At 43.5% G+C, this 72089-nt stretch overlaps 1 protein-coding gene across 1 annotated transcript; it reads left to right on the top strand.

Moving 5' to 3' along the window:
• Positions 1-26663: 26663 nt before the first annotated feature.
• SLCO4A1 (solute carrier organic anion transporter family member 4A1) lies at positions 26664-57793 on the top strand. The gene is made up of 12 exons (XM_075845224.1): positions 26664-26979; positions 36529-37439; positions 39775-39865; positions 41514-41635; positions 44632-44737; positions 46907-47061; positions 49542-49737; positions 50505-50670; positions 50831-51003; positions 52592-52656; positions 53701-53849; positions 55190-57793. The coding sequence occupies exons 2-12, from the start codon at positions 36620-36622 to the stop codon at positions 55340-55342; spliced, it is 2196 nt and encodes a 731-aa protein (XP_075701339.1). The 5' UTR covers positions 26664-26979; positions 36529-36619; the 3' UTR covers positions 55343-57793.
• Positions 57794-72089: the final 14296 nt, after the last annotated feature.

The following is a 72089-nucleotide window of genomic DNA, read 5'->3' as shown; positions in this document are numbered from 1 at the left end:
GTTTTTTGTGAATTCTGACTTAAAAAAAGTTGTGATAAAAAGTGATCAAAAAGTCGCATCTACGCCAAAATGATACCAATAAAAACTACAAGATGTCCCGCAAAAAAAAAGTCCTCATACAACTGCATCGGCGGAACAATAAAAAAGTTACGGCTCTTCAAATATGGAGACACAAAAACAAATAATTTTGAAAAAAAAGTGCTTTTACTGTGTAAAAGTAAAACATACAAAACGGATACAAATTTGGTATCGTTGCAATCGTAACAACCCGCTGAATAAAGTTATTGTGTTATTTATATCACACGGTAAATGGCGTAGATTTAGGATGCGAAAAAGTGTGGCGAAATTTCTGTTTTTTTTCTATTCTCCCCAAAAAAAGTTAATAAAAGTTAATCAATAAATTATATGTACCTCAAAATGGTGCTATTTAAAAATTACAACTTGACCCGCAAAAAACAAGACCTTATACAGCTATGTCGACGCAAAAATAAAAAAGTTATAGCTCTTGGAATGTGACGATGGAAAAACGCAAAAAATAGCTTGGTCATTAAGGTCTAAAATAAGCTGGTCATTAAGGGGTTAAACCGCAGTCTCAAGAGTCTCCAACCACCTCGACCAAATTTTCCCGAATTTATCTGGGCATTTCCTACTAAGGTAGAGCTTCTTATACATAGGTACATACTTATTTACTACTTGCAGCCAGTGTATCAAACTCGGGCATTCTTTGCTCTTCCAAGCCATAATTACAATATTCCGGGCACAAAACATGACAAAGTGAAAGAATATCTTATCATAGTGGTTGTGCATGACATCATCCATAATGCCCAAGAGGCACATCTGAGGGGTAAGAAGCCGCGGCAGCTCATAATGGGTATGAAGAAATTCCACCACCTCTGACCAAAAGGGGGTAACTCTAGGCCACATCCACACACAATGTAAGAAGGTGCCAGCATCTGACTGGCAGCGAAAACACCTATACGAAGCTAATGCTCCCATCAGCTGAAGCCTAACTGGTGTGTAATAGATCCTATGCAAAAACCTAGACTGTATTAGAAAATCCCTTGCACTCACCACTGAAAAAAAAAAAGGAAGATTCCACCTCCCGCCAGTCCTACTCTGTCAAGGTAGGGACATCATCCCTCCATCGCAGAAACGCCTTATCAAATGGTCTAGTTCCCATGGATGTAACGAGGGCGTACAATTTAGTGAGGACCCCTGAGAGATCTGGAGCCCCGATCAGGTCCCCTAATCCAGAGAAACCCATCTGAGGCCGACGAAGAGCCAAATTGGGCATGTCGTAGCTGGAGATAATAAAAAAAACATGTCCCTGAAATGTTAGATCTCTCCTGAAGTTCAGAAAATGTTACCAAGTCAGAATCTGCATTACATATCTGCCCCAGAAATTTGACCCCTGCCCCTACCCACATCACCGCTCCCGGCAATGATTCCAGATGAGGCAACCAAGGATTACTCCATAGTGGAGTACTAGGGGAGTATGAGGGGACCGTAGTAACCTTTAGCAGATCATGCGCTGTCCTCCAGGCTACAGCCACCGTCCAAAGTGGGAGAGGTACACAGCTCGGGGATTTAAATCTGTAGAGCAAATTTGTTAGACTTTCATAAGTTGTCATAAGCGCACCTGCCAGTGCACTGGCTGCATTACTCAGATCTATATCTATCCACCAGCGGGCAATCACCAGTTGAGAAGCAAAATAATAGGAATGAAGATTTGGCGCCGCCATACCCCCACCCCCCCCCCCCCCCCCGACGTTTGGGGGCCTGCAACAGACTCCGACTAATCCGAGGAACTCTACCCTGCCAATAAAATGATCTCAGTATGCTATCAGGCTGTTTTTTAAAAAAAAAATTTGTAACACAACAGGACAGGCTCGAAATAGATAAAAAAAATTAGGTAAGTATATCATCTTAAATAAATGAATCCGTCCATACAGTGACAGAGGAAGGGTCCTCCAGGTACGCAACTGTCTCTCAGTGGTCGCCACCAAAGGGTCAAGATTCAGTTCCCTATATCTTGTTAAATTAAGGGAGATCTCAATCCCCAAATATGTAAATTGGGAGACTATCTGCAATGGGACAGGGAGGCCCTGGCGGGAGCAATAACTAGGAGAAAGTGGAAACATAACGGATTTAGCCCAATTTACCGATAGACCAGAAAAACTACCAAATGTATCAATCAACTCAATGAGAGAAGCCAAGGAAGGACCATCATCCGCCAAATACACCAAAGTATCATCCGCATATAAAGAAATGTTTCCGTTATGCGACTTCTCGTTATACCATGTATCTCAGAGGAATGACGGATAGCCACTGCCAAGGGTTCGATGGCCAGGGCAAATAGCATCGGGGAAATTGGGCAGCCATGAAGGGTACCACGTCCCAGTAAAAAGGAGTCCGATATATCTTGATTCGTTCTCACCCTAGCACACTGCCCTTCATAGAGGAGACGAACAAGTGCCAGATATCTAGGACCAAAATTTAACCTGGAAAGAAGCATCCAGAGATATCGTCACTCAACCGAGTCAAATGCCTTATATGTATCCAGAGAGAGAACGAACCCAAGAGACTCACCCCCCCGGCCGCATCAATATTCAGAAATAATCTATGTATGTTAATGTCCGTGCACTTCCCTGGCATAAAGCCCGTTTGATCAGAGTGGATTAAAGACAATATAATCTTCTTTAATCTATTAGCAAGGATTTTGGCTAGTATTTTAGCATCAGAATTAATAAGCGAAATAGGACGGTAGGAATCCGGTAGAGTAGGGTCCTTCCCTGGCTTCAACACCACCACAATAAGTGCCTCCCGCATGGATGCCGGCAACCCGCCAAAACGCAAGTGCACTAGAATAAACGTCACAAAGCCTCGGCACCAACACCTCACTATTGGCCCTATACCATTCACCTCCCAAACCATCAAGTCCCAGTGTTTTACCTGAAGGCAAGGATTGAATAGCAGCCTCTATTTCTATGTGGCACTATCTACAATGGGGGGCTACAAGAGCTATGTGGCACTATCTACACTGGGGGGTAGCTAAGTAGCACTATCTACAATGGGGGGTGGCAATGTGGCTCTATGTACAATGGGGGCTATGTGTGTGGCACTATCTACAAGGTGGGCTATGTGTGTGGCACTATCTACAAGAATGCTATTTGTGTGGCACTATCTACAAGGGGGGCTATGTGTGTGGCACTATCTACAAGGGGGGCTATGTGTGTGGCACTATCTACAAGGGGGCTGTTTGTAGCACTATCTGCAAGGGGGCTGTGTGTAGCACTATCTACAAGGGGGGCTGTGTGTGGCACTATATACAAGGGGGGTTGTGTGTGGCACTATCTACAAAGGGGGCTATGTGTGTGGCACTATCTACAAGGGGGCCATGTGTGTGGCACTATCTACAAGGGGGCTATGTGTGTGTGGCATTATCTACAAGGGGGGCTGTGTGTGTGGCACTATCTACAGGGGGGCTGTGTGTAGCACTATCTACAAGGGGGGCTATGTGTGGCACTATCTACAAGGGGGGCTATGTGTGTGGCACTATCTACAGGGGGCTATGTGTGTGGCACTATCTACAAGGGGGGCTATGTGTGTGACACTATCTACAAGGGGGAGCTGTGTGTGTGGCACTATCTACAAGGGGGTTATGTGTGTGTGGCACTATCTACAAGGGGGGCTATGTGTGTGGCACTATCTACAAAGGGGCAGTGTGTTACACTATCTTACAAGGGGGCTGTGTGTAGCACTATCTACAAGTGGGGCTGTGTGGCACTATCTACAAGGGGGCTGTGTGTGTGTGTGTGTGTGTGTGTGTGGCACTATCTACAAAGGGGGCTATGTGTGTGGCACTATCTACAAGGGGGCTATGTGTGTGTGGCATTATCTACAAGGGGGGCTGTGTGTGTGGCACTATCTACAGGGGGGCTGTGTGTAGCACTATCTACAAGGGGGGCTATGTGTGGCACTATCTACAAGGGGGGCTATGTGTGTGGCACTATCTACAAAGGGGCAGTGTGTTACACTATCTTACAAGGGGGCTGTGTGTAGCACTATCTACAAGTGGGGCTGTGTGGCACTATCTACAAGTGGGGCTGTGTGGCACTATCTACAAGGGGGCTGTGTGTGTGTGTGTGTGTGTGTGTGTGTGTGTGTGTGGCACTATCTACAAGGGGGCTATGTGTGTGGCACTATCTACAAGGGGGCTATGTGTGTGTGGCATTATCTACAAGGGGGGCTGTGTGTGTGGCACTATCTACAGGGGGGCTGTGTGTAGCACTATCTACAAGGGGGGCTATGTGTGGCACTATCTACAAGGGGGGCTATGTGTGTGGCACTATCTACAGGGGGCTATGTGTGTGGCACTATCTACAAGGGGGGCTATGTGTGTGACACTATCTACAAGGGGGTTATGTGTGTGTGGCACTATCTACAAGGGGGTTATGTGTGTGTGGCACTATCTACAAGGGGGGCTATGTGTGTGGCACTATCTACAAAGGGGCAGTGTGTTACACTATCTTACAAGGGGGCTGTGTGTAGCACTATCTACAAGTGGGGCTGTGTGGCACTATCTACAAGGGGGCTGTGTGTGTGTGTGTGTGTGTGTGTGTGTGTGTGTGTGTGTGTGTGTGTGTGTGTGTGTGTGTGTGGCACTATCTACAAAGGGGGATGTGTGGCACTATCTGCAAGAGGGGGTATGTGGCACTATCTACAAGGGTGTGTCTCAGTGCTTTAATTTTTGGGTCCATTTTTTTAGTAACTATTAGAACTATGAAATAACATAATTAAGTGATAACAAATGTTAAAATATCAACGCTTAACTGTTGGTTACAATTTTCGTAGCCCTGTAACCAAAGGTTAATAAGAGTACACTGGCAGCCTAGCTATATTTTTACATTGAACACAGAACTGATAAATGTTCATTGTCGGGAGGGTGGTGGATGTGGGGTGTTGGTTGTGGGGGCCCAGTCAAAAGTTTGTTATGGGGCCCAGTCTTTCCTAGTTACGCCCCATTACGCCCCTGTATAGAGCTCCTCTAACCTCAACAGGAGACTACCCAGGCTAGCAGATATCGTAACTTGGCACCTTGCTGCAACGCGCTGATCTTGAACGCTTTTTCCGTAGCCACATATTATTTAATGGGTGGAATTGCTTAAAAGTGAAATATATTGTGCAATACTTACTGCTCCAATTACTGAAAGTGTATTACATAATATTCTTATTTTAGGTGATGAAAATACTACTGCAAGTTTACTGGCAATGAATTTTCAGGGCTCTATTCTGAACAAAACCTCAGACGGAACATCAGAAATAGAGCACTAACGGATATGTGAACGAAGCCTAACCGTAGTCGTTTTAGGACTTCCCTAGATACCCTGGCACATCCTGTTATCTTGTTTATAGGGTGAACGTTGTGTCTGGGTAAAGCAAAACAATACAATATAACGAACTACAGCAGATTACCTCTTATGTCCCTTATGCGTCAAAGGTTTATAAAGGGCTCATGCACATGGTCCTTTTATGGAAGCATGTTGTGCAGGTAATATGGCAGCCATAGAAATCTATGAGCCCATACTGTGCCTCTGTGTGAATCTGACCACATCTAAAATGCACACTCCCATCAGTGGCCCAGCCACAAAAATAATTAAAAAGGGGCCCATTTGGCACCGCTGTCCACCACCCATATAAAATTATTTTAACCCCTTCCCGCACCTTGGCGTACATGAACGCCCAGGTGAGCAGTAACTTTGCGCACCTGGGCGTGCAGTTACGTCCGCGCTTTAACAGTTAACCGCCGCGCGTCGCTACACCGCAGCGGCGCTTAACTGTGCAGGGTGTCTGCCCTGCTCTCCCCGTTGCCGATCAGCGGCATGTCGCCGCTGAAATCGGCAATTAACCCCTTCGATGCGGTGGTCGATTGCGATCACCACATTGAAGAGGTTTAAAGCAGATCGGCAGCCCCCCACATACATCACGGCAACCATAAGCCAGACAATGGCATCCGGGCTGCCATGTACCGAAGCCTCGCAGGATCAGCCGGAGGGTGGTCGTCGTAGGCTTCCTGTCAGTGTGACTGTCACGTCACAATGACAGTTAGAACACATTACACTACGTGTGTAGTGTAATATGTTCTAGCAGCAATCAGAGCTGCAAGTCTAAGTGTCCCCTAGTGGGACATGTAAAAAAAAAGTAAAAAAAAAGATAAGAAAAGTGTTTTTAAAAAGTGTAAAAATAAAAGTTATAAGTGACATAAACAAAGAATGCTTTTTTTCCTATAATAAGTCTTTTATTGTAGGAAAAAATTAACACGTTAAAAAAAGTACACCTATTTGGTATCACCGCGTTCGTAACGACCCCAACTATAAAACTGTAATATTATTTTTCCCGCACGATGAACACCACAAAAAAATAAACGAAAAACAATGCCAGAACCACAATTTTTTGGTCACCACCCCTCCCAAAATATACAATAAAAAGTGATCAAAAAGTCGCATGTACGCCAAAATGGTACCAATACAAACTACAAACACAAGCCCTTACACAGCTTTTTTGACTGAAAAATAAAAAAGATATCGCTCTCAGAATATGGCGACACAAAAAATTATTTATTTTATAAAAAAGTGATTTTATTGCACAAACGCTGCAAAACATAAAAAAATTATATACATATGGTATCGCGGTAATCGTATCGACCCGCAGAATAAAGTAAAATTTTCATTTATTGCCCAGGGTAAACGCCATAGAAAAAAAGAATAAAAAACATTGTCAGAATTGATGGTTTTTGGTCACCTGGCTTGCTAAAAAATAGAATAAAAAGTGATCAAAAAATGTTCTGGTACCCCAAAATGGTACCAATGAAAACTACAGATTGTCCTGCAAAGAATAAACCCTCACACAGCTCCGGTGGAGAAAAAATAAAACCGTTCTGGCTCTCAGAATATGGCGATGCAAAATGTGCAGAGTGTTCCAAAAGCAGATAAGATCGGGCGCCATTTATCAGTGCGACACCGGGCACACATCTATGAATTATTATTTATTTACCCCATTATTATACCCTCTTATTATGCCCTGATGTTCTCCGCGCAGATTACATGTACCCCCACATTATAAACTGAAATATCAGTAAAACTAACAAGCTAAATCTGCGCGCCATATGCCGCTCCCTCCCTTCTGAGCCCTACAGCGTGCCCAAACAGCAGTCTACGTCCACTGATATGGCATCGCCATACCCGGTAGAACCCGGTTAATATTTTATGAGGTATTTGTCTTCAGTGGCATAAACTGGGCATAACATGTAGTGCACTAAAATGGCATATCAGTGGAAAATTTTAATTTTCACTCTGCACCATCCGCTGCACATTAACCCGTTCGCGCACCACGACATAGCATGTCGTAGTGTGGGGGGTGATGTATGGAGCGTCTCACGTGAAAAATAAAGAATTTAAAATGGCAAAATCGCTGTTTTTTGGTCACCTTGGCTCTACCAAAAAATTTTATAAAAAGTGCTCAAAAAGTTGTATGTACCAAAAAATGCTACCAATAAAAACGACCGCTCGTCCCTCAATAAATAATCCCTCACACCGCTCTGTTGACGGAAAAATAAAAAAGTTATGGCTCTTGGAAAGCGGGGAGGGAAAAACTAAAAAGGAAAAGAAAAAATGGTTCAGTCCGGAATGGGTTAATTACATTCTAATGAAAAAAACAGTTATTACCACATGTGGGGTATTGCCGTACTCGGGAGAAATTGATTTACAAATATTGGGCGGCTTTTTTCTCCTTTATCCTTTGTGAAATTTAAAAAATTCAACATTTTAGTGGAAGAAATGTCGATATTCATTTTCACTGCCTAACTCCAATAAATCCTGCAAAAGACGTTTGGGGTCTAAATGCTCACTATACCCCTAGATAAATTCTTTAAGTGGTGTAATTTCCAAAATAGGGGTCAATATTTGGGGGCTTCCACTGTTTTGGCCTCTCAGGGGCTTTGCAAATGCGACATGGCACCCAAAAACCATTACAGCTAAATTTGAGCTCCAAAAGCCAAATAGCGCTCCTTCCCTTCTAAGCTCTGCTGTGGGTCCAAACAGCAGTTTATTACCATATATGGCATATTTCCGTAATCGGGAGAAATTGTTTTACAATGTTGGGGTGCTTTTTCTCCTTTATTCCTTGTAAAAAATAAAAATGGCTACCTTTTTTTCAGAAAAAAAGTAGATTTTTACCTTTACAGAATAATTCCAATGAATTCAGCAAAACAACTGTGGGGTCAAAATGCTAACTTTACCCCCTAGAAAAATTCCTTGATGAGTGTAGTTTCCAAAATGGGGTCACTTTTCGGGGGTTTCCACTATTTTGTTCCCTCCAGTGCATTGCAAACGCGACATGGCACTGAAAACTGTTCCAGAAAAATCAGAATTTCAAAATCCAAATGGTTCTCCTTCCCTTCTGAGTCCTGCTGTGGGTCCAAACAGCAGTTTATTACCACATATGGGGTTTTGCTATAACAAAAAAACTGTGGGTTCAAAATGCTAACCATACCTAGATAATTTCCCACAAGGCCTCTTCAAACCTGACATGGTACCTAAAATATATTCAAAAAAAAAGGAGGCCCCAAAATCCACTAGGTTCTCCTTTGCTTCTGAGGCCGGTGTTTCAGTCCATTATCACACTAGAGCCACATGTGGGATATTTCTAAAAACTGCAGAATCTGAGCAATATATAATGAGTTACATTTCTCGGGTAAAACTTTCTGTGGTATAGAAAAAAATGTATTACAAATGAATTTTGGCAAAAAAAAAATGAAATTTGTAAATTTCACCTCTACTTTGCTTTAATTCCTGTGAAACGCCTAAAGGGTTAAAACACTTTCTGAATGCTGTTTTGAATACTTTGAGGGGTGAAGTTTTCAAAATGGGGTGATTTATGGGGACTTTCTAATATATAAGGCCCTCAAAGCCACTTCAGAACTGAACTGGTCCTTGTAAAAATCGCCTTTTGAAATTTTCTTAAAAATATGAGAAATCACTGCTAAAGTTCTAAGCCTTGTGACGTCCTAGCAAAAGAAAAGAATGTTCAAAAAACGATGCAAACATAAAGTAGACATATGGGAAATGTAAAGTAGTAACTATTTTGTGTGGTATTACTATCTGTTATACAAGTAGATACATTTAAATTTAGCAAAATGCTAATTTTGCTAATTTTCTCCAAATCTTGGTGTTTTTTACAAATAAATATTGAAATTATCGACCAAATTTTTTCACTAGCGTAAAGTACAATATGTCACGAGAAAACAATCTCAGAATCACTTGGATAGATAAAAGCATTCCCAAGTTATTACTACATAAAGTGACACATGTCAGAGTTGAAAAATCGTCTTCGTCCTGAAGGCCAAAACAGGCTCGGTCCTGAAGGGGTTAAACCTTAGGCTGGGTTCACACTAGCATGTTACGTCCGTAATGGACAGAACGTATTTCGGCCGCAAGTCCCGTACCGAACACACTGCAGGGAGCCGGGCTCCTAGTATCATAGTTATTTACGATGCTAGGAGTCCCTGCATCGCTGCAGGACAACTGTCCCGTACTGTAATCATGTTTTCAGTATGGGACAGTAGTTCCACGGAGAGGCAGGGACTCCTAGCATCGTACATAACTATGATGCTAGGAGCCCGGCTCCCTGCAGTGTGTTCGGTACGGGACTTGCGGCCGAAATACGTTCTGTCCATTACGGACGCAACATGCTCGTGTGAACCCAGCCTTATAAGCAGGGCGCAAGCGGTAGTTAGTCTGGTGAAAGGAACAGGTTGCATTATATTGCAAGGCTGTTTTCTTCTCCAAAGAAACTACCACTAAAGCTCTGCTAACCAGGACCTTGTGAGCAGGGCCCCAGTGCCAGGAGAATTGAAAAGGCGCCCAGAAGTAAAGAGGCAAGAGGACCCGACCCAGGAGTGATAAGAACATAAGGCATCTGGTTTGGAGTCCGAATTATTTTTTTTGGTCTAAGGTCTAATCTAATTCAGGGGTCTGGTCTGGGGTCTAAATTAATTTGGAGGTCTGGTGTCTGATTGGGAGTCTGAATTAATGTAGAGGTCTGGTGTATGAAAAATTTAGATGTTTGGTCAGGGTCTGAATTAATTTAAGGGTCTTTTTGGCATCTGGTCTGGTGTCTCGGATGTGAGTGCCACGAGTGAGGGGGCGGAAACTTCATCCAGTTGTGCCGTGGCGGTGGAGGATCTTAGACCTTGCAGGAGCCAGAAGCAGCACTGCAGCTAATGAATGAACGTGTTGTGTAAAAGCAGCGGCTTCAGTGCAATAATTTTTTTTTAAATGTTGCCCCCCAGCACACCTACGGTCTTCCCCTTGACCCCCACAGAGCTCCTGCCCACTTGTGCCCCGCAACAGAGCCCGCTCCCTGGCCCCACTCCCGCCCGTGCCACTTTCCGTTCTCTTCACCTACTCCCTTCTCACCAAAGAGCCCTACCACCTACTCTCTCCTCCTTGTCCCCTGACAGAGCCGCTGCCAACCTACTGCCTCTCCAGAGAGCCATTGCCAGTTATCGTCTCATCCCTATTCACCACCCGTCACTCTTCGTTGCCACCCCATCTCTGTAATGAGGGGTTGCCCGGACTTCTTGACATTATGGGGCCCAGAAATTCCTGATGGCGGTCCTGGATACCATACTATAGTGGTATTCTCCCCTAGAAGTATTGTTGCTGGGGTAGAATACGGTGCTGTACTGAGGCACCATACCTGGTACGCAGAGTGCCTACAACTCCGTAATATTGAAGTGTCGGGGATTGCTATTGTAAAGACTCCATGGGAGTGAATACCAGACACATCCACAACCCTCACGGCCCCTTCATGCTTGGCAGGGGTCCTGGAGGTCGGACTACCACCAATCTGATGTCCTAAGGATGGGACATCAATACTACAGTCCCGGGAAACCCCATCGATATAATTTTAAGGTCTATTCATTTTCAGGGCGCTTGCCATATTCGTATAATTTAAAATGCACTACATAATATGTAACATTAAAAGCCCTGATGACAAGGATTTGGAGTTTTTCTTTCTATTTTCCAAACTGTAATGCATGGTACATACTGCTAGTTCAACAAATTTGGATACTTCCCCTGTCTGGCATCAGTAAAAATATGTTTCCCCTGCCATCATCTGGCAACCAGAGATTGAGGAAGAAAGCATTTAATGAAAGAAATAACATTTTGAAATGGGATTTCTGACTGGATTTTCTTGCTAAAATTTGTTGTTCAAATTAGGTGTTATAAATATTGATGCATCTACAGGCTAGCACCGGGCCGCGGCGGATCTTTGGCCCGATGCCCCAAGGACTCCCACATTCCGGTCCCAATTGCAACCGGCCTGCGGCCGCCCACACTGCATCTATAATAGTTACTATAGTAACTGGGGCCTATGTAATAAAATACACGGGCCCCTGTTACTATAGTAACGACACACACTTACCCCTGTTCCTTCCCGGGCGCAGCGGAAGTCCTGAAAACTTCTCTCGCCATGACGCTGGTGTCGGGACATCCGCTACACAAGGAGGCGAAGAGGAGGGTAAGTGGAACGTTACGGTCTGCTGGGGTCCTGTATCTAAGCCTGTCTTGTGGTAGGCTTAGATACAGGGCTAACAAACAATATCACACATAGACCCTCTATCTAAGCCTTCCACGTTAGGCTTAGATACAGGGCCCCAGCAGACAGTAATCTTATGCAGTATAAGATTACGGTCTGCTGGGGCCATGTATCTAAGCCTACCTTGTGGTAGGCTTAGATACATGGTCTAACAGACAGTATCACACATGGGCTCTGTATCTAAGCCTACCACATGTGTTACTAATGTGTTTTTTTGTGTTTGTGTTTTTTTTACAGGTTCGATCATTGGACTACATCGGATTCAAGGACGACTTCATGACGGCTTTTTTTTATTTTCAATAAAAAAAGTTAATGATAGCTGTGTGGGGGGGGGTTTATTTAAATAAAATATTTTTTCTATGTCTGTATTTTCTTTTAAACTTTATTACTATCCCTTTAGTAATGGCTGCTGGCTGATTGACAGCGTCTATTACTAAGGCGGGGCTTAGTGTTAGCCGGTGGAGAGGCTAACGCTAACCCCCATTATTACCCTGGTACCCACCGTCACGAGAGGTACTGGGAAGAGCCAGGTATGAACCTAGATGCTGCTGCTGCTATGTTGTATCTGGCTGGTTATAAAAATTGGGGGGGACCCCACATCATTTTTTTTTCTATTTATTTATTCTTTAAATAATTGGAAAAAAATGAAATCCCCCCCCCCCCCCATTTTTCAGAACACAGCAGCAGCAGGCTAGCATTACCAGAGTGGGAAGGGCCACTGTTTTTGGCCTTTCCCAGCCTAATAATACCAGCCTGCGGCCACCCCATTGCTCAAACATCACTACAGATGATCGGGTACTGGATCGTACCTAGCGCTTCCTGGCACCGCTGGTGGCGGTGGGATCCGTGGTAATAATGGGGGTTAGTGTTGGCCTCTGCACCTGCTAACATTAAGCCCCGCCTTAGTAATGGACGCTGTCAATCAGCCAGCAGCTATTAATAAGGCGTTAGTAATAAAGTTTAAAAAATATTATATTGAAATAAAGAAAAAACCCACATAACCCTCATTAACCATTTTATTGGGAATGAAAAAAGCCGTCATCTAAGTAGTCCTCGAATCTGTGGTCCAACGACCGAACCTGTAAAAAAAACACAAACACACAAAAAAAATTAGAAAACGCATAAAAACAGCAAAACAATTATTATCTTAACTTTCCTGGGTCCAGCGCTGGAGCCGCAATGTCAGCGAGCTGGGCCTTATATCGAAGCCTTTCATGTGTGACACGGTCTGCTGAGCCAATGTATCTAATCCTATCCATAGCAATAGGGTCAGAGTGCTACAGATATGCTGTCTCATATATACATATATATATATATATATATATACACACACACACACACACACACACACACAAACACACAAATGTATACACATATACATACACACATTTTTCTGGGGGGTAGACATATGTTAGCACAAGCATACTTACTGCTGGGGCCCTGTATCTAAGTCTATCATGTGTGATACTGTCAGCTGGGCCATGTATCTAAGCCTATCATGTATGATACTATCTGCTGAGACAAGGTGGGTATGTGGGAGTACCTACAGGGCACTGCATGGCACTGTCTACAAGGGGGATGTATGGCAGGGGGAATGGATGTGGAACCATACAGGGGGGTTGTGACACTATATACAGGGGGCATTGTGTGGGGAACTCTCTACAGGTGTCTTTGATTAGAGCCCCGAGACATAACTTTGCTTGGGGCCCCAGATAATGCCAAATTTGCCCCTGAGGGTTAGTACAAGGATACCTGTATCGAAGGCTACATTCACACGAGCGTGACGAGCATTTGTACGAACGCTCGTTCCCGATCAATGCCCTGTGTGAACGGCGCCGCTATCAGCCGATGAACGAGCAAATGTTTGTTCGTCGGCTGATGCCATTTTTATGCGGCCAGAAAAATAGTCGCTAGTCGGCAGCACGTGTTTCTGCGTAAAACAGGTGCTGCGGACATGATGCAAAATGTAAAAGGACCAACGATCGTACTAATGATCGTTCATCCCCATGTTTGCAATCGTTGTTCCGTTTGAAAGAGGAAACGAACGGCAAATGTCATGCTGTATTGTTGATCGGCGCTCGTTTAACGGGCAGAATATCTGTCCATGTAAAAGGACCTTAGTGATCAGACAGCGCGTCAGCTACGCCTGATCAGTCCTCTCTATTCCCTCCCAGCTCTGATCCCTACGATCAGTGCAGGGGAGGAAGAGGAAGGTGCACACGAATATTCCGTTTCCTGTCAAGGAACAACACTGGAGTCTATAGTAAGGAAGCTATTGGAGTATACAACATTAACCTCTTCTCTGCCCCAGACCACCAGGAATCCTGATATTTACCTATTCAATGCCCTAGATCACCAGTGATGTTGCCATTAACTCCTTCATTATCCTAGACGCCAATAATGCTGATACTAAATGACTTTATTACACCAACACCACCAGAGATGTTGGCATTAACAAAAAAAAAAACTGGAAGAGACTATGATCCAGCACTAATAGTTTTAAAAGGAAGCAATGTTCCAATTTTATTCCCCAAAAAGTTAAAATTCCTCCCATTTTTTTTCAGGTTGGCATTAAACCTTTCAATACCCTAAGACCATCAGAAATGTTAGTATTAACCCTTTCACTACCCAAGACCCCCAAGCAATTTGGCATTCAATTCTTCGCTGCCCTAGGAATCTGCACTGACAATCTGCAACAAATACGCTTCATGTGAACATGGCCTTTAATGCTGATGCTGTTTAATACCACAGTAGCCGGAAAGTTTATAACCACTTAGAGTAAGTTCACATTGGGCGGATACACTGGGTAAAAGTTACACAGCGTACCCGCCCCGGCCGAAAACAACCAAATTGTGGTGCAATTTTTCGGTACAAATGTCCACTGTGGAAAACAGAGGGGGGGGGGGGGGGGGAAACTGCACATACCCTCGTACATCCTGCAGACCGGACTCTTGGGAAAACTTTTCACCCCATGTGACCGCTGCAGCCTGAGGGTACAACACCCGGGATCCTGAGCATCCTTCCCAATAATTCTAGCGAGTTGGGTGAGAGAAACATTAATTATCATGGACATTTTCCCATTGTCGGTGTTTACATAATTAAGATAATTTACTTAATGAGGAAATACTCTTTGTACTGCTGCTTGTTAAGAAAAAATGAACTTCTGATATTTATTTTCTGTATAATATTCCGGTCACATGCAGAAAAGGCTTCACAGTCGACTGATTGCCTGGCTCGTAACATGAAAACGAGAAAATCACAATCTGAAGCAGCTACCGCAATGCAACTGTAGTGTTATTGCGCTAGGTAAATTTATCTTCCCTATTATAGTATATGGATGTCACAGAGGGGGGTCCTCCGGGAGAGACGACTACATACAGATCCTGCATCTATTAGTCAGGGGAATACTACAATATACCGTCCACAATTTCCCCAACTATATCACCTGACCACTTGGGTGGCTACATTGAGACAGAGGTTTGCCAATTTGCAATATCCTCTTAAAGGATATTTCCACCCCACTGGACACTTTAGTTTGGGTAGAATGTACGTCTCCCCATGCCACAAAAGACAGTAACCCATAGTAGTAAAAGTTATAGCAGCGACGCACCTAGTTATTCCTTCGAGTCCCATGTTCTCCAAATAGGATTGTTAGGGTCAGTTCACACAGAGTTTTTTGGCGCTGATTTTGACACGCAAACCGCGTCGGAATCAGCGTCAAAAAAACCCAGCTGAAATTATTGATTTCAATGGCTGGCAGAGGCGTTTTATTCCCTAGTGGCATTTGGTCGCTTCCGGGGAAAAAAAGCAGCATGTAATTTCTTGCCACGGTTTCCACCTCCGACCTCCCATTGAAATCAATGTGAGGCAGAAAAAACCTGCGGCGCTCGTTTCTGAGCTTTATTGCCCGCAGTCCTTGCATTAGCTTCAATGGCCGCGGGCAAAAAACACAGAAAGAAAAGCAGTCAGTTCAAAATCTGCCTCCAAATTCCTGTAGGAATTTTGAGGCCGATTTTTTTCTGCCTGCAAAAAAACAAAGTGTGAACAGGGCCTTAGGGCAGGGATTCCTCAGAAGACAACAGAACAATGTTATACATGTTATGAGAAGAGTTTATATTTTTCATGTTCCTGTACGTTAAAAATCTTGGCAATCCCCTTAGACTCTAAACTCCTTCAGACGGCTCATCCAGCTTGACTGGCAATTCTACCTAATTATGACACATTCATGACCCATGAGATGGGTAGAGGGGTCTATGGAGCTGAAACAGCTTATTAAAGGGGTTGTTTTGTCAAGATAACCTCTTCTCAGATTAAAACTAGCCCTGCGATTAGCTGTTTTGGCCAAGGGAAGCTGCGACTCACCATACATTTCTGCTGTGCCCATGAGACTAGGGGTTGACACATCCTTCTCTGCCTCTTCTGTGCTGTTGAGGGGAGAGGGAGAAGAGAGGACAGGGTTTAACCCCTTAGTGACCAGCCCATTTTAGGCCCTAATGACCAAGCTATTTTATTCGTTTTTCTATAGTCGCATTCAAAGAGATATAACTTTTTTATTTTTTTCGTCTACATAGCTGTATGAGGACTTGTTTTTTGCGGGATTAGTTGTACTTTTTAATAGCACCATTTTTGGGTACATATAACTTTTTTATTAACTTTTTTGGGGGGGGGGGGGGGATTATAAAAAAAAACTGAAATTCCGGCATTGTTCTATGTGTTTTTAAATTGACGCCTTTCACTGTGCGACATAAATAACATGTTACCTTTATTCTATGGGTCGGTACGATTACGGCGATACCACATATGTAGAGGTTTTTCATGTTTTACGACTTTTGCACAATAAAAACACTTTTGAACTAAAATTATTTGTTTTTGCGTCGTCGCTTTCCAAGAGCCGTAATTTTTTTATTTTTCCATCAATGTAGTGATTTTTTGGGCTTGTTTTCTGCGGGACGAGACGTAGTTTTGATTGGTAATGTTTTGGGGTGCATGGGACTTATTGATTCATTTTTATTATGACTTTTTTGGGGGGCAATGGAAAAAAATTGCAATTTCGCCATTGTTTTTTGCGTTTTTTTTTACGGTGTTCACCTTGCGGTTTAAATTACATATTAACTTTATTAATGGAGTCATTACGGTCGCGGCGATACCATATATGTGTACTTTTGTTATTTTTTTTACACTTTTACTAAATAAAACCACTTTTTATGGAAAAAAATGGATTTATTTTTTTACTGTAATTTTTATTATTAATCTTTATTTCACATTTATTATTTATTTCACTAGTCCCACTAGGGGACTTCACCGTGCGATCTTCAGATCGCTGCTATAATGCTTTGGTATACTTCGTATACCAGAGCATTATTGCCCGTCAGTGTAAATCTGACAGGCAATCTGTTAGGCCGTGCCTCCGGCGCGTCCTAACAGGCATATGTCCAGGGCAGACCTGGGGGCTTTTATCAAGCCCCCGGCTGCCATGTCACCACATCGGAGACCCGCGATTGCATTTGCGGGCCGCCGATGGGTGACAGAGGGAGCTCACTCCCTCTGTAAACAAAGTTAAATGCCGCGGTCGCTATTGACGGCGGCATTTAACGGGTTAAACGGCCGCGATCGAAGTAAACTTCGATCGCGGGCGTTGGAGCAGGAGCTCAGCTGTCAGACAGCTGAGCCCCGGCTCCAGCCTGCACGGGAGACCCGTGCAGGACTTAGACTAGGCTCACGTGAAAAGGCGTCAGCCTAGCCTAGCCTGAGGCCTTAGTGACCAACGTAAAAAGGCGTATTGGTGGTCACTAAGGGGTTAAGAATTAGCTGATTGGTCTCTGAAATGTCGCTAAGTCAGAGCAATACTTAAGACACCCGGAGGACCCTTAGGCCGGATTCACACGAGCGTGTTCAGTCCGTGATATACGGTCCGCAGGTCGGCCGCATTTCCAGGACTGCGCACACTGCAGGGAGCCGGGCTCCTAGCATCATCATTATCTATGACGCTAGGAGTCCCTGCCTCTCTGCGGAACTACTGTCCCGTACGGAAAACATGTTTTCCAAAATTCCCTTTAGTTTTCCCTGAAATATTCCAAGAATCGGCCCAATGAAGCGCTGAGAATCACGGAGGGGGATTACACAAGTGAACCCACCAGGTGATTGGCTGTCGGACGGCCGAGCCTCCGGAAGGGGAGGATACAAAAAGACGTGAAAATTAAGCGTTCGCTGCCACTGCCAAACACCAATAAGTCAGACTACATAAACTCCTGACGAACCCAAAATAGGGTGAAACGCGTATGAGGTGGAGTTGCTCACTGCACTCAGAATAATATTTAGGCATATAAGGTCTTTGAGTTAGTTTATCTGGTCTGAATGCAGACCTGATAATAGACTGGACATGGCATGGACGGTAGTGAACAGAGCATGTTAGGACCTAACACTAGCGACAAAGCACAGGAATCTATACCGTTGCCTCTGACATCTATATGTTATGTATGTCAGTATATGTCTCGTAATGAACGCGTGATGTTCCATGTTTTAATCAAGCTAAGTGTTATAAATAAATCCTTCTTCTATATTATACTATAAGTGAAATTGGAAGGAACCAACGGGAACCAGACCGGTATTGAATATCTGGGAATGTTATAAATAGAACGAGTGTTGCAACTTTTACATTCTTTGCAAGTTTATGTTTTCGGTTTTAGGCAGAATTATATGTTCGCTAAAGTTTGATGAATAAAAAAAAATCTTTAAAAGAATTTTAGAATTTCGGCATAGTTACCTACAAAACGAGCACGTTTTTTTTTTCCCCATTACAGATATGTGATGCATTGCAACCACTGGAAAAGCAAAATCCATTCCCCCAACCAGAAAACATACTGACCCCTCCACATGTCAGAACCCATGGTCCTAAGCCAAAACGCTTCATCAGAAGCATTTCTAGAGGGCACCGTGTGTCGGGCAGGAAATTGTACATTATTCGTTGACTTAGCGCTGGCACAGAGCAGATTAAAAGCCTGCAGCCCTACCTATAAAAGGTGATCTCATTCACCATCCGAAAAAAAACATGGCCCGGCAGACAACTGAAATATTTCTACTGACACTTTTGCTTACAATAATGCACCAGCGAAGAAACCACAGTCACATAAGATATTTGGTATTAACCCCTTCGGGACGAAGCAGTTTTTTTATTTTTATTTTCTGTTTTTCTTTTCTTTTTCTTTTCTTTTAACTTTTTTATTTTTCCACCAATAAAGTGGTGTGAGGGCTTATTTTTTGTGGGCGGTTTGTAGTCTCTATTGGCTCTAAAATACCATATAATATACTAGGAAACGAAAAAATATATATTTGTGGAGTGGAATTGGGAAAAACTGCAATTCCTCCATTTTTTGGGGGGTTTCATTTTTACAGCTTTTAGGGTATGTTCACACACTTAGCAAAAAAACGTCTGAAAATACAGAGCTGTTTTCAAGGGAAAACAGCCCCTGATTTTCAGACGTTTTTTATTCAAACTCGCGTTTTTTCGTGGCGTTTTGGAGCTGTTTTTCTATAGTCAATGAAAAACGGCACCAAAAACGGGCGTCTTTTTACGCGCCGTTTTTTCCAAACGGCGGTGCAAAAATATGCCCACGTCCAAAACAGAAAGCCGTTTTTTCCATTGAAATCAATGGGCAGATGTTTGTAGGCGTTCCGCCTCCGATTTTTCGGCCGTTTACGGCCCGAAAAATGCCCGAAAATAAGCCGTGTGAACATACCCTAACCATGAAGTAAAAAACGGAAATAAATAAAACCATTTTTTTCCATAAAAAGTGGTTTTATTTAGTAAAAGTCTAAAAAATAAATAAAAGTACACATATATGGTATCGCCGCGACCGTAATGACTCCATTAATAAAGTTAATATGTAATTTAAACCGGAAGGTGAACACCATAAAAAACAATGGCGAAATTGCAATTTTTTTCCATTGCCACCCAAAAAAGTCATAATAAAAATGAATCAATAAGTCCCATGCACCCCAAAACAGTACCATTCAAAACTACGTCTCGTCCCGCAGAAAACAAGCCCAAAAAATCACTACATTGATGGAAAAATCAAAAAGTTACGGCTCTTGGAAAGCGATGATGCAAAAACAAATAATTTTAGTTCAAAAGTGTTTCTATTGTGCAAAAGTCGTAAAACATAAAAAAACCTCTACATATGTGGTATCGCCGTAATCGTACCGACCCATAGAATAAAGGTAACGTTTTATTTACGTCGCATAGTGAACGGCGTCAATTTAAAAACGCATAGAACAATGGCGGAATTTCAGGTTTTTTTTATAATTCCCCCCCAAAAAGTTAATAAAAAAATTATATGTACCCAAAAATGGTGCTATTAAAAAGTACAACTAATCCCGCAAAAAACAAGTCCTCATACAGCTAGGTCGACGAAAAAATTAAAAAAGTTATAGCTCTTTGAATGCGACTATAGAAAAACGAATAAAATAGCTTGGTCACGATGGGGTGGGGTGGCAAAAAATTTTTTTTTTGCACGGGCGCCATCTCTCCTTAGGCGGGCCCTGGATATGAGATAGATAGATATGAAACAGATAGATAGACATATATTTATTTGGAATAAAACAAGTGTATGTGTGTTTTACACTTCATGACTCTTCTTCTCTGCAGCCTGCCAGGAGAGGGAGAAGATACAAACCAGTTTGTTATTTACTGACAAACATTTCAGCCTGTCACAGCGATCACATGCCCGGGTACCACACTGATTGCTCTCTGGGTAAAGCTCCGTGATACAGCGGTGTAGAGACAGGCAGCGGGGGGAGCAGCAAACAACGGATATCAGTATTTCGGTCTGGAACGTCCTTGCATAGTGAATTGCGGATCACACGGACGGGTCCCACAGCTGAAATCCGTGATGATCAATGCTTGCAGCTGAGGTAATCTCCAGGGGTGAGGGGCATATGACTGGCACCGATACATGGTTTCGACAAGGCTGCCTAATAGGGCATATGGAAAGGAGTGGACAATTCCTTTAAACTGGCCATACACAATTGCATGCAAGCGATACCATGTGACGCCATGTCCAGTGGTCACATGACAGCATTATCCAATGGTGCTAGTGCTGAGGGTTTGAGGTGGCAGTGGATAGGGCAGTAACACGAGACGCTCCTGCCCACTGGGCGGTACAGTTCCCAATTAGAACTAAACCTGTGCACTATGTTCCCATGGGCGTCGTATGGTTGCTATGGCAATTGTACCGCCCAGCGCGCAGAAGAATCTCATCACGGCCGATGTTGGGTGGCAAAACGCAAATTGATGTACACATGAAGTAAAATTGATTCATTACTTAGTAGCCATGTACAAAAATTGGGAGGCAAATCGGAATCACATTTTAGCAGTGTGGGATGAACCATGGCGAACACGTCACAAAGAAGACTGGGAATCTCCTCTATATGAACCTTTACATCTGGTTTTGAAATAAACATCTCAGAACTTCCATAGCAAATAGTGACAACAGATATTTAACCCCTTCCCGACATTTGTCGTAAGTATACGTCATGGAAAGCCATACTTACGACAAATGCATGGCACCGGCTCAGAAGCTGAGTCGGTGCCATCATCCCCCCGATGTCAGCTGTATCTAACAGCTGACATCCGGCTGTGATGGCGGGGACCGAAATTAGCGTAGATCCCCGCCATTAACCCCTTAAATGCAGCCGTCAAAAGCGATCGCTGCATTTAAGATGTTTGCAGCTCATCGACACCTGAAAGGCTTCTGCAGCCGCCGGCAAGATGGCGCCGGCTCAGGTGCTGAACCGGCGTCATCAGCGGTGGATGTCAGCTGTATGTTACATCCATCTGTAACGGCAGGAGCCGGAGCTAGCTCCGATCCCTGCCATTAACCCCTTAGATGCAGCGATCGGATGCGATCGCTGCATCTTTGTGGTCGTAAGCAGATCGGAAGCTCTGCCCTGCAATCACACGGCTGCCGACTGCTACTATGGCAACGGGAGACCTAACAATGGCCTCCTGTCTGCCACTAAGGAAGCCTAATCGGCTTGCTGTCAGTGAATGACTGACAGATCTAATACATTGCACTACAAAGGTAGTACAATATATTAGAAAAATAATCTGACTGTTGGACCTTCAAGTCCCCTAGTGGGACTAAAGAAAAGTATTAAAAAAAAATGTGTAAAAAATATAATAAAATTTTTAAGTAATTAAACACAATCTCCCTTTTTCCCTTATCAAGTCCTTTATTATTGTAAAAAATAAATAACCATACATATTTGGTATCGCCGCGACTGTAACGGCCTAAACTATAAAAATATTATGTTATTTATTCCACGCGGTGAAGGGTGTAAAAAACCCCATAAAAAACAAATGCCAGAATTTCTGCATTTCAGTTACTTCCACATATATGGCATCGCCATACCAGGGAGAACCCTTTTAACAATTTTTGGGGTGTGTGTCTCCAGTGGCACAAGCGTGACACAACCTATTTGCCACTGAATTGGCATATCTGGAGAAAAATTTATATGTTAACTTTGCACCGTCCGCAGCGCAATCATTTATGGAAAAGACCTGTGGGGTGAAATGCTCACTACACACCTTAATAAATGCCTTGAGGGGTGCAGTTTCCAAAATGGGGTCACTTCTCAGGGGTTTCTTTTATTATTTCATATCTGAGCCTCTGCAATTGTGAACCAATACCTTGTAAGTCGCCAAATTAGGCCTCAATTTCGCATGGTACTCTCTCACTCCTGAGCCTGGTCGAATGTCGAGGCAAAAGATTAGGGCCACATGTAGGGTCTTTCTAAAATCGGGAAACACCGCATAATAATTAGAGAGCTGCCTGTTTATGTTGGCACAAGATGGGCACCACATATTGGCATATCTATTGAAAAATCCCATTTTCACTCTGCAACATTGAGTGCACACTAATTTATGCAAAACACCTGCGGGGTTAACATGCTCACTACACCCCTAGGTGAATACCTTGAGGGGTGTAGTTTCCAAAATGGGGTCACTTCTGGGTGGGTTTCAACTGTTTTGTTCCCACAGGGGCTTTGCAAATGCGACATAGCGACCAGAAACCAATCCAGCAAAATGTGAATTCCAAAAGCCAAATGGCGCTCCTTCCCTTCTGAGCCCTACTGTGTGTCCAGGGGCGTAGCTAGAGGCTCATGGGCCCCGATGCAAAAATTCTTACTGGGCCCCCCCCCCCCCCCCCCGCAAACTTCTCATGGCCGACGGTCCGCTTTCAGCTGCATCGCTGGGTCTCCTAAGTGACCCAACAATGCAGCACTAGCAGCCGGGGCGTCACTAAGGCTGGGTTCACACATACTATTTACAGACGTAATTCGGGCGTTTTAGCATTGAATTACGTCCGAAAATGTGGCTCAAAAGCGTCGGAAAACATCTGCCCATTCATTTGAATGGGTCTTACGATGTTCTGTGCCGACGGCCATTTTTTTTTACGCGCCGCTGTCAAAAGGCGGCGTGTAAAAAAGTGCCTGTCACTTTTTCAGACGTAAATGGAGCCGTTTTCCATGGACTCCATGGAAAACCAGCTTCAATTACTTCCGTAATGGACGCAGCAAAAGACGCCTGCACATGCCATTACGGCTGAAATTAACGGTGCTGTTTTCTCCTGAAAACAGCACAGTAATTTCAGCCGTAACAGACGCTGCCGTGTGAACATACCCTCAGGGCTTAAAATGTCCGGGAAATAGCACCAATACGTATGTGTCCGCCCCAAAAAAAAAAGTGTGTATATGAGACAGCATAGCATATCTATAGCACTACGACCCTATAAACTATGGATAGGATTAGATACAGTGGCTGAGCACAGTATCACACATGATAGGATTAGATACAGTGGCTCAGAAGGCAGTATCACACATGATAGGATTAGATACACAGCTCAGCAGACAGTATCACACATGATAGGATTAGATACAGTGGCCCAGCAGACAGTATCACACATGATAGGATTAGATACAGTGGCTCAGCAGACAGTACCACACATGATAGGATTAGATACAGTGGCTCAGCAGACAGTACCACACATGATAGGATTAGATACAGTGGCTCAGCAGACAGTATCACACATGATAGGATTAGATACAGTGGCTCAGCAGACAGTATCACACATGATCGGATTAGATATAGGGACCAGCAGACAGTATCATACATGATTGGATTAGATACACAGCTCAGCAGACTGTATCACACATGATAGGATTAGATACAGGGCCCAGCTCGCTGACATTGCGGCTCCAGCGCTGGACCCAGGATAGGTAAGAATAATAATTTTGCTTCTTTATGTGTTACTGATTATTTTTGTGTGTTTGTGTTTTTTTACAGGTTCGGTTGTTGGACTTCGGAGACGAGGACTTCAATGACGGCGTTTTTTTTATTCTCAATAAAATGGTTAATGAGGGTTGTGTTTTTTTATTTCAACAAAATATTTTTTCTATGTGCTTGTATCTTTTTAAACTTTATTATCACCGCCTTAGTAATGGCCGCCGGTTGATTGACAATCTCCATTACTAAGGCGAGGCTTAATGTTAGCGGGTGCAGAGGCTACACTAACCCCCATTATTACCCCGGTACCAACCGCCACCAGGGGTACTGGGAAGAGCCGGGTACAAACCAGTACCCGACCATCTGTAGTGACGGGCAGGCACCGGGGTGGCCGCAGGCTGGTAGTATTAGGCTGGGGAAGGCCAAAAACAGTGTACTCGGGAGAAATTGCTTTTCAAATGTTGGGGTTCTTTTTCTCCTTTTATTTTTTGAGAAAATTTCTAATTTTGCGCTAAAGGTACGTCTTCTTGGAATAAAAATATAATTTTTATTTTCACTGCCCAATTCAAATAAAATTTATGAAACACCTGTGGGGTCAAAATACTCACTACACCCATACATGAATTCCTCAAGAGGTGTAGTATCCAAAATGGAGTCCCTTTTGGGGAGTTTCCACTGTACTGGTACCTTAGGGGCTTTGCGAAATCGACATGGTGTCAAGAAACCAATCCAGCAAAATCTGTGCTCCAAATGCCAAATGGCGCTCCTTCCCTTCTGAGCCCTGCCGTGTGCCCAAACAGCTTTACAAATGTTGGGGTTCTTTCTTTCCTTTATTTGTTGACAAAATGCAAAATTTTGAGCTAAAGCTGCGTCTTATTGAAGAAAAAGGATTGTTTTTATTTTCACTGACCAATTCTAATATACTCTATGAAACATCTATGGGGTCAAAATGATCACTACACCCGTAGATTAATTCTTCAAGAGGTGTAGTTTCCTAAAAGGAGTCACTTTTTTGGCGTTTTCATTGTTTTGTCCCCTCAGGGGCTTTGCAAATGTGACATGGCCTCCGCAAACCATTCCTGCTAAATGTGATCTCCAAAAGCCAATAATTTCTGGAAAAAAACCTGTGGCGTCAAAATGCTCTCTATACCTTTTGAGAATTTCCACAATGGGTCTCGTTTTCAAAATGGTGTCACTTGTGGGGGGTTTCCACTGTTTTGTCCCCTCAGGGGCTTTGCAAATGCGACATGGCCTCCGCAAACCATTCCTGCTAAATTTGAGCACCAAAAGGCGCTCTTTCCCTTCTTAGCCCCGCCGTGTGTCCAAACAGCCGTTTATGACCACATGTGGGGTATTGTTTTACTCGGGAGAAATTGCTTTACAAATTTTGCGGTGCTTTTTCTCCTTTAGTCCTTGTGGAAATGAGAAAAAATTAGCTAAACCTACATTTTCTTTGAAAGAATGTCGATTTTCATTTTCACGGCCTAGTTCCAATAATTTCTGCAAAAAACCTGCAAGGTCAAAACACTCACTATACCCCTAGATAATTTCCTTGAGGGGTATAGTTTCCAATATGGGATCACTTTTGGGGGATTTCCACTATTTTGGCGCCGCAAGAGCCCTTCAAACCTGACATGGTGCCTAAAATATATTCTAATAAAAAGGAGGCCAAAAATCCTCTAGGTGCTCCTTTGCTTCGGAGGTCGGTGCTTCAGTCCATTACCGCACTAGGGCCACATGTGGGATATTTCGAAAAACTGCAGAACCTGGGCAATAAATATTGAGTTGCATTTCTCTGGTAAAACCTTCTGTGTTATAGAAAAAAATGGGAAAAAAAATTAATTTCTGCAAAAAAAATAAATAAAATTAAATGTGTAAATTTCACCTCTACTTTGCTTTAATTTCTGTCAAACGTCTAAAGAGTTAAGAAACTTTTTGAATGCTGTTTTGAATACTTTGAGGGGTGAAGTTTTTAAAATGGGGTGACGTATTGGGGGTTTCTAATATAGAAGACCCTCAAAGCCACTTCAGAACTGAACTGGTCCCTGTAAAAATGGCCTTTTGAATTTTTCTTGAAAATATGAGAAATCGCTGCTAAAGTTCTAAACCTTGTGACGTCCTAGAAAAACAAAAGGATGTTCAAACAATGATGAAAACATAAAGTAGACATATGGGAAATGTAAACTAGTAAGTATTTTGTGTGGTATTACTATCTGTTTTACAAGCAGATACATTTCAATTGAGAAAAATGCTAAATTTTGCAATTTTTCACTAAATTTTGATGTTTTTCACAATTAAATACTAAATGTAACGAGCAAATTTGACCAGTAACATAAAGTCCAATGTGCCACAAGAAAACAATCTCGGAATCGCTTGGATAGGTGAAAGCATTCCGGAGTTATTACCACATAAAATGAAACATGACAGATTAGAAAAATGAGGCTGTCAGGAAAGTCAAAAGTGGCCAAAGCAGGAAGGGGTTAATATACCTCGTGTGTTTTAAATCACGTTATATCGCACCGCCTATTACATTATCGTGATAAAACTGCCTCACCCAATTACCTCAGGCAACCATAAGCGCCATTTTGTCAGCGCACTTCCCGCTCATCTGCACTTGGACATGTGACCAATCACCTGACGGCCGCTCACACCTGCATAGACCGCGCCTCACTTTCATCTATTTCTAGCAGGTGGGTGGGGCGTGGTGACGTCACGCCACTAACTGGGGCCGCTCTGCGTTCTACGTCGTCGCACTGCCAAATGTCAGTATGCGGTCAGGGGCTCGCCGTGTAGAGGCTCCTCATTGGTTTTAAAGACGGCAGGTGCTGTGCGAGCGTCGTGGCCGATTGGCTGGATGGCGATGAGGGGAGGGGCGCGGTGAGTGAATGGGAGAGTGTGTCAGAGACAGAGGAGAAGCAGAGGTGAGCGGGGTGGACCAGCCGATCCATCAAAACCGGGGCATCCTCATCCTCATCATCCTCCTCATCATCGCATAGAGGACGACCTGATCGCGGCTCCGTCACGACTACATACAGGTACTTGTCCAATATGTCAGTATGTACATGTGCTCTGCCTTCATCTTGTATCATGGCAGGGCTCTATTTATATAGATGTACCAGTACTAGCACCTGGTACTAGGGGCATGTGCCCAGGTCTAATGCCTGGTGCCCTAATTACATTTGCTAATGGTCATTTAAGGTTTAATGGGCATGGGTACAGATCCACCCACACGGGTCTCATCACAAAGACCCAGGCACAGTGCCCCCTATCAGTGCCAGTCAAATGCCCTGTTCAAATTTGCATGATGCCCCCAAATCAGTACAGCACTGATATTGGCCACATTCTTTCCAATGTCTAAAAGCCTCACAATTTGTAAGATCTCTGCTTACTGTCAGTGAATGAATTTTATTTTTTACATTTCTCCCAGAGGCTAAAAACCTCTGGAGACCTAACATTTCTCACAGCTGAGAATTTGCTACAATTGTATCCAGTCTAAACAATCCTCTGGGAGATAAACACAGCAGCGGAGAAGATCTCTCACCTGTTTGATACAATGTATCCGTGCAGGTAATATGTTTAAACACAAAGGATTGTGTAGACTGGAAACGAGTAGCAAATCCTCTGCCATCTGTACTGCTTTTTGGACTGTGGAAGTAAACAAGAATATTCCCATTCACCTACAGCAAGCAGAGATCTTGAAATGTTAAAGCCTTGAATCACCAACTATATTATGAGTACACAGTTAATAAGCTTTATTTACGTAAAACCTAAAAAGCGCTGTAAGGCTCTGTTCCCACCACGTTGTAGTCCTATGTATTTGACTGTATACCCCAAAAAGAATGTCATATTTTGATCGTCTCGCCCGCCCGCCCCTCTTATTCAGAGTCTTTGTTCTGCCGGTGGGCGATTCGTTGTATAAGACGTGACAATGGGCTTGTAACAAGGGCTGCACTTTCTGGTTCAATTTTGCAAAGGATAAGATGAGGCCGTGTTCACACTACCACCAGGGGCTGCGTCCACAGTTCTGTCGTATTTAACCGGAAGGGTTGCGCAACTTGCAGCACTACTCGACCACCGTCAAAATAACGGACACTGCGACGGAACCCTAATGGACCCCATTATAGTCCGTCAATGAGGTCCATCAGTCGGTGTTGTTGTCGGTCGTGTGGCTGATCCGACCCTGCCATGACAGCGTAGTAAACAGCATAAAGCTGTATGTTATTATTCAGTCTCACATGTGAAGTGTCAGGAAAATCTTACATGCTTGGTGGGTGTCATGGACCCTTATCCCCTCTGTGCCAAGGCAGCAGGTATACAGGTGGCAGTCACATTTGGCTCCAGCAGTAATATAATCAGGCAGTGAGAGAAACGCTAAAGAAAAGTATCAAACCTGATGGATATATCTATCTGTCTATAATTTATTTGTCTGTCTCATATCTATTATATTTGAGAGATAGATATGAGATGGATGGATGGACCATAGATAGATATGAGATGGATGGATGGACCATAGATAGATATGAGATGGATGAATGGACCATAGATAGATATGAGATGGATGGATGGACGATAGATAGATATGAGATGGATGGATGGACCATAGATAGATATGAGATGGATGGATGGACCATAGATAGATATGAGATGGATGGATGGAACATAGATAGATATGAGATGGATGGATGGAACATAGATAGATATGAGATGGATGGATGGACCATAGATAGATATGAGCTGGATGGATGGACCATAGATAGATATGAGATGGATGGACGATAGATAGATAGATAGATATGAGATAGATAGATATGAGATGGATGGATGGACGATAGATAGATATGAGATGGATGGATGGACGATAGATAGATATGAGATGGATGGATGGACGATAGATAGAGAGATAGATATGAGATGGATGGACGATAGATAGATAGATAGATAGATAGATATGAGAGAGATGGATGGACCATAGATAGATATGAGATGGATGGACGATAGATAGATAGATAGATATGAGATGGATGGACGATAGATAGATATGAGATGGATGGATGGACCATAGATAGAGAGATAGATATGAGATCGATGGACCATAGATAGATATGAGATGGATGGATGGACCATAGATAGATATGAGATCGATGGACCATAGATAGATATGAGATGGATGGATGGACCATAGATAGATATGAGATGGATGGATGGACCATAGATAGATATGAGATGGATGGATGGACCATAGATAGATATGAGATGGATGGATGGGAGATGGATAGGACAGATATTAGATAGATAGATAGATAGATAGATATGGGATAGATAGATAGATATGAGATGGATATATGATAGATATGAGATAGATAGATAGATAGGAGATGGATAGGACAGATATTAGATAGAGAGAGATAGATATGAGATAGATAGATATGAGATAGATAGATATGAGATAGATAGATATGAGATAGATATGAGATAGATAGATAGATAGATAGATAGACATGAGATGGATGGATGGACCATAGATAGATAGGAGATGGATAGGACAGATATTAGATAGATAGATAGATAGATAGATAGATAGATACATAGATAGATATGAGATAGGATATATAAGATATGGAATGTTTATCTATGTGCAAACTTATTGCACACATTTGGTGAGAGTCCTGGTAGAGATTTTACATTGAGCCCCAGGATCTTCATGCTACGCCTCTGTTCATAGAACATCCCATTTGGATGCATTGTATATAGCAGTGGTCTAAAACTACAACTCCCAGCTGGCTCTGACAGCTACACAGTGATATTTTGTCTTTCACAGTAAGGCTGGATTCACACGAGTGTGTGCGTTTTGCGCACGCGAAAAATGCGGCGTTTTGCGTGCGCAAAAGGCACTTAACAGCTCAGTGTGTCATCACCATATGATGCGCGGCTGCGTGCTTTTCGCGCAGCCGCCATCATTATGACACTCCGTTTGGATATTTGTAAACAGAAAAGCAAGTGGTGCTTTTCTGTTTTCATTCATAGTTTGACAGCTGTTGCGCGAATCACACGCGTCCCACGGAAGTGACTCCGTGTGGCATGCGTGATTTTCACGCACCCGTTGACTTCAATGGGTGCGTGATGCGCGAAATACGCGCAAAGAACGGACATGTTGTGAGTTTTTCGCAGCGGACTCACGCTGCGTAAAAATCACGCAACTGTCTGCACGGCCCCATAGACCAATATAGGTCACTCGCGTTGCACGGACATATATCCCGTTCGTCTGAATAAGCCCTAACATATAGTGGTAGTAGCCCCAGAACAGAACAGCTGTATGAAGTTTGCTATAATAAAGTAACAATTGATATAAAGTAATAAAGTTGGTACAGTCAGGGTATGTTCACACGCAGTAGCAAAATATGTCTGAAAATACGGAGCTGTTTTCAGGCGAAAACAGCTCCTGATTTTCAGACGTTTTTGTAGCAACTCTGGTTTTTCGCGGCGTATTTTACAGACGTTATTGGAGCTGTTTTTCATTGGAGTCAATGAAAAACAGCTCCAAAAACGTCCCAAGAAGTGACATGCACTTCTTTTTCACGGGCGTCTTTTTACGCACCGTATTTTCACAGCGACACGTAAAATTACACCTCATGGGAACAGAACACCGTAAAACCCATTGAAAGCAATGGGCAGATGTTTGTAGGCGTAATGGAGAAGTTTTTTCAGGCGTAATTCGACGTGTAAAACGCACGAATTACGTCTGAAAACAGTGCGTGTGAACATACCCTAAGTCCTTATGTGCAGTCTCTTTCTCGTATAAGTTCTTCTTAGCCTTCTCTTTCTGATATAGGAAGTAGCTGTTTGACCATTGTCAGCCATATCATATCTAATAGGGCTGTTTTTTTCCTGTCACCCGGTCACTCAGTCCTTTCTTCCCTCTCTTTAGTCTCCCTTGCAATCACAGTCAGACAACCCTCTAAGGCTGGGTTCACACAGAGTTTTTTGCAGGCAGAAAATCTGCCTCAAAATTCCGTTTTGAATTTTGAGGCAGATTTTGCTCTACCTGCAGGCCGATTTTCGCTGTGTTTTTCGCCCGAGGCCATTGAGCGCCGCGGGCAAAAAACGCCTCGAAATACGCTTTCTCTGCCTCCCATTGATGTCAATGGGAGGTCAGAGGCGTAAACGCTCGAAGATCGGGCATGTCCCTTCTTTTTCCCACGAGACGTTTTTTTCGCTCGCAGGAAAAAAACGCCTCCGCCTCCCATTGAAATCAACGGGAGGCATTTTCAGCCGTTTGATGGCACGTTTTCCGACGGGGTTTCCGCGTCAAAAAACTCTGTGTGAACTCCCCCTAAACCCTCTGCTTGTTAGACTGCAAAAATTGATCTGACATCAGTCACCATACGCTTATACATACATCAGGGATGTGTCAGACAGAGCTTTCACCCTAATTTATAGCCTATAGTTTCGGACAGATGTCAAAATATTACATATCTGGTAAAGTAGCTAACTACTCCTTCTATTTGCGTTAAAATATAAATCAATAATCCGGCAGTTTAGATGTTCTTCTTAGCGATCCCAGGTTCAGTTCCCGGCGGTAGGGGTCACTCCATTTGAGACTGGTTCGTAAACCCTATATAGGTCCTTAAAGGGGTCCACCACTTTGTTAACAGCTGCTCCGTAGACAACAATCAGGACGGGGTACAACTTCCTAATATGCACCCTATACCGGTTCTGCTTCCCAGTATCGATCGTTAGGGTCCAGGGCAGAGGTACAGATTTAAGATAGCATATTCTGGATGTTTTTTCCCCAGGAGGTTTTCCCCTATGTGTAACAGCAGTGCCTATTCTATAACATTGGCTCTTCCGTCCATAGGAGAACACTTCCTGGAAAAGAGGATTTTAGAAAGAATCGCAGAAAATAAATGTGATTTGACCGCGTTGTGGGAACACAGCCTTAGGCTGATCCTACTGAGAGGATTTCACACATATGCTGAAGTGTCAGGAAAGCCGAGGGAATCTCATCATCCTCAGGGACGGGTCCCAGCTGCAGAAAAAACATCCTTTGTTCTTCGCACGGGGCTGATCCTGTACTGTCCCTTTAAACATCGCTAATACACGTTAACCCTTGAAAGGCCAGTTCCTTTTGTCTGTTTTTTAGATTTTTGAATATCATTTATGGTATAGCATTCGCAGTATATAATCGTGTATGTCGCTGGATGCTTATTGGCTGATTCACTATGATTTATGGGACGTGGACTGTGTAAGAGCCAGTAGTGTACGGCGGTATTATTGATTGTCCTGAGTGATATATACATACAAGTCTAATGTGGGTCACAAAGGAGCAGGGTGTGTGCCGATTATACCAGGCTGGAAGTGGCGGTGTAGCAGAGCCATGTGCGGAGTGCTATCTCCCTGCTGTTATCACCCATTATCTATATAGCGCCTGTATATGTTTTTTATTGCAGATTCCCATAACGTATCATTATATAATAATTTAATTTAAGGATCGGCATCGTATTCCCTATCGGAATAAATCATGAGGCGTCACGCAGGCAGGTCAGACCCGACATATATTTGGTATTTCTGCGGCTCAGCCCTATCAGTACGTTGCACAGAGCTGGGACTGGCAGCCGTCGTTGTTGTCTGCATTAATATCATCGTTCCCGTCTGATGGGCTGCGCCAGGAGATCCAGGACTTGCTGATTAGCTGTTCCCCGGCAGTTGAGCATCGTATGATGATGCCACCAGACTGTGCCCGCCTACACCGGATGTCTGAACGCTGGGGGTTACTGCCGGTCAGGCACCTGCCGCCGCTCTGCTCTCGTTGTGTGGTAGGAAGTGACGTTACAAATGGTTTTTAGTAAAAGGTCAAATGTGTTATAAAAAATTTCATCCAGAACGATGAGCCGATTACTGATTTTACGTAATTTTATATCAAAAGCTCATTAATATTAATTATTCAGAGATGGAATATAGCCTATCATGTGTGATACTGTCTGCGAGTCGTGTATCTAAGCCTATCATGTGTGATACTGTCTGCGAGTCGTGTATCTAAGCCTATCATGTGTGATACTGTCTGCGAGTCGTGTATCTAAGCCTATCATGTGTGATACTGTCTGCGAGTCGTGTATCTAAGCCTATCATGTGCGATACTGTCTACAGGGTCGTGTATCTAAGCCTATCATGTGCGATACTGTCTGCAGCGTCGTGTATCTAAGCCTATCATGTGCGATACTGTCTGCAGGGTCGTGTATCTAAGCCTATCATGTGCGATACTGTCTGCTGGGTCGTGTATCTAAGGGGTGTGTGTGTGTGTGTGTGTCACCGTCTACTGAGCGTGTGTGTGTGTGTGTGTGTGTGTGTTACTGTCTGCTGAGCGTGTGTGTGTGTGTGTGTGTGTGTGTGTGTTACTGTCTGCTGAGCCTGTATCTAATTCTATCATGTGTGATGCTGTCTGCTGAGCCGCTGTATCTAATCCTATCGTGTGTGTGATACGGTCTGCTGAGCCGCTGTATCTAATCCTATCATGTGTGATACTGTCTGCTGAGCCGCTGTATCTAATCCTATCATGTGTGATACGGTCTGCTGAGCCGCTGTATCTAATCCTATCATGTGTGATACTGTCTGCTGAGCCTGTGTATCTAATCCTATCATGTGTGATATGGTCTGCTGAGCCGCTGTATTTAATCCTGTTGTTTGTGATACTGTCTGCTGAGCCGCTGTATCTAATCCGGTCATGTGTAACACTGTCTGCTGAGCCGCTGTATCTAATCCTATTGTGTGTAATACTGTCTGCTGAGCCGCTGTATCTAATCCTATCATGTGTGATACTGTCTACTGAGCCTGTGTATCTAATCCTATCATGTGTGATATTGTCTGCTGAGCCGCTGTATTTAATCCTATCGTGTGTGATACTGACTACTGAGCCTGTATCTAATCCTATCGTGTGTGAATCAGCCCCAGAGATTGCCGCCTCTCTACCTTCATCAATGAGCGCTATTATTCTGACTTGGTCACCGTATGAGTCTCATCATCTCCTATAAATTTGCTAACCAAATAAGTCACCCAGTGATGTAGAGCTCCATAGAAGTGAGATGATAGTGTAATAATAGCGCAGTCATGGAGGGCCCGTGTAGCGCAGTCATTGCCGCGTCTTGTCCCTATACCCCTCCCCCATCTCCAGTAGTTATTCCATTCACTGACACATACCTGAACTTCTTCATTGTAGATTATTAGCAGCGGCTTCCCTTTACAAGAAAGAACATATAGAGGATGTGGTCTGGAGGAAGTGAACGCTATGACTGTCGTGCACATGGTCGAGCTCAGACCTTCCCTAATTTTCTAACCAAAACTAGAAAATCGCCACTATTCTTATATGCGAATAAAATCAACTGATAAAGTTCTCTTTGAATATAAATCTCATTGGCCATGATTAAAATCACAGCTGCTTTCTTCCAAAAAAAACAGCGCCTCACCTGTCCACAGGTTGTGTGTGGTATTGCATACCAGCCCTATTCACTTCAATGGAGCTGCAATACCAGACACAACCTAGGGATAGGTGTGGCGCTGTTTTTTGGCCGAAAGTAGTCTTGTTTTTCTAATTCTGGACAACCCCTTTAAAGGGTGTTCGGCTGTGCTTCACTTCATTATCTATGGGAGTCCAACCTTTGGGACCCCCGCCGATCACAAAAACAAAAGCAGTAGAAGCCCACCCGCTGTGCAAGGACCTGCAACAAAGATCCATTGAAGTGAATGGGACTGTGTTGCATTTCGGTTGGCCAGGGGCACCAATGTGGAGCGGAAAAGCTGAAGGGTCTGTGAAGGAGTGGCAGCGAATAATTAGCACAGTGGCTCCCTTATTATCGTGGGGGGGGGGAGGGGGGTATTCCAGTGGTCAGACCCCAACCATCCCGGGCAGTGTGCCTAGAAAGTCAGGGTTATGTTAGAAAACTAGAATATGAATTTGCAATATTTACCCCCTCATTAATATTATATCCTGCTGGTGGAGTCACTGTGTACATACATTACATTACTTATCCTGTACTGATCCTGAGTTACATCCTGTATTATACTCCAGAGCTGCACTCACTATTCTGCTGGTGGAGTCACTGTGTACATACATTACATTACTTATCCTGTACTGATCCTGAGTTACATCCTGTATTATACTCTAGAGCTGCACTCACTATTCTGCTGGTGGAGTCACTTTGTACATACATTACATTACTTATCCTGGACTGATCCTGAGTTACATCCTGTATTATACTCCAGAGCTGCACTCACTATTCTGCTGGTGGAGTCACTGTGTACATACATTACATTACTTATCCTGTACTGATCCTGAGTTACATCCTGTATTATACTCCAGAGCTGCACTCACTATTCTGCTGGTGGAGTCACTGTATATACATTACATTACTTATCCTGTACTGATCCTGAGTGAGTTACATCCTGCATTATACTCCAGAGCTGCACTCACTATTCTGCTGGTGGAGCCACTGTGTACATACATTACTAATCCTGTACTGATCAGGAGTTATATCCTGTATTATACTCCAGAGCTGCACTCACTATTTTGCTGCTGGAGTCACTGTGTACACACATTACATTACTTATCCTGTACTGATCCTGAGTTACATCCTGTATTACACTCCAGAGCTGCACTCACTATTCTGCTGGTGGAGTCACTGTGTACATACATTACATTACTTATCCTGTACTGATCCTGAGTTACATCCTGTATTATACTCCAGAGCTGCACTCACTATTCTGCTGGTGGAGTCACTGTGTACATACATTACATTACTTATCCTGGACTGATCCTGAGTTACATCCTGTATTATACTCCAGAGCTGCACTCACTATTCTGCTGGTGGAGTCACTGTGTACATACATTACATTACTTATCCTGTACTGATCCTGAGTTACATCCTGTATTATACTCCAGAGCTGCACTCACTATTCTGCTGGTGGAGTCACTGTATATACATTACATTACTTATCCTGTACTGATCCTGAGTGAGTTACATCCTGCATTATACTCCAGAGCTGCACTCACTATTCTGCTGGTGGAGCCACTGTGTACATACATTACTAATCCTGTACTGATCAGGAGTTATATCCTGTATTATACTCCAGAGCTGCACTCACTATTTTGCTGCTGGAGTCACTGTGTACACACATTACATTACTTATCCTGTACTGATCCTGAGTTACATCCTGTATTACACTCCAGAGCTGCACTCACTATTCTGCTGCTGGAGTCACTGTGTACATACATTACATTACTTATCCTGTACTGATCCTGAGTTACATCCTGTATTACACTCCAGAGCTGCACTCACTATTCTGAATTTGGAGCTTTGTATCAGGAAAAATGGAGCTCTGTATGCATGCATGGTGCATGGTGCAGGGGGGGTTCAGGACCTCGTTATATTGACTGGTGGGGCCCCAGTGATCATACACCTATCGTGCGGATAGATGGTAAATGTCGATTCTGGGAATACCCTCATAGTAACTTAGGGCAGAGCTTCTAAGGGAACATTTTTCATGCAGATTTCCTTTGGTAATTTTATCTTTGTTGTCTATTTCTTTTCTTACAGGTGACATTTTTCTCGCCCTTCTCTGAAATTTACGGATCATCCAGCCTGGCGGTGAAAGTAAAAACGCCCACACTAGTTTTTTCGTTGTGAAATGCCCCAACATCTATCTGCAGAAAGTTCCTTCCATTCCAAGCAAGAACTGCTGTGTTTTTCCGAAGCGTCACAAATAGTCAGCGACTATGACCCGGACTCCCCCGATAGCAGTGACCAGGTCGAAGCATTGCTGTCCAAAACGTCTTTTTACTCCGATACAGTCCGCTCCCCGGACTCTTATATTGACCCCCTATACAAGCAGTCCTCTACCAAGAAAACGTTATATGGCGATGACCCCTGCGAGATTAAATTTATACCATCGGAAAACGAAAACTGGTGCGGCTGGGGAGCCATCAAACCATCCTTTTTACAGTTTTTTAACACATCCAAAGGAGTGCTCTTCTTCCTGTGTGTGGCCTCCTTTCTCCAAGGCATGGTGGTCAATGGTTTCATCAATACCGTGATCACCTCCATAGAGCGGAGATTCGACCTGCACAGCTACCATACCGGACTGATTGCAAGCTCCTATGACATAGCAGCCTGCGTGTGTTTGACATTCGTTAGCTACTTTGGGGGGACCGGTCACAAACCTCGATGGTTGGGCTGGGGGGTATTAATTATGGGAGTTGGTTCCTTGGTGTTTGCACTACCACATTTCACCACTAGTGTGCATGTCGTGAACCTTGCGGAGGATACCGGAGTATGCCACTCTAATCAAACTTTTCGGGGGGCAGAAGGCACTTCCAGTCTGTCCTATTATAGATACGTCTTCATGTTGGGACAGTTTCTTCACGGGATTGGCGCTACACCGCTTTACACCCTGGGGGTCACTTACTTAGATGAGAATGTTAAATCAAGTTACTCCCCTGTGTATATTGGTGAGTATGGAGTCTTGTAATGTATATGTTATGCAGATGTCTTTTTGGTCAATGCCTACAGCGTCGTGTCTTGTCCTTTTGGAATTTTATTTACGTCAGTCCTAAGCCGTGAAAAATGTGAAAGTCCATTCAAGACCCAAGGCCAACACAAGGGAGTGTTTCCCAAGCCATTCATTGATGTGGAGTAGGTGTAGGCAATCCCGAGCCGTGGATCTGCAGCAGAAATCTGAGGCTTATCTGCCGCCTGTGGATAGTGCCACACATATGGCCCTTTGTAGATAGTTGCCACACAGTGCCCCCTGTAGATAGTACCCTTTGTAGATAGTGCCCCCTTGTAGATAGTGCTACAGTGCCCCCTGTAGACAATGCCACTTTTAGATACGGTGCCACACAGTTCCCCCTGTAGATAGTGCTCCTTGTAGATAGTTGACACACAGTGCCCCTTTTATAGTTCCCCACAGTACCTCCTGTAGATAGTGCTCCTTGTAAATAGTTGACACACAGTACCTCCTGTAGATAGTGCTACACAATGCCCCTTTTTGATACAGTACCACACCGTTCTCCCTGTAGATAGTGCCCTTTGTCTTCGGGCGGCACTGTGGCAACTATCTACAATGATACACAACGCCCCTTTTAGATAGTGCCAGACAATGCCCCTTGTAGTGCCACACGCCCCCTTAAAGATAGTGCCGTTAGACCTGCAGCCAATGAGACACCACGACGGGGTCTTTGCGTACACCGGTGCGTGGCAGTGACGTAACCACGCCGACCTGCGCACGGATCCAGTCCGAGCGTCTTATAGGCTGCAGGCCTAACATTAAGGCCGGATTCACACGAGCGTGTGCGTTTTGCGCGCGCAAAAAGTAAGTGTGTCATCAGCTCATGGTGCGCGGCTGTGTGATTTTCGCGCAGCCGGCATCCTGTTGACACTCTGGTTTTCAGTTTACAAGAAAGTTGCGAGGACGGGGTAAAAAGGCGCAAAGTCGCAATTTGTGGTGCAAACTTTTAGGCCCTTTTGCGACTTTTCAGAGCCAGAAAAAACAGGTTTAGAGAGTTTGATAAACCCCGTGTTTTAGATGAAGACTGGCATATGACATTCCAGTCGTAATAAATTCCCCCGCAGCGCACCCCTTCCTCCTCCTCCATTGCGCTGTACAGTAGGCACAATGCATTCTTCAGAAATCCTTCTCCAGGCATCTGCCAAACCCAGATTCATCACTTGTCCTACCAGACAATAAGGGACGGATCATCGCTTCAGCGGACAAGTTTTCACTGTTCCATTGTCCAGTATCGCCGTGCGTCCTACTGAGGAGTGGCACGGTGTATGGTGACCTCAGGAATCTCAATGGCTGCTCAACCATGGAAACCCCCGTCAGAGAAGCTCCTCATGAACAATTATTGTGCTGAGGTTCCTGTAATAAGTGGTGCAAAGAAAACTAGTTTTACTTACTACACCCGTCAGGTGTCCGTGATCCCTTCCCGTTAACTTGTTGGGTACGACACATTAAATGAATGGCCTAAACTTAAAGTGAACGTTCACCTTTTATCATTGTTTTTAGGCCCCAAATTTTGTGCGGAATAATTTCTTAATGTATCTTTATAGCTCTGGGAGCGTCATTTTACTGATACAGAGCTCCTAATTGAGAAGAAAACATGTGGTTTGCTTGCAGACACCACTAGGGGGAGCTTACTGCATACTGTGAGCATACCATCCAGTGAGCTCCCTCTAGTGGTGGCAGCAAGTAGGAAGAATTTTATTATTTAACTCTATGTCTAGGCAGGGGATTCAGAGCTCTGTATTAGAAAACAAAGCTCCAAATGTTATAAAAATATATTAGAAAATTAATCAGATGAGAATTAGAAATCTAAAAAACGAAATTGTATTCAAGGGTGGACAATTCCCCTTGTAGTGCTACACGCCCCCTTGAAAATAGTTAGACCTGCAGCCAATGAGACATTTACTTTAAGCCCCTGGGACCCACACGAGGGGAACAGGGGCCACAGCATTTACTTAAATGGGGCTGAGCTGCAGTGTCATGTATAGCCGCATGTACAGACAATCTGCTGTGCCTAGATAAACATTGAAGGGGCCCCTTTTTTCTGCGTATAGTGGGGATCCCATGGGTTAGACCCTCACAGATCACACATCCAAATGATAGGACCTGGAAAACGCCTTGATGGTCATGTTTAAAATGGGCAAAACCATATATTAGAAGAGGGGTGAAAATGCTTTTGGCCTTTTTGTGTATTTTATAATATTGTACAGTGTCCTGTGTCTGTGCGGTCACTATATTCTGTCCTGAGTGTTCACTTCTCACCTCTCCTCCATGTTTAGGTATATTTTACACGGCGGCCATAGTTGGACCAGCGGTGGGATATCTGTTAGGAGGATTTTTCCTAAATATGTACACAGAATTCAACAGCCCGTAAGTAGCCAAATATCTTCTGCTTCCCACTGACGCTTCTCCCTCCCCACACAACCTGTGATAGAACTGGAGTCCTGAATCATCTCATTATCGGACTGTTCTTCCGGGACTTTTATATTATTAACATTTGTGCGTCACAGGGGAAGACGGTCATATATAAGAGACGCAAGAATATAGGTTTCAGAAAACATAGATAGATAGATAGATACCATGTACTCTATCTATCCATCCATCAATTCCCCATCTATCCAACTATCCCCGTCTAGCCTCATCCATCCACCAATCTCCCATCCATCCCCTATCTATCTATCTATCTATCCACCGATCCCCTATCTATCCATCTATCTCCTATCCATCTAGCCCCTACCTATCCATCACCGATCCCCCTATCTAAACTATCTATCTATCCAGCCCTATCTATTTCTATCTATCCAGCCCCTATCTATCTATCTATCTATCTATCTATCTATCTATCTATCTATCTATCTATCTATCTATCTATCTATCTATCCATCCATCAATTCCCCAACTATCCCCTATCTGTCTAGCCTCATCCATCCACCAATCTCCCATCCATCCCCTATCTACCGATCCCCTATCTATCCCATAATCTATCTATCCATCCCCTATCCTCAAATCCCCTATCTATCTATCTCCTATCCATCCAGCCCCTACCTATCCATCACCGATCCCCTAACTATCTATCGGTCTCTCTCATATCTATCTATCTCCTATCCACCGATCCCCTATCTCTCTGCAGATGTAGGACACCCTGCACACGTAGTCGATTTGTTGTGGATTTTCAGCAGTGTTTCCCCAGCAAAACCCATGTGGAAATGCTGTGGATTTCACCCCTTCTACATTGAAAAGGGTGAAATCCGCAGTGAACTTCCAGAACAACGTTCATATGCTGTGGGTTTGAATTTTTTTGCCTGCAACTTGTGCAGGGGGCCTTAAAAGGGTATTTCCAGAATTGACAATTCTCACCTATTCACAGGTAAAGTGATAATTGTTTGATCACTTGGGGTCCCACCGGTCGCAAGAATGGGGGTCCTGAACCTCCTTGTTCCTCCTCACTGCTCGACCGCAATGAGGACATTGAATGGAGGTGCAGTCGAACATGTGCCTGCCACTCCATTCAATGTCTATGGGACTGACGGAAACAGCCACGTACCAGAGGGGGTGCAGTGAGGGGGATCTGGAGGTTCGGGACCCCCACTCTCACAATCAGTTGTGGTCCTAGCGATCAGACAATCACCTATCCTGTGGACAGGTGATAATTGTTAGTGGGAAAACCTGTTTATGCTGCTGACAAACAATATGGCTTCGATTAAAGGGCTTGTGTCACCATGAATATTTATAGATTTGCTATTTAGGGTGATAAACCATGAAGCATGTGGGACCTGATGCAAAATCTATAGCCCCCACCCTAATTCTCATAATGTGCCATCACACCGTGCACTACCCACCTATAGTACTAGTCTGGGGTCTTTTTATGTGGCAGAGGGGTCTGAGTCCCCTCAGGCACCAGGGCCCGGGTATCTCTACAGATTCTCCTCTGAGCAGAACCCATGTCATACATTACTGTACGTCTGTCTATATCCCACAAGGTTACTGCAATTCTTGGTCTATATTCACTTTATTACAGCACGGACCTGACGCCTGAGAACCCTCTGTGGGTCGGGGCCTGGTGGATTGGCTTCCTGGGTTCTGGTGCAGCTGCGTTCCTCATCTTCTTCCCGATACTTGGATTTCCACAGCAGCTGCCAGGTACAGTTACTTATCACCGGGCATAGATAAGATTGGTCCAATCTGCGTCAATAGATTCACCCAGACTTTATCTGTCCCCTCCCTGAGTACATAACATATAGAGATCACCATACAGAGTATCTCCTACTCATATGTAGCAGAGTACAGAAAGTGTATATATATATATATCCTGGACACTTATTAGAGACACCGGCCCTTTAAGTGTCCCTGTATGAAAATTAGATGCGTGACCCCGGACGCAGCATAAATCCCACTGAACAAGTTTTCCATGGATCGGTTTCAGTGTGAATCCACGTTATAATGGGAAGATCTAGCGATCTGAGCGACTTGGAACGAGGCATGGTCATCGGTGCTAGACGAGCTAAGGAGAAACAAAAGAGAAGAGGGGACAGAAAGGAAGAGGGAAGGAGAGAGAACTGACCTGACGTAATGGGCCTAGGGATTATGCTCAAGAGGCCATGATGGTCCCGTATTCCACGGAGGATTGAAACCGAATCCAGACACGCCATGTTTTAAGAAAGTTGGCGTGGGATCCTCTCATCGATGCCGTGAGGTCCTCCATTCTCATAATGTCCTGGATTTTGCTGAACCACGTGCCCACCGATGGGGGGCAAGTTTGTCTCCACAGCGCGGGGACGCACGCTCTAGCTGCATTCACCAGGTGGCGAACCACTGAGCGTCGATACGTGGATAATGGCACATCACACAGATGGAGCAGAGAAAGGCCCGGAGATCTCGGAAGGAGGAAATCCGTGAATTTCGAGGAAATGCGCCACACCTCAGACCAGAAATCAGTCAAGAGCGGACATTGGGGTTCTCTCTTTCAACTGTGTCGAGAGTAAAACGGAGAACGTGATCGAGAAAAAAACATCCAGCGAAAGGGGATCCTGTGGATGTCAACAACTCGTCGACAAAAAGGGTCATAGAAGGATGTCAAGAACGGCAGTCACGCAAATCGCAGCCAATATAGCGCTAACACTCCGACTAACGTGTCCGGACGCACAACTCGTCGTTCCTCAGCACGGATTGGCTACAACAGCAGATGACCAGTTAGAGCGCCATTGCTGTCTAAAAGAAACAAAAAGACGAGACTCCAGTGGGGGAAAAAAAAAAAAAAAGAGCGCAAAACATGGATCACTGAGCAGTGGAAAACCATCACCTGGTCAGATGAATCCAGATTTCTGCGGCACCATGCTGATGGGAGGGTCAGAATTTGGCGCAAGCCACATGAATCGATGAACCCTTCCCGTCAGCTGTGAACAGTTCTGGCTGGTGGAGGTGGAGTAATGGTGGGGGGAATGTTTTTCTTGGCACACACTGGGTCCTCTGATACCTGTGGATGGATGTTTGACCAGTAGGGCTTACTTAAGCATTGTGGCCGACCAAGTTCATCCCTTCATGGCAGCTGCTTACCCTATGGCAGAAGAACACTTTAGCGGCAACTACGAGAAGCGATCCGGTCCACCTGGCCAATATTCCTGCAGAACGATTTCAACACCTAGCAGAATCTGTACCATGATGAATCGCTGCGGTTCTGAAGGCCAAAGGAGGTCCAAGACACTACTAGATGGGGGTCTCTAATAAAGTGGCCATTCAGTGTATATATATATATATATATATATTGAAATCAATGAGCAACGTATGTAAAAGCACAGACACGCCAGGTGATCTTTTGTAGCTTCTTTCCACTTTGTCAAACAGAGGGGCTTCCAAGCCAAGGAACCCCCTCTAGTTCCTTCATATACCCTTATAGGGCACAGGGGGTTGCCTAAACTAGTCATGTGGGTGCCCTTAGACCAGGATGATACTCCCTGATAACTGGAGAGACCCCGTGTATACTTTTGCAAAGGTGTTCTTTTGCATAGTTCTGCACAGGTGCTGTGTACGCAAATGGTAGGAGATTATTTAAAGGGAATGTGTCGCTAGAAATTTTTTTTCTTTTTTTTTTAGTTAAACAGTTAGTGTATAAGTGATTAGACATTGTTATAATTTTTTAAATTTTTTCACAAGTCAGGAAATATTATAAATTACATTCTAATTTATAACATTTCCCTGTGCTGGTCACTAGAGGGAGCAATTCCCAAAATTGCAGCATTGGCATGTGGTAAAGCAACCTCATTGCTTTATGCTGCAAATTTGGTGTAAACACACACGCTCTAGTGAGCTCACACAATCCCCCCTCCATTATCCTGGCTAGTGCCAGGAGAAAGGAGGGGGTTGAATGTTCAAGCCTCCTACACTGTGTGCCGCAAATTTTTGAGCGAATACACAGTGTAGTAGGCTTAGATACAGTGGTAATCAGACAGTATAACACGAACAAACACAGACATAACTTACCTGCTCCTGCCGCCGCCGCTCCCTCTTGTCCGTCTGCTCCCTCCGCTCCTAGTCCTTGCTTCAGAACACATGTCCGGAAGCCGCGACCGGAAGTAGTAATCTTACTGTCCGGCCGCGGCTTCCGGTCCACAAGAAAATAGCGTCGGATGTCGCTCGGCCAAAGACGTTCCATTTGGACTGTGTGGGAGCGGTGCATGCGCCGTTCCCACACAGATGGCGTACACCATAGTGAATGGAACGGCTCCCGTTCGCATTCTCTATGGGGTTGTATGTGCCGTATTCCATCTCTGTATGTTTCGTTAATCGACACATACAGAGATGAAAAAATAAATGGCAGCCCCCATAGAGAAGAAAAAGTTAGAAAAAAAAAAAAGTTAAACACAAACACACAAATAAATATTTTTTTTTTTAATAAATTTTTTAATAAATTTTTTAAATAAATTTTTTAAACCGGACTACTTGCAAAATTGCAACGAGCAATAACAAAAAAGAAAATGATTGCAAAGAATAAAAACATACCCTTTGACTTGGAAATTGGAAACTCCATTGATTTCCGTGGGTCAGATTCAGAAAGTAGGTTTGTAAAAAAAAATCTCGTTCCGGCAATTTACAAAAGATGATGGGTCATTGATCTCACTGTATAACACGGATTCTTTCAGGTTCTCAGCGCTACGTGGTCATGAGGGTGTCCGAGGCTCATCAGGTCAAAGACGAGGGTCACAAACCAGACCCTGATTTTGGGAAGACAATTAAAGATCTGCCAAAGTAAGAGATTCTTATCAATGTAAATTATTCTTTGCCTCTTCTAGAATGAAGCTCTGAAGGAGTCAATGTATAACAGATTAAGCAATTGCTTAACCTCTTCCCGCCAGAGCCATTCGTTTTTTTTTATCTCTGGTTTTTCTCATTTTATTTTTCCATCGACATCGCTTAATGAGAGTTTTTTTTTTTTGTGGGCCGAGTATTTCATGTACTGAGAAACTTTTAAAAGTCCATTGTTTTTTGGGTTTCATTTTTAAGACGTTCCCCATACAGAAAAACGGACATGTTAACTTTATTCTGAAGGTCAATACGATTACGGCAATACCAAATTGATATAGTTTAGGCTCTGTTCACATCTGCGTCGGAGGCTCCGTTAGGGGTCTCCATCGCAGATCCGGCAGGGTTTGCCGCAGATAATAGCGCAGCATGCTGCGCTACTGTGTCCGGCAAAACCACAGACATCCCGGCGGAACCTATTAAAGTCGATGGGTTCCGTCGGCAACCGGCGGGTTCCGTTGTGCAATGGAACAGTTTGTTTTCCATTATTCCTTTGCTCTGCTCCTCTGATGAAGCAGAACAGTGGAATGCTTCAATGCAGGTGTGAACAGGGCCTTATTTCAGGTTCTATTAATTTTACAAAATATAAACAGTTTATATTTTAAGACTCATTACTTTATGTTTCCGTTGACGGAGCGACGTGAGGGCTTTTTTTTTTCCAGCGTGGCGAGTTGTAGTTTTTATTGGTCCCATTTTGAGGTGCATACAGAATTTTATTACTTTTTATTCAATATTGGGGGCGAGGTGACCGAAAAACAGCAATTCTGTCATTTTTTATTTCTACGGCGTTCACCATGTGCCATAAGCAATGTTATATTTTAATTGTTCGGATTGTTACAGACGCGGCAATACCAATTGTTTTTATTTTTTATTTTATTGTTGACATTTTAGGGAAAAATGTTTTTTGTTTTTTTTAACTTTTATTATATATATTTTTTCCTTATTGTTAAAACAAATTTTTACATTTGTTTTTTAGTCCCTCTAGGGGACGTGAACTTGCGATCGCTTGCACAATACACTGTAAGATTTATGTACTGCAGTGTATTGTGCATTTTCCATCTTTCCATTAAGCCTAGCCGGCATTGCAGGTGGGGCCCATGGGGTGACAGAGGGGCCCTTATCTGTCTAACCGCTTAGATGCCCTGGTTGCTATTGATTGTGGCATCTAAGCGGTGAAATGGATGGGATCGGCGTTCTCTCTGATCCCAGCCGTTAGAGCGAGGTGTTAGATTATCATGGACTGGCCTCAACTTGTAAGCCCGCCCCATGCTCCTGTCTCCCAACTGTGACGTACATGTATGTCAAATGTCGGAAAGGGGTTAAATAACCGTTCCCTGATGTAAAAGTTTCCAAAAGCTGTAGGTGCAGTGAGAAAATACAGAATGCTCTGCTACCTGTCAGTAAACTACTGGATCCCATATACAGTGGAATAGTAGTTTATATATTTATTTTTTTTTAAAAATAAAATAATAAAGTCCCCCAATGGTCTTTTCTGACCTTTTGAGGGACAGATCATAATAATAAAATAAAAAAATACACATAAAATACACTCCCCCCCCCCCCCCCCCAAAAAAAAACAAAACAAAAAACTGCTGCCCTCCAATCATGGTCATAATGCTAGCCCTCAACCAATTACCCTAAAATAGACATGTAATATATCAAAATGATCGGTATACGATTATGAGTGTAATACCATTTGATTACCAGAAAAATGAACTAGAATGTCCAAAAATTATTTTTTTGCAACTTTTTTTAAACTATAGGCCTAAAAGGTTCTAAAAAAGTGATAAAAAGACAAACGGTTATTAAATCACGAAAAATACGGCAAATATCACATCGACGCGGCTAAACGGTGTCCAACCCAAATGAGCATGATCCGGATAAGATGGGAATACCCTCTTAAAGGGAGCGTGAACTAAACGAGGGTTACCTCGGGCGCAGTGGGCATTGATCTGCACAGAATAGGCTCCTGGTCTTAGTTGCTGTTTTTGCCATACAATACAGGGACATATGACTGATCTATCAGCCTAGGTAAGAACACTGCTTGCTTTGGCAGTAGCACACATGGATCTGCATCCCCTCTTAATGGATTCTCCCGAATGTTTTACCCCATAGGTCATTGTTGATGCTTCTCAAAAACCCTACGTTTATTTTCCTGTGCTTAGCTGGTGCAACGGAAGCTACTCTCATCACAGGAGTGTCTACATTTGGGCCAAAGTTTCTAGAGTCACAGTTTAGTTTGAGCGCGTCAGAAGCCGCTACATTTTTTGGTAAGTTGAATCCTTGACAATCTATGTGCTAGAGATGGCGTGAGGAATGGGGGGTCACATACTTTCATCATACTGCGATATTTCATCTTAGGAGGAGTCGTCATACCCTTATTCTGGGAGCTGAACCCACAGATGACACCGAGTAATGGAAACCAACTAGTAGAGGGAAATATCAGTACTGAGGCGCTCTTAAAGGGGCAGAGCCGATCTAGAATTGAAGATACAATGTTTCTTAGATCATGTTCTTCTGGAGCCTTTAAATATCGGTCAATCTAATTACTCTATTGATGACAATTTCTAAGCACTGGGCGAGAGCCGTCTAATGGTCTTACATTATTTCTTAAAGGGGAAGTCCATCAATACATTATGCACATTGTTACTTATGGTAATAACACGAGACACTCATTAGATCCACTACTATGCTGAATACGCACCATTTACAGCAGTTTAATGGATTCTGACACGTCGTCCCATGAAATGGATGCACAATAATTTAACACTTTAACCCTTCAAATGAGACAGGTATACCATGCCACAGCTATGGGGGGTGAGGCAGCCTGGAGTAGAAACATGTGTATCTCTAGCACGGAGTCCAGAATTTGTACCAAGCAAAGATTCGCTTTAGCCCCAGGGTGCCCCTCAAGCCCTTACCAGCAGAACTGGGCAACATATTTATTTTCAGGAATGGGGGGGGGGGGGATTTAGGACCATTTTAGGGCACTTATGTATACTTAAAGGGATAGTTTCCCTTAAAAGGGGTTCTCCACTTTGGACAATCCCTACTGGTTAGAGGTTTCCCTTGACAATAAACAGATTATAAAGTTCCTCCCTGCTGGGACCCCAGCGATCAGCTGTAATCTGTGGGGAAACAAGGCAGTAAGAGTTCAGTTTCCCTGCAGCGCAACCACAGGTGAAATGAAGCATTACACAGAGTCCATTCATATCAATGGGTTGTCTGTGTAATGCAGGACAGGACAGGACAGACACAGAGAGACAGAGAGAGAAAGAGACAGAGAGAAAGAGACAGAGAGAGAGACTGACTCTCTCTTTGTAACCACTCTCCAGTTTGGGGAGGATCCTGAAAAGAGGACTTTTCCTCTAACAACCCAGAATTGCCTTGTAGCGTGTAAGACAATGGGTTTCCTAAACTGAACAATCCATTTAAAGTGAATATCTGTATACAGTAAACTCCTAAGCGCCCCCTGGTGGCCGCTGCAGAAATCTAGAATTATATAAATTGTACTTTATTATTATGGCTGTGTAAAGGGATGTAAAGATAAAGATATATTATGAAATTAATGAGCAGAGAATTTTGGACCGAATAATGAAATGGTGTTGTTAATGATGACTTTCTTACAGTACCGGTTGGGAATAGTTGTTGGGTGACTGAGGAGTTGTCTGTTTGGTTCATTGTGTTAAACCGAAAATCATTGAGGTCAAACACAGAGTGAGGTTTTGAGCACAAAAGACTTCGTAGAGCGAGTATCTGAACACTGTGCACGGCTCTATGGATGGGACAATTGGCTCTTTATTTAGGGACTAAGCAGTGCGGTCTTACAGAACATAATCCACAGTTACCTTAACAGTACAGGTGACTTGGAAGGAAAGCAAACCAGATAATAGAAAAATAATATATGCCGCTCTCAATTATTCTTAAAGGAACACTCATGCAAAATGGATACACAGTGTTATACCTAGTGCAGGGTCTGAGTGGGAGGAGCATGACAAAGATTGAAAGGTCACCAAAGGGAGACTCTCTGTATCAGGTGTCGCATATCTATCCATCCATCCATCCATATATCCATCCTCATATCCATCCTCATAGTCATCCATATATCCATCCATCCATCCATCCTCATATCCATCCACCCACCCTCATATCCATCCATCCATCCATCCTCATATCCATCCACCCACCCTCATATCCATCCATCCATCCATCCTCATATCCATCCTCATATCCACACATCCACCCACCCTCATATCCATCCATCCATCCTCATATCCATCCATCCATCCTCATATCCATCCATCCTTCCCCATATCCATCCTCATATCCATCTATCCGCATATCCATCCATCCATCCATCCTTCCCCATATCAATCCTCATATCCATCCATCCTTCCCCATATCCATCCATCAATATATCCATCCATCCACCCACCCTCATATCCACCCTCATATCCATCCATCCTCATATCCATCCTCATATCCATCTATCCATCCATTCTCATATCCATCCATCATGTGCATAGATTTTGTATGAATGTCAATGTTAGCAAAGGTTTTCCTCCAGGCAGATTAAGAATTATGTGCAATATCTAGATTATAAGCCCCTGGGGTCAGGAACCCTCTGTACAGTGCTATAGTTTATGTCAGTGCTTTATAAAAGACAGATTAATAAAGACATTTCTTATGTTGACATTTACAGGAGCCCTGGTCTTAATGTTATTTTTCCCTCTTCTTCTCCCTTGCACAGGGTATATGGTGGTCCCTGCCGGGGGCGGAGGAACCTTCCTTGGGGGGTTTATAATTAATAAACTGAAGCTGCATTGCTCTGGAGTAATCCGATTCTGTGTCTTTTGTACTCTCCTAAGTCTGATGTCAATCTTCATATTTCTAATCAGCTGTCCCAACATGTCTATGGCCGGAGTGACCGCACCCTACAATGACAGGTATGGATATAATGTAAGCAGATGCGATTTTAGAGAAAAATCAGACCCTGGGTAGTGTGGCCCGTCCTCACCATTTAGTTCTTGTAACTTAAAACTATACATCTAGAACGCCGATAAATATGTTTATACCCATATACTGCCATACAATACAGCCATTCACTGCCTAAATAACACCGCCATACCATGCGCAAACAATACCTCCATGCAGAATCCCAAAAATACCGCTACACACAGGCCAAATGGTGAGGGCTAGAAGACTGGGTCAGAGCATATCCAGAACGGCCGGTCTTGTGGGATCTTCCCGCTATGCAGCCGTTACGATCTACCAAAAGTGGTCCAAGGAAGGAGAACCTGTGACCAGCGACAGGATCATTTAAAAGTATGGGAGTCCGTAAAATAAAAAAAATAGGACATGTCCTATTTTTTACGGAAGGTTTCATACGGCACGGACACCTTCCTGTAAATATACGGTAAGGTGTCCGTCGGCCATAGAAATAAATGGGTCCGTAGTTACGGTCGTGTGCATGGGGCCTAAAGCTTTTTGGGCCCTGATGAAGATGGATACCCCCATATATCGTACTCTAATGCGGCAGAGGGGTCTCTGGGCTACACTCAGGCACCAGGTAAACCCAGCTTTTTTAAACTCCTGAACGGGAAATCTGCAGTAACATCCGATCACTTGTTTGCGTTGTATTTAGTCGATTGTGTCGGTTCTTTGTATGGAGTTCGGAGGTGTAAATATTAATCCCTACGGGGTTTTTCTGCAGTGTCCTCTGGGAGAACGGCGTCAACCTGTCTGCTGTATGTAATGCCGACTGCGGCTGTGTGCAGGATCATTATAGTCCTGTCTGTGGAGCAGATGACGTCATGTACTACTCCGCCTGCTATGCTGGGTGCTCGGTAACGTACGCGGAGCGCCAGGACGGTAAAAAGGTATCGGATGCTTTGTATGTGGAAGGCTGGTCTGGGCTTGTGAATGGGGCCGAGCAATTGACTCATCTGTAAATGTGATATCACCATGACAAACTCAGCTCTGCTACATCAGTGTTTTGTTTAATGACCATCTAGTTTAATCTTGCACTTTATTTTCCAGGTTTACCAAAACTGCAGCTGCATTGCTACGAATATGTCGGCGGCGGGTGCACAGGCCATATCGGGAAAATGTTTGTCTTCCTGCCATAAGATGTCTCTCCTTTTAATATTCACTTTCATGGTCATATTTTTTACGTTCCTGTGCAGCATTCCCGCATTGACCGCGACACTAAGGTACACGAGTCCTCTGTGTAATGTATATGGTCCCCACCTGACTGTCCCCTTATATTTCCCATCAGAGGAGTCAAGGGTCGGAATTGAAGATTTCAACCCATCTATTTTCCTTGGGGATAAGCGGCGCCAGATGTGTCTGGTAGCCGCTTATCTTCCTCCGCATTTGACCAAGCTGAAAGTGCTTGTTTATAGGGGAGATGGAAACGATAGATTATATGAACCAGCATTTTCAGGACAAACTTGCACAGAAATTAAGATCGTCGTCTATTTAGACCGATATTTGGAAAAGTCTAATGCAGGTTCATGAAATTACAAAACATGGGCACACTTATCCAATGCATGTTTTCCCGTGAGCGCTGTGTATAAGTGGCGAGATCCGCTACTGCTGCGTCCTTTCCTGTTCCTAGTGATCATGTGACTCATCACGCAATCATCGGGATTCCACTGTCAGGCCAGTTGCGCTTTCTGGCTCCATTGCTGCATTTAAAGTGGAAAGTTGAATTTTAATGCATAGCTCCGATTCCCCACTGCCTGTCCTAGGCTTCCCCTGCCTTGTCTGTTGTCCCTACACACATGCTGACGCAACGTCCACAGTAGCAACACGTCTAATGGCTGTGGCGGCCTGTTGTGGTGGCGGCCAGTCGTTGGCTGCAACAATGGCGTCATGATGGATGGAATGTCACTTCTTCGGCAAGTGATTGGCAGACTTGGTCACCGGACGTGTTGTCATCATGGAGATCACATGAGGGGGACAACAGGCGGGTGTCCGCAGTCATCACTACGGACAGCACGGAGGGGGCCCAGGGCGGAATTGCTAGGATAAAGTTCGTTATTTTACAATATTGATTCCTTTAAATGCCAAGTGTCCCCCTGCTTCATAGCGGAGCCGCCGTGGCCATACACAATTGTGAAGACAATTCTCCTTTTTACCTGTGAGGACAGGAGAGAGATTTGTGCTAGTGATGTAGATCAGCAGCACCAGTGGATTGTCTAGACTACAATTGTCACAAACCCTCAGCTGTAAAACTTATTAGGTCTGTGCAGGCTTTTCAGCAACCGGATGTAAACTAGAATGTTTCCATTCATTGACAGCAAGCAAGGGGGGGGTCTTGATATGGTGAGATATTGAAACACAAAGGGGGGGGGATTTTATCACTGGCGTTTCATGCACCGGTCTTAAACTTGATTACGCGCATCTCCGGCCGCCCGTGTGCTATGATTTATGCTAATTTCGGACGAAAATTATACTAAATTTGCAAATTTACCACGCCCCATTTCACTAAGCCCCACCTACTGTTTGGTAAAGTGCTGCGAGTTAAAACTTTTTAAGCACATTGGTTGTATGGTGCAGAAAAGTTGCAGTGTAGGAGGTATAATGAATCCCCCCCCCCCATCGTCTATTAGAAAGTTGCAGAACTTTTCATTATACAGTGGATAAGCGGAGATAAACAAGGAAAGCCCCTTTAAATGATGTCACACTAGTGACAAGTCCTAACGTGGTATAAACAACCCTATTGATGCAGCATTCATCGCTCCACAGACATGTGACTCATTAACCCTGTATTTTCCCGTCTGGCTTGTATTCTAGGTGTGTCTCGGACAGTCAGCGTTCCTTTGCACTTGGGATCCAGTGGATATTAGTGCGGACATTAGGTATGAAATAACAAGAAGCACTTATACTAATGGAGCCAATACCCCTAATGAGGCACTCAGCATTTCCTGCATTATCTTCTCCTCCCTGCACTCACAGCAAAGTGCCTTCCTCTAAGTAACAGTCTTCGCGTTTAATACGCCATTAGCAGCTCAACTAGTAAAGGGCTCCGTGTCCGTAGCGAGAGTCACATTTACCGATAGGATGGGCCGCGCCGATGACATGACACTAGCATTACGTTTAGGAGTGGCTGGATCTTCTAATACAATGGTGGCCGATAGATAACACACCAGGGTCTATCTCTTTAAGAAGAATTTAAAGGGTATGTCCACTTTTATATTGCTTTAATACATACTAAATAAAAAGTGAAGCAACTTTGAAAATCGTCTTTATTAAAAATATCATTTACGTTTCTTTTTTTCTCTGCAGCTCCTATTCAGACCTGTGTGTTTCCATGGTTACAGACTACAAACAAAGCCTCTGTAGTCTGATCCTGCAGTCATGTGTAACTCCTTTCTATCTCTCCCTTATTTCTTGCTTACAGTCGGTAGGTTTGCAAGAAGAAAAGGACCGATGGAGTGGAGTAACACATGACTGCAAGACTACTTTGTTTGTAGTCTGTAACCATGGAGACACATGTCTGTATCGGAGCTGTATACACAAAACGGTCAGAGATTTTTAATCAAGACTATTTTCAAAGTTGCATCATTTTTAGTTTATTTTAGATGCATTGGAGCAATAAAAATATTGGTTGTATAAGTATATATACCCTTTTATTCACTACTACCACTAACTGTACCTACGTCATTTATAGAAATGTAGCAGAGCTAAATGTGTTTCGTTCGTGCATCACGATAATGCTCAGTAGTGCAGTACTTTTCTCTGCAGTCCCATGTAAAACTTCAGATAACCCATCATGATATTACCATGAGTCGTATCAAAAGACAAACTCGTCTCTGCTACATCTGTACATTGAAATTCTTCTCTATGTGCTTCTTGCCCTGTCTGTGATTATTACTGAGCTCCACCTTCTGTTCCTTTGACAGGTGGAATCCCAGGACCCATCGCCTTTGGCTCCATGATTGACATTTCATGCCTGCTCTGGCAAAACCAAAGTGGAGAGAAGGGGTCGTGCTACTTGTACCACAATTCAGCCATGAGCAGCTACATGCTTATAGCGGGTCTTGTTTACAAGGTAAGCGCCATAATGTGCCGTACGTGTGACAGAGCCTATAGTGTCGGGGTATATTCACACCCAGAGCCGCACCATTACCACACGCGGTATTATTTGCATGGGCATCATCACACTAATGCAATCGCGCCAAACCGCAATATGTGCAATATGGCGTGTAATGTGCACCTGTGGTTTCATGCGACCACAAATTCTTCCATAGTGCATATGATTTTTCCGTCTAGGAGTCTATTACCATCACATGCAAAATTGCAATCGCGATTTTAAGCAATATCACAAGGCGATTTAAAATGATCAAAAATGCTCCTCCCCGAAACCCCTGTTAACCGCTCCAGCCTAAAATATATACGAGAATTGCTTAAAGAGGACCTCCCTGCTCTGCTGACATGTCTTGTGTTCCCCATAAACATGACAACGCTGGGACATCTTTTTTTAAAACTCTGATGTGCTGTTCCTCTGTTATGCCTCCTGGAAATGTATGGATAAATTAAGAACTTGGTCTGACCGTTGCTCTTCTGAATAGGATGTGTCCCTGCACAGTCATTTGACAGTGTCACACTGTGTAGGGTCACAACCATTGACTAGGGTTATGCTAACAGCCATTCTGGTTAATAGAGAGGGTCTTAAATGGGAGACACCCTTTTATTACTTCCCTGGGAAGGGATTGTCCATTCCTCTGTCCGCTCTCCTGATATGTCTGTTTTGGTAAATACTTTAATTCCCCATGAAATAACACATCTGAATTATCTTTTGATGACTCTGCCTTGTGTTGTTCCTCTGTTATTCCTCCTGAAAGTGCATGAACAAATTGACAACGGGCTGTTAATATTCCTCTTTTCAATAGGGTGTGTCCCTGCAGTCATTGGACATCATTAGACTGTGCAGGGACATGCCTCATTGACAAGGGGAATGATAACATCCAATGTGTTCATATATTTCCAGGAGGAATAACAGAGGAACAGCAAAACGCAGAGTTCTAAGAACAGATGCTCCAGAAATGTTACTTTAGGGGAATGCAAGTATTTACTAAGACGGACATGTCAGAAGTCCTGACAGATCCTCTTTAGAGCGTAATACCCTGATATAATGCCACGTTTCAGAGGAGTTCAGCTTCCCTGCAGATCCTTCAACAGAATATGGGCTGAACTTTATTGCAGCCTATAGTCTGCTCAGGATATCTAGTATGTAGTCTGCTGATGGATCTGCAGGGGAGTTGCTGGATAGCTCCTGCAGCTAATGGCAGCAATTCCAATAAAAACAACATATTATGGAATTGCTATTTGAGCGATTCCCTCCCATATTTTAGTATAGGACTAACCCTGTGCGGTCTTTTTTTTCCCCAGCTCTTAGGGTTGGTGTTCTTTCTACTTGCTCTGTTACTATATAAACCTCCGCCAGCTTCCCCGGCAAATAGCTTGGATAAAGCAGCCAATGGGCATTCAGAGAAGGGATCTCAAGGAGAAACTTTGGTGACCTCATCGTGCAATCCTTCCTGAGTACCCCCACCCACAGATCCTCTGCACGCTTTTTCGTTGCCTTCATGCATCACATGACATGTCTCCGGTCATCATGGCAGTGCTGTCACAGCGGACTTTTTTTCTACCGACCGCATGAAAGGGCTACTCCGAGCACTGCGACGACATCAGAAAATACAGCAGCGGACAGTACGTGTCTTATACAGACAGATCAGATATTTCCGGTTTTTATATTTGAGCACTTAGAACACACAGTCAGTGTAATATTATGTGTATCTGACCCTGGGAAAAACTAAAACATAATTTATTTTACCCTTTTATTATATTTTATTGATATTATGTTCAGTCAATTTCTTAAAATTAAAGGAATATTCCAGTTTTATATGAATAAAGCGTAATCAACCATTGTATAACGAAATTTTCTACAAATTGCCAATATACTTTGTGTTTTAATTCCTTTTCAAAATCTCTGCTTTCTGCCAGTGAATGGCAACAATCTTGTTTACATCAAGAGGCTAAAAAACCAGTACCAGCAGCCACCACTAGGGGGAGCTCACTGTATACAGATTCATACAATTCCCCCTAGCTGTATAAATCCATATACTGTGAGCTCCCCCTAGTGGCCAGACAGTATTATATAATTTATCAAGTCAGAAAAACAGTTTTCCAGCACAGATATATTATTAAATAAATCAGCACAGAATGTTGTACTTGAAAGCAGAATGGTGGACATGGAGGCCCTATGATTTCTGTCTACATCCCTACCGGGCTGATACAATGTAACAGTGCAGGGAAAATGTAACAAACTATCAGACGAACAAGAGCTTTTTGCTGCTGTTGCTTAGCTCCCAGAGGATGGTCCAGCAGGATATAATTGTAACATAACCTCAGCTGTATGAGGTTGCCGACTATCAGCCTCTGGATGTAAGCAAGAACGGTTCCATTTACTGACAACAAGCACAGATCTTCAAAACTATTAGAAATTGAAACAAAGTATATTTGAAAGTTTTAGAACTTTTTATGATACAATGATGAAGCTTTATTTACACAAGACTGGACGACCCCTTTTTAATATTGTCATCATTTACTAGGTCTCATTGGCTGCCGCTTATATTTCCGTGGTTGGACTATGTGGTTGGATTTGTCCTTACACCCATTAGGCAAGTGCCTAGGGGGGGGGGGGGGGCAGAATTGATAAAACACCCGTTCCCTGCAGGGTATCCATGCCAAGCTCATGTTCTTTCATTGAACTTTTCATTTACTATATGCCAGGATGGCCTTATGGTGCCAAAGCTCACATGCCCACAGGCTCCAGATGTGGCCCAGGGTGGCACATGTGATAATAACTTCATGGAATGGTATTCTCATGACATAACTGCACACCTCATTAAAGGGGAACACAACCTATTATGAAAGCAGGGGTACAGCTGATCACAGGGTCCCGCTGCAGGGATCTCCGGTGATCAGCAAATGATCATGTACCAACAAATTGACCATATGTTATATGCCAGGTACTCCCTGGTTAATAAAGAGGTTCTCAAATGGGGGAACCCCATTTATTACCCCCCTGGAAAGTGATTGTCCAGAGAGAACATGACATTTAAAGAGGACCGGTTAACTCTCAAGACATGTCTGTTTTAGTAAATACTTGTATTCCTTATTAAAATAGCATTTTATTTTTAGAATTTTACGTTACTCCTCTGTTATTCCTCCTGGAAATGTATGAATAAATTGACAACTAGGTGTTCTAATTTCAATAGGATGTGTCCCTACACAGTCATTGGGCAGTGTCAGGCTGTGGCCCAATGACAAGGGGAATGGTAACACCCAATTTATACATTTCCAGGAGGAATAACAGAGGACTGGTACTACACAGTTCTTAGAAAACATTCTCCGGAATCGTTATCTTATGAGGAATTCAAGTATTTACTTAGAGATGTCAGGAGAGGTGACAGGGACCCTTTAAATAGAATTATTTCATTAGGGTAATGGTTAAAGGGAGTTTCCACTTCGGATGCACTTTCCACTATAAATTACGGAATTGCTCAAGTAACGATCAGATAAAATAGAATGATTACCTTACCTGCTCCCTAGAACTATAGGACTAATCTGATCAGTTAGAAATCCCAGATGACTTGGATTCACGTTTTGTCCAGCTTCCCTCCGGATCTAGTATCAGGACTATTTGCAGCAGTCTGTGAATGGAAACCAGACTGCACACCATAGCTTCTAGTTCACTGCTGGGATCTGAAGGAAGACGTACCGGACTCCTTACAGCCCTGACAGTGAGTATCAGATCATTTCTCTGGCTTAAAGCAAACCTCCGGTCTCGCAACAACATTTTAGATATGATGGGGTATATGGAGTAATATTACCCGGTGCCCTCCAGTTGTGCCCTCTGCAGTGAATCTGCCATTTTGGGGTCCCCCTCTCTTTTGTCCAAATATAGCTGCAGCACTTCTTCTGAGACACTCCCACTGTTCTCTGATTGTCCAGAGCTGCTCATATGAGCAGTTCTGGCCAATCCGAGAACAAAGGGAGTGTCTTAGACTCGGTCTAAGAAGCGCTGTGGCCAGTTTGGGTCAAGACAAAGGGGAACCCCAAAGCGGCAGATCGAGGGCAGAGGGGCAGAACTGGAGGGCACCAGGTAATTTTACTCCACATACCGCGTCATATTTGTATTTTTGTACTGGGATCGGAGGGTCGTTTTTTGGGAGCATTTTCCATAAACACTTTATATTAGGGAATTGTGATTTAAGCGATTTTCTTGTGCGATCTGAAAGCTTTAACTTTACGTAATGTTATATTCCTTCATGGTTACTCTATATTATAAATATGCTACCCCTCATCCTTATGTAACAAAGGTCTCCTGAGATGAGGTTTGCTTGGGGGTGCTCAAATTATAAGGAAAGTCCAGTGTAGGTAAGAATATTAAAATCAAAATAAATTGAAAATATAATTTCTTAAAGAGATATTCCACTTTTAGAAAAATCTGATTACTAAAGCAGGTTGACATAGGAAAGATCATGGCTGCCAATCATTCCTTGCCCCTACTCTGCTGACAGCATAGCACCAAGCCAGTGCGGTGTGGTTGTTAGGGAAACACTGCCTAACAACCAAAGCCGCCTGTTTTCCCTAGCAACCAGTGTGTCTCAGATTCCTCAGGTCTTCATCCTAAAGATAATCTGCCGACCTCTCCTGAGCTGTCTGTTTTATTAAATACATGTATTCCTCATGAAATAACAATTATTTTCTTAGAATTCTGCACTGTTCCATTAATCTGTTATTCCTCCTGGAAATGTCGAACTTAATTGACAACTGGGTGTTTTCATTCTTGTTGTTTAAGGGGTGTGTCCCTATACAGTCTAACACTGTCCAATCAGTGCTGACTGTCCCAGACTGCGAGGGGACACACCCCCAACACCAGATTGACAATGTATTCATAAATTTCCAGGAGTAATAACAGAGTAGCTGCACAACATTCTAAGAAAAGATGCTACAGAATGGTTATACCATGGGGAATACACTTATGTACTAAAACAGAAATGTCAGGAGAGCTCTTAGGTACTCTTAGGGTATGTTCACACGAGCTATTTTCAGCCATTTTTCGGGCCGTAAACGCCCTGAAAAATCGGAAGCAGAACGCCTACAAACATCTGCCCATTGATTTCAATGGGAAATATGGCGTTCCGTTCCGGCGGGGCGTTATTTTACGCCTCAGTTTCAAATTACGGCGCGTAAAAAGAAAGTGCACGTCACTTCTTGAGCCGTTTTTCATGGACTCCATAGAAAAAACAGCTCCAAAAACGGCCGTAAAAAACACAGCAAAAAACGCGAGTTGCTTAAAAAAACAGCTGAAAATCAGGGGCTGTTTTCCCTTGAAAACAGTTCCGTATTGTCAGCTGTTTTTTGTTAAGCGTGTGAACATAGCCTTAAAAGGCAGAATTGACGTGGAGACTTGGAAGCACCCTAACCCCTAACCAGACTTTTCTTTGCTCCTTTCTGCTGTATTAATCAGATTTTATGCAAAAAATGACTTGGAGTGGAGTTCGCATTTTTGTCCTCATTTCATGATATTCTCCTTTAAATTTATATGGTGCAATATTTTAACACATTAAGAACAGGTCAAAATCGCAGACTGCTATCAGAAGCACAGAAATCTATTTATGGATAAGCTCTGGTCGGTATATGGGATGTATCTTATATATAGGGGTAATTATAAGCATGGAGATGACAAGGAAAATATCTATGCAGACTTTTATATACCAAGTGTTTTCAGAATGTGTAATACTGTGTGTGTGTGTGTGTGTGTGTGTGTGTGTGTGTGTGTGTATATATATATAGTGGCTCATCTGTATGCATTGTATTACATTACAGCATATTACAGGTGTTCATGTTTCACCATATTCATGTTTCTATATAGAATAATCTTCACAAAAAGTTGAATACATTACAATACTGATTGTGGAATTACAGACTTCTGGTTGATATTGGAAACAGTCAGCAAGCAGGTGCACACAACAGCCTAGCCGAGCTCCTGTAATGCAGGGGTGGGGGCAGTTAGTTTATCCTACTTCAAAGTACTGTGCAGTACTTGGCGTAAAGATAACACTTCCCATGATGCAAATCACCAGAAAGAGATTTCTGCTTTACAGAATAGTGAGTGCAGCTCTTGAATAAAATACAGGATGTAACTCCGGATCAGTACAGGATAAGTAATGTAATGTACACAGTGACTCCACCAGCAGAATAGTGAGTGCAGCTCTGGAGTATAATACAGGATGTAACTCAGGATCAGTGCAGGATAAGTAATGTAATGTATGTACACAGTGACTCCACCAGCAGAATAGTGAGTGCAGCTCTGGAGTACAATACAGGATGTAACTCAGGATCAGTACAGGATAAGTAATGTAATGTACACAGTGACTCCACCAGCAGAATAGTGAGTGCAGCTCTGGAGTATAATACAGGATGTAACTCAGGATCAGTACAGGATAAGTAATGTAATGTATGTACACAGTGACTCCACCAGCAGAATAGTGAGTACAGCTCTGGAGTATAATACAGGATGTAACTCAGGATCAGTACAGGATAAGTAATGTAATGTATGTACACAGTGACTCCACCAGCAGAATAGTGAGTACAGCTCTGGAGTATAATACAGGATGTAACTCAGGATCAGTACAGGATAAGTAATGTAATGTATGTACACCTTGACTCCACTTTGTGTAGATTATATCTATATGTAATGTGCATAATGGTGCCCAGAGGTGAGCAGGCCCTTAAATTCTGATTTATTGTATTCTTGATGAAGCAGCGGGCATTGCCCAAGTGTACAATGAATAGTGTAGATAGAAGAATGTTATTTATGTGTTGTGAAGGTTGGTGATGAATTATAAGTCACAACTATTTTTACTTTTTCTTTTTTTTCTTTTCTCCTTTTGTAAACTTTTGTATCATTGTTATAGAAAAAAAAAAGTAGTTCTGAAATGAGTGTTTAATATGTATCGAAGATGGTTTTTGCATAGAGGGGCAACGAGGAATATAGAACACCATATACCGCTCAGTGAGATCCATTGGGTCATACAATATAAAAAATATAGCAATCTGTGCACAATAAAAAATGGCGCAAATACACTGGAGAATATGGCAGAACATGCGCCTACTTTATTAGTTGTATGTGTGACTTCATATATGGCAATAGGGGCTGGCAATAGGAAGCCGTACCCGGGCCGTTGTGTCCTAGGAAGTGTTCCTGTGTGGTATTCGGATTGTTCACTTGGGCTTAGGCACCTTTAGGACATTCTCTCCTACAAATCCGTGTGCCTCAAACAAGCCCTGTGACTTGGAGCCTATCAGAAACTTGCATCCTATTCCGATTGCTACCTATGGGTCAGTATTTTATCATAGCGCAGGGCCCCCCATACGCCTAAACCTCATTTTGTTTCTAATCTAAATCAGTCTTCCCCAACCTGCAGCTGTCAGGGCATGGTGGGAGTTGTAGTTTTGCAACAGCTGGAGTGCCACAGATTGGCGAACATTGATCTAAATAGATATAAAACTTAGTGCCGCTTAATTTCTTAATGTATCTTTATAGGGGTCAGAGCTCTATTTTTCTGATACAGAGCTCCAAATACCCTGTAAAGGATTTAAATTATAGTATTCTGGCTGCCTGCAGCCACCACTAGAGGGAGCTGCAGAGCTTATACATTGAACTCAACAGTATGCAAGGAGTTCCCTCTAGTGGTGACTACAGGAAGAAAGGATTTTATTATGGAACTGTGTCTATGCAAGGGATTTGGAGCTTTGTGTCAGAAATACGGAGCTCCGACCGCTATAAAGATAAATTAAGAAAATAATCAGAACAGAATTTAGAACCTAAAAACGATATTGTGTTGGAAGGTGGAGACTCACTTTATGTAACACTGTCCTGTAAAGGACGTCCATGAGAGCTCCTGAGAATGGTCTGTTACATACAATCTGTACAGCGCTGCATTATATGTTGGCGCTGTGAGTAGGGGGAATACATTCACTGTGCTGCTGCCGTCTCACGGTTTACAGGTTATGATTCTTTTCCTGTACTTTTTGTATAAATGTCTGTGTTTATGTATAAAAGGTTTTTAATAAAAGTTTGGCCCTTGTATTATTATTTTATTCTTCATGTCGATGCCCTGGTGCAAAACCAGTACCAGGATCCATTCCCTAATCCTGGCCAATGCCATAGTGTGCAGTGACTTCACTCTGTGCAGGATCTATATATAGTATATATTATATGTACACACACACCATTCAGTGTATTATAGGATAGCTGGAGTATAGTTATTACTGTGCAATGATCATGATATGACCTCACATCTCCGCACTGCTCCTGTATGATGCTGCCGTTCTCTTATATGGCTGAGGCACTCGGCCCAGGGTATACCATCTCAATTTTCCCCTACAGCTGTGCAACCAGCTTTCTGTCAACCACATAGGAAAGGACACCGGTAACACATATGTATGAGCATAGCAATAATGCAATACAGACCACTCCACCTGTATTCAACTGATGGTGCCTCCTGGGCAATGCCAAGGAAAGTAAACTGCCCTGGAAAGTAAACTGCACCTGCTGTAAAGAACCATCTGAACAGAATGTAGTAATTTGCTGCCATCTAGTGGAAAACTGCAGGAACTACTATTAAATTTAAAAAGTTGCAAATTAATTTCTTTATAGTGTCTCCAAAATATGAAACAATGTAGTGATAATAGATGCAAATTTAAATCACAACTCCATACTAGATAAAGCATATATCTAATACAGCAAAACCATACATGAGTTCGTAGGTCTTCCCCACTGGGCAGTTCGCACACCTGTACAGAAGTGCCGTATGGTACTGTATTCATAGTTATTTATGAGGACATGGCCGTACTACGGCACCATACAAGCTCTGATTACATGCAGAGACAGAGGGTGTTTTTTTTTGTTTTTTTTAAAATTCATACGGAAAAAGATAGTGCTGTGCCCCATTGTATGCTGTATTATGGAATTATTTGCCCCTATAAGCATTGATTCTATGGTAGAATATCTCCATAATATGATGTTGTATGGCAGCACCATTCTATGTTCTATGGCTCTGCAGTGCTGAATCACGGGGACTCCACGTGCCACCGTAGTCACTGCTCTGCAGTGTGTATAAGCAAGGCCGGCCTTTGGGGTGTGCAACCTGTGCCATCGCAGAGGATGCATCACCCTAGCAGGTGCTGTTTGTGAAGCTCCCGGACCCGGCGACTCTGCCCGGGTGCTCCTTCTCTGCTCAGTGGCGTAACTACCGCTGTAGCAGGTGCTAGCAGTGCTACCAGGCATGAGGGTGCCCATGACGCCCGCCAGGATGGGGTCCCCATGCCCAGTGGCGCAGCTAGCAGCCACTATGGCTGCTACAGTGGTAGCAACACCACATTCAATAATATCTGCATCTTCAGGACCCCGATACCATTGAATCCTATGACAGAGCAGGGAGGTATCTCCCTACTCTGCCATTTACTGGTCTACAGGCCTGTCAGCCTATCAGGGACAGGATCCCTGCGCAGGCCGGAATGGTGACGTCACTGGATCACAACGGCCTACGCAAGGATGCTGTTGTGGAGCAGCGCCGTTCGTTGCAGGCGAGTACAATTTTTTTGTTTTGTTTGGGGGGCAAGGTCTGCAAGAGGGAGGTGGGGGGCAGTTTGGCACTATCTACAGGGGGGCTGTGCGGCAATATACTATGTGTGGCACTTAGGGGAAATTATACTGTGTGGGGGCGCTATAAAGGGCATTATACTGTGTGGGGGCACTATAAAGGGCATTATACTGTGTGGGGGCTCTATAAAGGGCATTATACTGTGTGGGGGCGCTATAAAGGGCATTATACTGTGTGGGGGCACTATAAAGGGCATTATACTGTGTGGGGGCGCTATAAAGGGCATTATACTGTGTGGGGGCTCTATAAAGGGCATTATACTGTGTGGGGGCGCTATAAAGGGCATTATACTGTGTGGGGGCGCTATAAAGGGCATTATACTGTGTGGGGGCACTATAAAGAGCATTATACTGTGTGGGGGCACTATAAAGGGCATTATACTGTGTGGGGGCTCTATAAAGGTCATTATACTGTGTGGGGGCACTATAAAGGGCATTATACTGTGTGGGGGCACTATAAAGGGCATTATACTGTGTGGGGGCGCTATAAAGGGCATTATACTGTGTGGGGGCACTATAAAGGGCATTATACTGTGTGGGGGCGCTATAAAGGGCATTATACTGTGTGGGGGCACTATAAAGGGCATTATACTGTGTGGGGGCACTATAAAGGGCATTATACTGTGTGGGGGCACTATAAAGGGCATTATACTGTGTGGGGGCTCTATAAAGGGCATTATACTGTGTGGGGGCACTATAAAGGTCATTATACTGTGTGTGGCGCTATAAAGGGCATTATACTGTGTGGGGGCGCTATAAAGGGCATTATACTGTGTGGGGGCGCTATAAAGGGCATCATACTGTGTGGGGGCGCTATAAAGGGCATCATACTGTGTGGGGGCGCTATAAAGGGCATTATACTGTGTGGGGGCGCTATAAAGGGCATTATACTGTGTGGGGGCGCTATAAAGGGCATTATACTGTGTGGGGGCACTATAAAGGGCATCATACTGTGTGGGGGCGCTATAAAGGGCATCATACTGTGTGGGGGCGCTATAAAGGGCATCATACTGTGTGGGGGCGCTATAAAGGGCATCATACTGTGTGGGGGCGCTATAAAGGGCATTATACTGTGTGGGGGCGCTATAAAGGGCATTATACTGTGTGGGGGCACTATAAAGGGCATCATACTGTGTGGGGGCGCTATAAAGGGCATCATACTGTGTGGGGGCGCTATAAAGGGCATCATACTGTGTGGGGGCGCTATAAAGGGCATTATACTGTGTGGGGGCGCTATAAAGGGCATTATACTGTGTGGGGGCACTATAAAGGGCATTATACTGTGTGGGGGCACTATAAAGGGCATTATACTGTGTGTTGGCACTAAGAAGAGCATTATACTGTGTGGGGGCACTATAAAGGGCATTATACTGTGTGGGGGCGCTATAAAGGGCATTATACTGTGTGGGGGCACTATAAAGGGCATTATACTGTGTGGGGGCACTATAAAGGGCATTATACTGTGTGGGGGCGCTATAAAGGGCATTATACTGTGTGGGGGCACTATAAAGGGCATCATACTGTGTGGGGGCACTATAAAGGGCATTATACTGTGTGTTGGCGCTATAAAGGGCATTATACTGTGTGGGGGCACTATAAAGAGCATTATACTGTGTGGGGGCACTATAAAGGGCATTATACTGTGTGGGGGCGCTATAAAGGGCATTATACTGTGTGGGGGCACTATAAAGGGCATTATACTGTGTGTGGCGCTATAAAGGGCATTATACTGTGTGGGGGCTCTATAAAGGGCATTATACTGTGTGGGGGCACTATAAAGGTCATTATACTGTGTGTGGCGCTATAAAGGGCATTATACTGTGTGGGGGCACTATAAAGGGCATTATACTGTGTGGGGGCTCTATAAAGGGCATTATACTGTGTGGGGGCACTATAAAGGTCATTATACTGTGTGTGGCGCTATAAAGGGAATTATACTGTGTGGGGGCGCTATAAAGGGCATTATACTGTGTGGGGGCGCTATAAAGGGCATTATACTGTGTGGGGGCGCTATAAAGGGCATCATACTGTGTGGGGGCGCTATAAAGGGCATCATACTGTGTGGGGGCGCTATAAAGGGCATTATACTGTGTGGGGGCGCTATAAAGGGCATTATACTGTGTGGGGGCGCTATAAAGGGCATTATACTGTGTGGGGGCACTATAAAGGGCATCATACTGTGTGGGGGCGCTATAAAGGGCATCATACTGTGTGGGGGCGCTATAAAGGGCATCATACTGTGTGGGGGCGCTATAAAGGGCATCATACTGTGTGGGGGCGCTATAAAGGGCATTATACTGTGTGGGGGCGCTATAAAGGGCATTATACTGTGTGGGGGCACTATAAAGGGCATCATACTGTGTGGGGGCACTATAAAGGGCATTATACTGTGTGTTGGCACTAAGAAGAGCATTATACTGTGTGGGGGCACTATAAAGGGCATTATACTGTGTGGGGGCGCTATAAAGGGCATTATACTGTGTGGGGGCGCTATAAAGGGCATTATACTGTGTGGGGGCGCTATAAAGGGCATTATACTGTGTGGGGGCGCTATAAAGGGCATTATACTGTGTGGGGGCGCTATAAAGGGCATTATACTGTGTGGGGGCGCTATAAAGGGCATTATACTGTGTGGGGGCACTATAAAGGGCATCATACTGTGTGGGGGCACTATAAAGGGCATTATACTGTGTGTTGGCACTAAGAAGAGCATTATACTGTGTGGGGGCACTATAAAGGGCATTATACTGTGTGTGGCGCTATAAAGGGCATTATACTGTGTGGGGGCACTATAAAGGGCATTATACTGTGTGGGGGCGCTATAAAGGGCATCATACTGTGTGGGGGCACTATAAAGGGCATTATACTGTGTGTGGCGCTATAAAGGGCATTATACTGTGTGGGGGCACTATAAAGGGCATTATACTGTGTGGGGGCGCTATAAAGGGCATTATACTGTGTGTGGCACTATAAAGGGCATTATACTGTGTGTGGCGCTATAAAGGGCATTATACTGTGTGTGGCGCTATAAAGGGCATTATACTGTGTGGGGGCACTATAAAGGGCATTATACTGTGTGGGGGCGCTATAAAGGGCATCATACTGTGTGGGGGCACTATAAAGGGCATTATACTGTGTGTGGCGCTATAAAGGGCATTATACTGTGTGGGGGCACTATAAAGGGCATTATACTGTGTGTGGCACTATAAAGGGCATTATACTGTGTGTGGCGCTATAAAGGGCATTATACTGTGTGGGGGCACTATAAAGGGCATTATACTGTGTGGGGGCGCTATAAAGGGCATCATACTGTGTGGGGGCACTATAAAGGGCATCATACTGTGTGGGGGCACTATAAAGGGCATTATACTGTGTGTGGCGCTATAAAGGGCATTATACTGTGTGGGGGCGCTATAAAGGGCATTATACTGTGTGGGGGCACTATAAAGGGCATTATACTGTGTGGGGGCACTATAAAGGGCATTATACTGTGTGTGGCGCTATAAAGGGCATTATACTGTGTGGGGGCACTATAAAGGGCATTATACTGTGTGTGGCGCTATAAAGAGCATTATACTGTGTGTGGCGCTATAAAGGGCATTATACTGTGTGTGGGGGATTATATATTTTTTATGATGGGTTTGGGGCGCCGAAATAAAATTTCACACGGGGCACTATCTATCCTAAGGCCGGCCCTGTGCATAAGGTCTTAGGTAGAGCATTAATTGAGCTATAAAGTCCACTAATTATTATAATATTTTTTTCCATTAATCAATAACAAATTCATGACCCTTAGTAATTGGGGGAAAAGTGACATCTTATTCTAAGGCCGGATTCACACGAGCGTGTGCGTTTTGCCCGTGCAAAAAACGCGGAGTTTTGAACGCGCAAAAGGCACTTGACAGCTCCGTGTGTCAGCCCCGTATGATGCGCGGCTGCGTGCTTTTCGCGCAGCCGGCATTATAACACTCCGTTTGGATGTTTGTAAACAGAGAAGCACGTGGTGCTTTTCTGTTTTCATTCATAGTTTGACAGCTGTTGCGCGAATCACGCGCGTCCCACGGAAGTGCTTCCGTGTGGTGCGCGCGATTTTCACGCACCCACTGACTTCAATGGGTGCGTGATGAGCGAAATACGCCCAAAGAACGGACATGTCGTGACTTTTTCGCAGCGGACTCACGCTGCGGAAAAATCACGCAACTGTCTGCACGGCCCCATAAACTAACATAGGTCCATGCGAGGCGCTTGAAAATCACACGCGTTGCATGGACGTATATGCCGTTCGTCTGAATAAGCCCTTATTGCAACAGCCTGTAGGCCACTTTTCCTGCCTGCGTACACTCTCTATATATTTAGGAACCTCCTCAGTCCTCAAAAAATCCATCTAGTGTAAAACAATAAATACAAGACTGAGCAGGGGGATGCAGCTGCATTTTCTGTCTCTGTGAGGCTGAATGCTGTGCGAGGTGAGGGAGGAGCAGACCTAGGAAGACATCTGATTGGCTCAGACCACACAGTCCAGCAGTGACATCACACCTGGAAGAGTCCACCCACCCCGTAAGCGTAGAGAGAGAAAATAGTCCATAAGAGGAAAGGAAGGAGACCCATAATATTTGGTAATCCCCCTTAGTACTAGGGAGATGCAATGAGTGGAAGTGCTGGTAACATCAATACTCACTACTAGCATATCTGTATACTGAGGGATACTGCACTACATACATAAGGGCAGCAAGCACAGCACCCCAAAAAAATCACACCTTCAGAATCTCTAAGGAGTAATTACAATGGAAAATCATTTGACAGAGGGAATACAATTGAATTATCCAAATATGTAAATGGTCACTAGAAATAAATACAAAAAAAATAGCTTTTCACCCTGGGGTAACCTGAAAAGACAAGAGGTTCTCAAACTACAACATCAGCCCAGTCTGATCGCTCTTTTAGGTCAGGAAGAATTTTTTTCTTCCATTTTAGAGCAACTTGATCTTCCTCTGGCTCGACCAGAGGGAACAGGAGCCTCTTCAAGTCTCCTCCAGCATTAAACCAGTGGCCTTCAATTTGGGGTGCTGTAAACCGCTCTTGTCCTGCAGCTGGACTGGGTGGCTGGAGGCGCAGCATGAGAAGAGCTTTGGATTTTGTACTCTTCTACCAATAATTGCAACTCCAAATCCGTCCACAAGATGGCGAGCTTTCTCTTTAAATCTAATTGCAGCCTGGGATTAAAGTGATGTAACGCCCTGTTCACACAGAGTTTTTTTCAGGTGGAAAAATCTGCCTCAAAATTCCTTCCAGAACTTTGAGGGAGATTTTGACCTGCCTGCACTCTGTCATGTTTTTCGGCCATTGAGCCCCGTGGGCAAAAAACGCTGGGAAAAATGCTTTCTCTGCCTCCCATTGATGTCAATGGGAGGTCAGGGACTGACACGCGCGAAGAAAGGGCATGTCCCTTCTTTTTCCCGTGAGCGTTTTTTTCCGTTTGCAGAAAGAAACCGCCTCTGCCTCCCAATAAAATCAATGGGAGGCAATTTCGACCATAATTTGCCGTGGTTTCTGCGGCAAAAAAAACTCTGTGTGAACAGGGCCTAAGACTGCAGACATGACCTTGTGCTGAGCAGGGCCGCGTGCTGCGTCCAAGGGGAAAGCAGCGGATGTGACTAATTTCTTTTATCAGCCAAATTGCCAGGTGCAGCTCTACTACAAGTATTGTTTGGGCATTATATAGCTCTGTGCCTTTGGCGCTATATAGTACGATCTGCTCTCTATATGTGGGCACTGTATAGTAGTTATACTATTTAGGCTCTATATGTGGGCAGTATTTCTCTCCCAAAAATATGGCACAGCGTTACATGCACATGTCTTGATCCGGTCCGGTGTATATAGATTTATACCCTGCACACTCTGCTCTAACATCATCACCTTATTGCTGTAGGGTCACATGTATTTATTCTTTAATATAGACTTGAATTGAGCAAAACTAAGGCTGCAGTACCCTCCGCCTCCTTGAGCTTGTCGTGGGGGCAGTATTGCGGCCCTACACACACTAAACAATGCTGAGTGACGTAGCGCAGACAGTAAATATGGGGGAGGGGGATGTGTTTAATAAACTTCTAGATGACCCCCTAAGAAATGACAAATTTAATGAGATTACAAGTGACTTGTTATGGCATCGCACGAAGAAATTTCCACATTATGGGTAAGTTCACACAGGGCGAATACGCTGAGTAAAAAGTACACCGTGTTTCCGCTCTGTGCGCCGCAGGGTATTCCGGCCAAAAACACGCACCAAATTGTGGTGCAGTTTTTCGTCCGTAGTGTCCGCTGCGGAAAACTGCACCGAAAAAATAAAGCTTCATACTTACGTAGCCATGGCGACACGTCCCTCCGCCGTCCTGCAGCCCGGCCTCTTGGGATGAAGTTTCATCCCATGTGATTGGCTACAGCAGTCACATGGGATGTGAAGTCATCCCAAGAGGGCAGCCTGGAAGAAGAAACACAGAATTCTGGATAAGTATAAGATTTTTTTTTCTAAACTGCGCTATTGCGGCAGAAATCGCTATGATTCCGCTGCAACAAATGCCACATCTGCTATTCGTTGTGGGATTTACCTCCACATCGAATTCAATGGGGAAATCCCGCAACAAATAAGCATATAAAAAAAATAATTAACCGCAGGCTAATTTCCGAGCGTTTTTCCGCTCATCATTTCCGCAGTGTGTGGGGGCGGGGGGGGGGGGAGAGTTGTTCCAATATCATCCACTCTGCTGCGACTGTTTTACGCTGTGGATTTTCCGCAATTGAATCAGTTTCGGAAAATCTGCAGTATTTACACTACGTGTGAACTGACCCTATAGCAGACATGTGGATGACAGGAAAAACCGACAGCACCAATAACACATGATCTACTTAGCTGTGCTGTGTATCTAAGCCCATCATGTGTGATACTGTTTATTGAGCCAGTGTATCGAAGCCTCTTAGTTTATATGACCAGTCTGATCAGGTCATAGCAGGGGTAAATGGAAAGGCACTTAGCACTGCATAACATCAAGCAACTCGCACAAAACACAATGATCTGTTACTGAGTGATCTGTGCTGCGCCTGTCATTATAGATGATATCTCCTCACAGCCATCACCAACATGACTAACGCTTTTGTAGCCTTTCTTGGAGACATAATTATAAATGTCACCACCTACAATAAGTTGAGAAATAACCATGAGTTCTGCACCAGGAGTTACCCCAATCCTGCTCCCTGTCTGAATCGTGTAATGAACACATTTACTATAAAAAAAACAACGATTTAGGTTACAGTCACTTATACAAGAATACAACTACTATAATACTGCTCCTATATACAAGAATATAACTACTATAATACTGCTCCTATATACAAGAATATAACTACTATACTACTGCCCCTATATACAAGAATATAACTACTATAATACTGCTCCTATATACAAGAATATAACTACTATAATACTGCTCCTATATACAAGAATATAACTACTATAATACTGCTCCTATATACAAGAATATAACTACTATACTACTGCCCCTATACACAAGACTATAACTATTATAATACTGCCCCCTATATACAAGAATATAACTACTATAATACTGCTCCTATATACAGGAATAGAACTACTATAATACTGCTCCTATATACAAGAATATAACTACTATAATATTGCCCCCTATATACAAGAATATAACTACTATAATACTGCCCCTATATACAAGAATATAACTACTATAATACTGCCCCTATATACAAGAATATAACTACTATAATACTGCCCCCTATATACAAGAATATAACTACTATAATACTGCTCCTATATACAAGAATATAACTACTATAATACTGCCCCTATATACAAGAATATAACTACTATAATACTGCCCCTATATACAAGAATATAACTACTATAATACTGCCCCCTATATACAAGAATATAACTACTATAATACTGCTCCTATATACAAGAATATAACTACTATAATACTGCCCCTATATACAAGAATATAACTACTATAATACTGCCCCCTATATACAAGAATATAACTACTATAATACTGCTCCTATATACAAGAATATAACTACTATAATACTGCTCCTATATACAAGAATATAACTACTATAATACTGCCCCTATATACAAGAATATAACTACTATAATACTGCCCACTATATACAAGAATATAACTACTATAATACTGCTCCTATATACAAGAATATAACTACTATAATACTGCCCCCTATGTACAAGAATATAACTACTATAATACTGCCCCTATATACAAGAATATAACTACTATAATACTGCCCCTATATACAAGAATATAACTACTATAATACTGCCCCCTATATACAAGAATATAACTACTATAATACTGCTCCTATATACAAGAATATAACTACTATAATACTGCTCCTATATACAAGAATATAACTACTATAATACTGCCCCTATATACAAGAATATAACTACTATAATACTTCCCCCTATATACAAGAATATAACTACTATAATACTGCCCCATATAC

This window comes from Rhinoderma darwinii, chromosome 13 (genome assembly GCF_050947455.1).
Source record: "Rhinoderma darwinii isolate aRhiDar2 chromosome 13, aRhiDar2.hap1, whole genome shotgun sequence".
NCBI classification, from domain to species: Eukaryota; Metazoa; Chordata; class Amphibia; order Anura; family Rhinodermatidae; genus Rhinoderma; species Rhinoderma darwinii.
Note: the sequence above shows the minus strand (reverse complement) of the source record. Positions and strands in the feature narration are given on the sequence as shown.

What these genes read in the sequence shown, in the direction of transcription:
- SLCO4A1 (XM_075845224.1), top strand. Translation starts at nt 36,620, where the DNA reads ATGCCCCAACATCTATCTGCAGAAAGTTCCTTCCATTCCAAGCAAGAA. An exon ending in AGAAGCCGCTACATTTTTTG is followed by an intron (nt 47,062 to 49,541) that starts GTAAGTTGAATC and finishes TCCCTTGCACAG; the next exon opens with GGTATATGGTGGTCCCTGCC. An exon ending in ACCGCACCCTACAATGACAG is followed by an intron (nt 49,738 to 50,504) that starts GTATGGATATAA and finishes GTTTTTCTGCAG; the next exon opens with TGTCCTCTGGGAGAACGGCG.